The sequence below is a fragment of the Gracilinanus agilis genome, chromosome 6 (assembly GCF_016433145.1).
Source record: "Gracilinanus agilis isolate LMUSP501 chromosome 6, AgileGrace, whole genome shotgun sequence".
NCBI lineage: Eukaryota > Metazoa > Chordata > Mammalia > Didelphimorphia > Didelphidae > Gracilinanus > Gracilinanus agilis.
In genome coordinates, this window is record NC_058135.1 from 56,980,739 (window position 1) to 57,052,827 (window position 72,089).

At 39.6% G+C, this 72,089-nt stretch overlaps 1 protein-coding gene across 2 annotated transcripts; it reads left to right on the plus strand.

Annotated features, from left to right (window-relative positions):
• Positions 1 to 795: 795 nt before the first annotated feature.
• SGMS2 (sphingomyelin synthase 2) lies at positions 796 to 60,505 on the plus strand. 2 transcript variants are annotated; one of them, XM_044680613.1, is made up of 6 exons: positions 796 to 854; positions 33,513 to 34,225; positions 40,157 to 40,274; positions 51,620 to 51,773; positions 58,859 to 59,025; positions 59,469 to 60,505. In XM_044680613.1, the coding sequence occupies exons 2-6, from the start codon at positions 33,771 to 33,773 to the stop codon at positions 59,670 to 59,672; spliced, it is 1,098 nt and encodes a 365-aa protein (XP_044536548.1). In that variant the 5' UTR covers positions 796 to 854; positions 33,513 to 33,770; the 3' UTR covers positions 59,673 to 60,505. The 2 variants fall into 2 exon arrangements, with proteins under 2 accessions (XP_044536548.1, XP_044536549.1); XM_044680614.1 differs by lacking the exon at positions 796 to 854 and adding an exon at positions 14,137 to 14,678.
• The last annotated feature ends 11,584 nt before the right edge of the window (positions 60,506 to 72,089 follow it).

A 72,089-nucleotide genomic window follows, 5' to 3' on the forward strand; every position in this document is an offset into this window, starting at 1 on the left:
TATCCTCTGTACCACCTACCTTCCCTTTGTGTCTATTTGCTCCTTTTTAAAGTGTGTCAAAGTATGAAGGCAGGAACTATGTGTGATTCGTATTTCACCAGCATCTAAAATAGTCCTTTGGCTATAGGAGGTAGTTAATTTTATGTTAAACTGAATTGAATTTTTGACTTGAATCCTAAAACAAAATGGTAGCCAATATGCAGGAGTTTGTATGGGCACACCTAGAATTCTTCTTATATATCAACTAAATTTCATACATAGATGACAAATATTACTTGAGAGAAAATGATTCAGCAATTCATTTTTTTAAAATATCAGATTGTTTTATTCTTGAGTGCTTTCTTTGTTTTGTAATATATGGTTCTTTTCTATTTGTGTGGCCTTACTCAGTACACTCATTTATTCCCTCATGCAAAATTTATTCAGTTGTGTGCATTTGAAAACTCTTATTGCCTGCCATTCATTTCATGTCAAGATGGCATGCACTTAAGCACATGTCAAACTTAACTTAATTCTGATCCCCTTTAGTAGTCTTAACAGATTATAGACCCGAGAACATGGCTGCAAGAACAATGTTATCCCCTTAGTATAGAATCATAGCACTCCTTAATATTGGGTTATTTCCCCGCCCCCCTTGGCCTATTCACTGGGGTGGAACTGGAGGGTTAACTACTTTTTTTGGTAGAAAGAAAACATATTACTGATAAGCAATATTTTTCTTCTTTCTAGAGCCATAATTCTCCAGCCCTACTTCACTCTCCTCCAAGTTTCCTGCCAAACCCTGGTGCACTGATTGCTGTAAAACCTTCACTTGGGATCTCTTGGCTCTCTGCCTTTGTCAACTTCTGTAAACAGTAAGTTTAGTGCTTCTATATGTTCTGGTGCCAAAAAATTTGTACTTTTGCTTAGCATAGGGAGAAGACGGGAAAGCTTTCCACTAACCTAAATAAAAATTTCTCCCTTACTCCCTGCATACCACATGACTTTGATTAAGAATATTTTTTTGTAAGCAAATCTCTCTCTCTCTCTCTCTCTCTCTCTCTCTCTCTCTCTCTCTCATCTTCCTCCCTTTCTTTCTCTCTTTCTCCCCTCCCTATGTCTCTTTCACTCTTTCTCTCTATCTCCTTCCCCATCTCCACCCCCATATTTGTCTCTCACACACTGTCTCTGAGTTTTTGATGGTTTTCAGAACAGTTTCAGGTTTCTCAAAGGAGATAGGAGCATCAGTGTTCTGGGCATGTATAAATGGGTTTTTTACTCTACTTGTTGTCTTAGTAACTGCAGAAAAACTAACCAGCTCATTGCACACATTTCCTAGCCTTGTTTGGGTTACTGCCAGAAGAGAATATTCATATTCACTGACTCAGTGAGACTTTAGGGAAAATATGTCTGAAAACATTTAAAGATGAATGTGCAAACATTGACCCCCATTCACCCCAGATCTCATCATTTTCAAAGCATTGTATTATGCTAAGAAAATGTGTTGGAGGAGGAGGAGGAGGGCAGCTAGGTGACTCAGTGGAATGAGAGCTAGACTTACAAATAAGAGGTCTTGGATCCAAATATGGACTCAGACACTTCCTAGCTGTGGGACCCTGGTCCAGTCACTTAATCCCCATTGTCTAGCCCTTATTGCTCTTCTGCCTCAGAACAAATGCACAGTATTGATTCTAAGATGGGAGGGAAGGGTTTAAAAAAAAAAAAAGAAATTGTGTGCTTGTTTGAGTGCCTCGGGACCCCAGGGCCAATGTATTTCCCCCCCTTGGTGAGGGTGGAGGTTGGGGGGACCACTTGACTTTGTACAACTAGGTGGTAGAACTAGCCCAGTCTGAGCTGGTTTCCTCAGCATCTCCAGCCTGTGTTCCTCTGCTTTTGTTTTTGGAGGTGTTCTCTCTTTTTGGTAACTTCCTTACGTCTCCAGAGAAGTACTTTGCCATTTGAATGGGAACATATTTTCCCCACAGGTGTTGATGAAGTTGACTGAAATCTTTTAAAAATAGAAACCAAAATGGTGAGGGATGCTTTTTCAAGCAATCCAAATTGCCTTTGATGCTTTCTCCCCATGCTGGTTCCCTTGAACTTTGTAACAGCTGTTCATTAGCCTAACTAGTGTTCATTCGGGGTGGCTGGGGAAGACTTAAAACCTAGAGGCTTAATGGGCACCAAAGAGTATATTCAATGAGTACTTGTTAATAATAATTACAAATTAGCCATCTTGTTTAGTTCTCCATTGAATTGTTCTAATAGCCAACTTCCAAGTCAGGTAGGTTGTAATTTTAATTTCAACAATGACTCTTAGCAACTGATTTTTCTGAAGAGAGGGGCACTTAAGACTGTCTGCCCACGCTGGCAAGAATTTCCACATACTTTAACTGAGCCATTTCGCTTTCTCTTGGCAAAGTCAGCCCCTGTGATAAAGGGGGAGAAAAGGCTTAAAAAGAGGTGGGAGGTGGAGAGGATGGGCTTCACAAAGCAGAGGCCCCTCATTGACAGGGAGGAAGGTTTTGCCTGCAAAGCTCCCGTGGCAGAATAATTTTAGCCTCCAAGGAAGAAAGAAAAGGGTTAGAAACTTTTGGGCAAGTAAAATCCTCCTCTTCTTCCTTCCCTGGCCTAGCAGAGGGGATGTCTGCCATCACAGAGGGCCATGCAAGAAATAGCAAGCTAATGGGTTGGCTGTAGGGGCAGAAGCAGCCGTGATTACCCTTCAGGTGTACCATTTTCCCAATTCAGTTTTCAGCTGTACTTAGCTAGAAAAGGGGATATAGGTGAGGGTCATTTGAGAATCCATTAGCATTGCCAACTGATTTTTTGCATTATGACCTTGAAGGTAAAGGTAAAAGGGCTGTTTGTGCTATAAATATGCTTCATTGTGAACTTTTATGTGTTCACCGAGATAGCAGTGGTTCCTGATTACGGAAGGAATCTGAATCTAAATGACTGACCTCTCTGACTAGTGAATACCCTTTCCTCCCAGTATTCTAATCTTTTTTTTGAAAGTTCACATCTTACAGAAAGATTTAATAGATCACCTTGACATAGTATTTTAATATGATGTCTATTATTATTTGTTAATACCTTTACCTTTTGTCTTAGAATTAATACTGTGTATTGGTTCCAAGACAGAACAGTGGGAAGGATGAGGCCATGGGAGTTCAGTGACTTGCCCAGGGTCATACAACTAAGATGTTTCTGAGACCAAATTTGAACCCAACACCTCCTGTCTGTAGGCCTAGCTCACTAGAGCCACCTCGCTGCTATTATTATTAATAAAATCATCATCCTTTTGGTTTGAAATTAATTAGGCTTTATTAGAAAGAGGACTAGATGTGGAGTTTAAACCTCTATGTTTGAGCCCTTTGGTCAAGTCATTTCCTGTGACTTTGGGCAAGTCCTTTAAACTTTTTGAGAGTCATTTTCTTATCTTTAAAATGCAAATAACAATATTTCCTCTAAACCTCAATGACCTTATCTTTCAAATAGGAATAGTATCAGGAGGTTGTTATGAATATCAAATGAGGTGATGGAAAGAAAGTATTTTGGAATAATAGAGTCCCTGAAGCTATTAAATAAAGTTTTAAGCTATTAAATAAAGTTGCACTAACATCTTTGGGACACCTTGCGTAAATGACAGCAGCTATTATTTTTAGTCTGTCTTCCGTTTCAAGAAATGTCCTCTATGATCTCAGGAACTAGTTTCGGAACACAGATATTGAAAATTAGCCACAATGGAGGGAGCAAGAAAACCACTCTGCACAAAGCAATTTTAGCCACAGTATTTGATACAGACCGAGTCTCTGTGGTTATTGCTATAACTTTTCAGATGGATGGATGGGCAGATAGATAGAAAGATAGACACATAGGCAAAATGGATGGATGGATGGATGGATGGATGGATGGATGAATAGATAGATGGATAGACAGACAGACAGATAAATAGATGGATGGATGGCTTCCACCATTTTAATTTCTCTAATTCCTATCTTTAGATTAAGAGTGATTTCTCCAAATGTCCAGAAATTTAGAGTAACAGAATCTCAAGACATATCTAATTCAATGTTTATGAGCTAGATGCAGAAATTATCCTGGCTCTTTTACAAACAGACTAAAGGCCTTTAAAAAGGATTGAGCAAGTGTTTATAAAACAATTTTCTTTGTTAATTGAAATGTTTCTCACATTTCCTTTAAATAAGGTTTAAATCATGGAGAATTAGTAAGTAGTATATTTAAAAGACACATACACACACAAAGAGGGGCAGCCTAGGTGGCTCAATGGATTGATTCAAAGCTAGGCCTAGAAACTGGAGTTCCTGGGTTCACCTCTGGCCTCAGACACTTCCTAGCTGTGTGACCCTAGGCAACTCACCTACCATTGCCTAGCCTTTAATATTCCTCTGCCTTGGAACTAATACACGGTATTGATTCTGAGATGGAAGGTAAGGCTTTAAAAAACAATAGCAACAACAAAACACATACATACACACAATGAGGGGAAACTTGATAGCTCAGTGGTTGGAATACCAGGTCTGGAGTCCAGAGCACCTGGGTTCAGATCTAGCTTCAGACACTTCCTAGCTGTGTGATCCTGGGCAAGTCAACTAAACCCATTTGCCTAACATTTGCCCTTCTATCTTAAGAGTTGTTACTAAAGCAAAAAGTAAGGATTTTTTTTTTAAAACATGAAAAAAATCATGAAAGATGCTGTGTGAGGGCTCTTCAACAAAAGGGCAAATCCATAAGTCCTGGAAGATATGAAATGGGAGTATATTTGAAAGAAGTTGACAGCATATTTCAACTAAACATTTATAAGAATCTACAGTGTACAGACCTGGTTGGTCACATTATAGGACTCTGCCTCTGTGGCTTTAGGGCATGTGTTAGCAATGGTGCTAGTGGGATGGCAGGGATTGTTTTCCATGGTTAGTCAGAAGTGTACCCTTTGAGAGTGTCTCTGACTTAAACAAATTCAATGGGTGGAATTCTGGTGTCCTTGGTTTTGCCTGACTTTCCAGGGGTCAAATTGGAGGCAGGAAATAATACAGAAGAGCCATCTGGTCACCACTGGAGTTCAGAAGTAGTAGACTTGTCTTTGGCCAGACTTCATTGTGTAAGATTAAAAATTAATATCCAATACTCCAAGTATTATATTTTTATAAGATTTATTAATAATCACCTGAAGTAGAGGAAGGAAAAAAACCTTCAGTAAAGAGAATCTTACCCAGCCCATGCAGTAGGGAGGAGGGAGGGAGGGAGGGAGGGAGGGAGGGAAAGAGAGAGAGAGAGAGAGAGAGAGAGAGAGAGAGAGAGAGAGAGAGAGAGAACAAGAGAGAGCACGCGTGCGAACGGAGTTACACACACCTTTATTGATACAACGTAAGCATGTAATATGGGGATAAAGGGAAAGGGATTCTGGGAGATGAAGTCCAACAGTACAAAATTCTTTTTACACAATTGTCAAGGGTTGGGCTGCTGACTGGTGTTTGTTTTTTGGTACCAGATGCCAAGAGCAGTGAAGTTGTAAGAGTCATAGCAGTTAGCACCAGGCAGACCATGTTGGGAAAAAGATGGTGGAAATAATTATATTGCTAACTATGATGTTGGTGGTAGTTTTTTTTTTTTTAACTCTTCCATCTTAGAATCAATACTGTGTATTGGTTCCAAGGCAGAAGAGCAAAAAAGACTAGGCAATTGGGGTTAGGTGACTTGCCCAGGGTCACACAGCTAAGAAAGTGTCTGAGGCCAGATTTGAACCTAGGAACTCCCATTTCTGGGCCTGGATCTCTATCTACTGAGCCACCTAGCTGCCCTCAGCTATAATATTGTGATAATGGATGCCACTTTTGGAGAGAATTACAATTGTTATTTAAGCAGGTCAGCACTAACCGTTTCATTCATTGGAATCCTGGGTTAGTTGCTATGAATTTCTATATTCCTAGTTGCTATGCATTTCCTGGGAACTGGGCTCTGTTCTTTAAATTTTAAAATATTGACCCCATAGCCAAGCTCCCTGTTTCTTTGCATTCAGCACTTTGGCAGTAATTCAATTCAGCAATGGCAGTCTCCTTTGAGGGGGTGGGGGGGAAGGACCAATATTGAAGAATGAGCACTCTTTTATCCAATAGAATGTCTTTGGCAAGGATGATAGTAACTGGAAACACCCTGCCTCCAAAGAGAATTGAAGCTATTTATCAAGTGACATAAGAGGGAGCAGCATTTATCCCTACGTTTTTTTCCCCCACAATAATTAGGGAGAGCTTAAAAGAAGTGTTGAATGTAAGAATTGTTTTAAAAAAGAAGCAGCAGCTTAGGACACCGAAGGGGAAGAGGGTGGATCAGAATCTCAGACTGGAGGGGGAGGAAGTCTAGCCCAGCCGACAGCAGCACCAGGGAAGCTTGACCATGACCTTCCTTCATCATTTTCATTCCATATGTTTGCCAAGCATTATCTGCTTCAGTTTGTAGAGTTAAGTGCTTTCACCTCAGTGATTTTATTGGATGATGCCACATACTGATCAATTCAACTCAGCCAGCATTAAGGCCTTCTCTTGGGTTTGGCATTCTAGTGGGGGTCCCTCTTGGGAAAGAGAGATTCCCACTGTAAATTATTAAATTGACTTTCTGAATCAAATTAATCTCATATAAATTTGGGTGGCAGAAACCAGGTCTTTCCCAGGGCTTGATTGTCCCTAGATAGGCTGATTGTAAATCTTCAGAGTGAGGGAGACAAGACCTGAAGGAATTCTTATCTGGAAGTTGGTTCAGATTATCTGCTCAATTTTCTTCACTCCTCCAAAGATATCTTGGGATTTTTTCCCTCTTTAATGAAATAAAAGATTGTGAAGAAAGCCATAAATCTTTTATTTATTCATTCATTCATTCATTCATTCATTCATTTATTTGTTTATTTGTTTATTTATTTATTTTTGAGCCCTTAACTTCTGTGTATGGCTCCTAGGTGGAAGAGTGGTAAGGGTGGGCAATGGGGGTTAAGTGACTTGCCCAGGGTCACACAGCTGGGAAGTGTCTGAGGCCGGATTTGAACCTAGGACCTCCAGTTTCTAGGCCTGATTCTCAATCTACTGAGCTACCCAGCTGCCCCATAAATTTTTAAGAACATGTGCTGTTCAAATATGACATCATACCCTTCCTAGCCCGGTGACCCTGGGTAAGTCACTTAACTCGTGTTGCCTAGCCCTTACCACTCTTATTTCTGCCTTGGAACCGATACTTAGGATTGAGTGATGAGGTTTTAAAAAAGACTATATGTGCTAGAAGTTTGTGTTATAAATCAGGATATCAACATGGTATGATGGCATGGTCATATACCACCAACATGGTATGGTTCTTTTTCATCTTAGTGCTTTTCTTCTGATATTTTCCCCAATTTATCCTATCTAGATCTTTTTTGTACATAGATAGTTGTTTGCATGTTGTCTCTTCCATTAGACCGTGGGCACCTGGAGAGTAGCAATGGATTTTTTTTTCTGCTTTTCTTTGCATTTTTTGATGCTTAGCACAATGCCTGGCACATAGTAGGAACTTCATAAGACTAGTTAACTGACAGATTATGAGTCATTGAGACATAGCAAGTATTCTCTTCAATACATCCTCCAAAAGAGGCCATCAACTTAAGAAGCATTTATGGACAAGACACTGTGGAAGATGTTGAGGGAGATGACTTGGATGAGGCATGGTCTTCACTCACCCTTGGGAAGCTTGCAGGGACCTGCGATGCACACAGATGTCACTTCTGTGGGTTTTTAATCCACTGACTTCATCAGTGTGAGTACTCTGCCCAAAGATGCATCATCTCTCAGTCATCCAAGCCAACCCAGGCCATGTGAATCTTGTCAGGGACCTACCACAGGTAGATGGACCTATCACGAGGTTCTCTCCATGGTGCTGAGGGCTGTTCTCTAGAAATGATTTGGATAGTAGTGGAGTTCCATGGGTTGTCCTTCTACATTCCATATGACTTGCCCATCTTTTTTTTTTCCCAATCAGACATTTTTTTACCTAATGATGTTCTTTATAATCTGTTTCATAATTCCTTACCCTCCATAGGTAGGGATGCCCTCTTCTACTTGGACATCTTTTCATGGCTCTCTGATTTATTACTCACTGAAAATAAATAATTAACTACAATGACCTCTTCTATCTCTCTGTTCTGTGTGAGTTTGACACATACAGGGGAAGTACTTTGTTGCAGAAGAGCCTGTAAGGCGGTTGCTCTACTATTGCCTTTTTTCTTTATGACAGACAAAAAACATGAGATCTTCTCCAAACTTTGAAGAACTGGGGGGGTGGGGGGGCAGCTAGATGGCTCAGTGAAAGCCAGATCTATAGAGATGGGAGATCCTGGGTTCAAATCTGGCCTCAGATACTTCCTACCTATATGACCCTAGGCAACTCACTTAACCCTCATTGCTAAACCCTTATCACAGTATTGGTTCTAAGGCAGAAGGTAAAGGTTAAAAAAGAAGTTATTCAAACAGTTATTTAAGTATCTACTCTGTGCTGTGCACTGACCTAAGTTCTGGGAAAACAATCAAAAAAGAATAAACCAAGCAGAACAGTCAGGCCCTGCTCTAAAATTCTTGTGTGACCTTCAACATGTAGTTTGCTGTAGAATTTTGTTGTTCAGGTCATGTCTGACTCTGGAAACTGCATCGATCAGTGTTCTTAATTCTCCCTTACATCATTACACACAGCCCATCTGTACTCTTGTACTATTGCAATATGTTAGGATATAGTTGTAGGAAAAAAAATTTGTTGAGCATCCTTCAGTCTATAAATGCTAAATAAAAAAACCAATCATTCATAGCTGATGTTTCTTACCTTTTGGACTTGAATTTTGGAATGTCTTTCATGTTTTAATCTAGAATGGAAAGGTAGGGAGCAGCTGGATGACTCAGTGGATTGAAAGCCAGATCCAGAGATGGGAGGTCCTGAGTTCAAATTTGGACTTAGACACTTCCTAGCTGTGTGACCCTGGACAAGTCACTTGACCCCCATTGCCTAGCCCTTACCACTCTTCTGCCTTGGAACCAATACCCAGTATTGATTCTAAGGTGCAAGGTAAGGGTTTAAAAAAAAAAAAAGAATGGAAGGGCAGCACGGTAGCACAGTGGATAGAGTGCCAGGTCTGTAGTCAAGAGGTCCTGGATTCAAATGTGACCTCAGACACTTCTAGCTATGTGACCTTGGGCAAGGCACTTCACCTCCATAGCCCAGCCCTTACCTCTTCTGCCTTGAAATCAACCCTTAGTATTGATTCTAAGAGAGAAGGTAAAGATTTTTTTTTTTTTAGTCTAGAATATAATGCTTGTGGTTGAGTGAGAAATCTGTAAAGCTTTTGACTGTGAATCACACAATTTCTCCAAAGTTCTTAATCATTTCCCTCCATTTTTATGTATTTTATGGACAGAAATTCTTAAATATTAAATAAAGATTACCATTATAGGAAATTTTATAGCTAGTGGAAAGGTGGGGTCTTTAAACTCGAAATTGATGATCTGAGTAGCTGGCTTTAGACTCTGTTGGCATCTAGAGTATTCTAAGAAATCACATGGAATATGTTTTTCTTCACTTCCATCATATTCTGTTGTTGTTTAGCATTTACATAACACTCTTGCAAAAAGCACTTTGCAAAACACTTGGTATTATCCCATCTCATCCTCACCACAACCCTAGGAGGTAGGTGATATTATTATTCCCATTTTTGTTGTTGTTCAGTCCCTTTCAATAGTGTCTGATTCTCCATGGCCTCATTTGGGATTTTCTTGGCAGAGACACTGGAATGGTTTGCCGTTTCCTTCTCCCAGCTCATTTTGCAGGTGAGGAACTGAGGCAGTCAGGGTTAAGTGTCTGAGGTTAGATTTGAACTCAGAAAGATGAGTCTTCCTGACTTCAAGCCCGCCACGCTATCCACAGTGCCACCTAGCTGCCTTTTCCATCCTATCACAAAATTAAATTTGGAAAAGAGGCAGTCTAGCATGGTGGACAAAAAAAGCTAGCCTCAGGGGCTAGAAGAACTGGAGTCAGGTCTAGCCTCCAACACACATTGGTTGGGTGATTCTGGACATGGCATTTCACCTTAATGTTCTCAGGCAACTTTCACATGCCTCAAAGGTACTGATCTGCATTGGCAGCTTTTCCTCATTGGGAACTCCCTATAGCACTGGAATCACAAGTCCACTAGGAAAAGAAATATGTGTTGAAACCGGGATCAGATGGTGATATAGAGTAACCCAATATGATGGGCGAGTCCTCCTGGCTTTGATATTGGTGTTCAATTAATTCAACAAGCATTTAAGTGCTACCTCCCAAACATTGGGGGGGCAGCTAGGTGACCACGTCTCTTATTTTCATTGCTTCACAGTTTCCTCTTCCATCCAAATGAGGAAGTTGGAGGGCATGACTTCTCATATTCTGGTTCTCAATTTTCGTCATGGTGATCTTAAGTAGATAGTATAGGCGGTGCAGTAGATAGAGTGCTAGCCCTCAGGAAGATCTGGGTCCAAATCTGGCCTCAGACACTATCTTATGTGACCTTGGGCAGTTTGCTTAAGCCTGATTGCCTTAGTTTCCCCATCTGTAAAATGAGCTGGCAAAAGGAAAAGGCAAACCATTCCACGATCTCTGCTGAGAAAACCCCAAATGGAACCACGAAGAGTCAGATATGACACTGAAAGGACTGAACAACAGCAAGGCATCTTATGCACATGTGTTTGTGTATTTATATAATATATCAATCATATGTGTATTATATGTGTTCTATTATATATGTATATATACATATATATTGTGTGGGTGAATGGCTATATATGGTCAACACACAATCGCAATGACAAATAACAATAACCCAAAACCTGCAAGACCCCAATTTAAGAGGTGGAGTGCTTCTCAGATTCTGGAATTACTTGGATGATGGGGAAGCTTCTGAGTTTTCCAAAAAAGACAAGCAGGCTTTTTCACAAACTGTTGCAGCTTTAATGGCTTGGAGCGGGGCCAGCCGAATGAGTCAGACCCTCTGGTTGCCTGAAAAAACTCTCTCCTGATGATGACGTCAGATATTAATGACTCAGGACTGCTGTAAAATATGTTCATTGGTGGCAAAATTAATGAGTGGAATAATTCTCCTGGCCCTGGCAGACAGTTTCCATGACCATTTATAATCTGAACACTTGATCTACAACCGAGATCGAGCCTTCTTTTTTTTGCCTGAAATCAGTGTAATGACATTTTCTAACTACCTAGAGAGATTCCAGTTAAGATTGCATTTGTGTGTTTTATGCACAGTGGGATGTTTGTAGCTTTCTCTCCTCTGGCTTCAAGGGGAAAGAACTGTGCTAAGACTGAGAATTTAACTCCCAGCTCTTAATGGATGGGAGGAGACAGCGCTGAGTAAACAATCTGCTATGTGACTGAATGTACCTGTGTTTCTGTTCAAGCATCTCCTGCCAAACACAAAGGAGTTACCAAGCAACAGCGGTGATTCAGCTCCTCAGAGCACATCACTGCAATGAAATGTCTACCTTTTAAGGATCTCCAGGAAATATCATTCTTGTAAGTCCCCAGAGGACCGGAGTAGTGCAAAGTAACATGATCTTTACAGATGCCATTGGATCAAGGGCAAGAATCCAGGGAGTAGAGGGTTAGGTAGACCAATGTTGGAATGGAAATCATTTTATAACTTTGATATAGACTGTTATTAAATGGGAAATGAGAGTCTTGGGAGATGCTTCTCTTTTCCTTTGTATCTTAATTAAAACAATTTAAAGAAAGAAAAAGAGAATTTGTAACTTAAAATTTAAATAAAATAGCCATTTATCAAGTATAGCACCTTTAGGGAAGAACAGGAAGAAGAGATGTTATTTCTCTCCCATGGCTCAACCAGGATGGTTTCAAGAATCAGTCATTGCAAACTGACTTCCTTCCCCAAACTTACAATGGCTTTGTCCTCTCTTCTGCAGAGTGGGCACAGATCAGATCTTATCACACTAATCTAATCCTGGTGTGTTACATATAATAGGTATTTAATGCATTAGTCAAATTTTAGTTTGTTGAACTAGGAAATCAGACTGTTGGAAAATGTGCTAAGTACTAGATAAATATTTGATTCATTTTAAAAACATTATTGTCAGGGCAGCTAGGTGACTCAGTGGATTGAAAGCCAGGCCAGGAGATGGGAGGTCCTGGTTCAAATCCATGTGACCCTGGGCAAGTCACTTAACTCTTATTGTCTAGCCCTTACTGCTCTTCTGCCTTGGAACCAATACACAGGAACCAATACACAATGTTGATTCTAAGATGGAAGGTAAGAACTTTTTTTTAAAAAAGATATTACTGTTACTATTCAATCAACATTAATGACAGCCTCTGGAGGATAAAGTTAAAACTTTAGATTTGTATCAAAAGTGATTCCCCCGCAGAAATGACTCACCCACTACTTTTTGAAGTTGGGCATATTCGTTACAAAACCAATAGTTCTCTGACTTGCTTGCAGTACACCATGGGGGTAGTGTTTTACAAAAGCAGGTATCATGTGTACCTGAAAATGTTTACAGAATCTTTAGATAACTTTACATAAAGCTCATGTGTTTACTTTGGGTGTACTTGAGCATAGTTTGGTTTGTAATAAGAGAATGCCCCCAGGAACGATGAGAGGTTTCACAGGTGCTTCCAGGAAAGGCTGTCCAGTTCTGATCAGAAAAAGGAGGGATGAGTCATGATTGGTGGGGGCTGCCTGCCCACGGGCTCAAGTGGCTGGCCATAGAGCAACCTCACATGAACCAAAAAAAAAGAAGAGTTCAGTTGCCTTCTCAAGGACATGGAGAATTTCTTAGATTGATCAGTCCTTACAACTGCTCCCCACTTCAGGTGATTCATATGGAGACAAAAGACCCTGCTAGAAGGGAGAGAGACAGACAGAGAGAGAGGGAAGGGGGGGTGGGGGGGGGGGAGACAGACGAGACAGAGTGGAAGGGAGAGAGTGCATTCTGGCCACTAGGAAGTCCAGGAAGAGCAGAGATTCTTAATCTGGAGACCAGAGACCTCTATTTCAGTGGGGAGATCTAAGAACCTTTTGTGGGAAATGACATCTTTCACCAAAAATTGAGCATTTCCTTCCCTTCTTAATGTAGACATAATCATTCTTCTGAATAGGGGGCCATAGGATTTGTCCATGATTAAGAAAGAGACCCTACCATAGAGGCTACAATGATGATAACTTCATCTCTGTTGTCCAAAGAAGGTAGAGTTGATAAGGTCAGAATGGAAAGATGAATTCAGGAAGTGAACAACTGGTAAATACGATTATGTTGGGATTTGGATTTCTGGACCAAGACTTGAGAAAGAATTTTCAAGTTGGGGGGTAGCTGGGTAGCTCAGTGGATTGAGAGTCAGGCCTAGAGACGGGAGGTCCTAGGTTCAAATCCGGCCTCAGACACTTCCCAGCTGTGTGACCCTGGACAAGTCACTTGACCCCCCCCCATTGCCCACCCTTACCACTCTTCCACCTAAGAGCCAATACACAGAAGTTAAGGGTTTAAAAAAAATAAAAATTTAAAAATTTAAATTAAAAAAAAAAAAAGAATTTTCAAGTTGGATATGATGCTGACAAGGGCAAATCAACCAGTATTTTGCCTAGAGACATTTGAATCTGATGAAGAAAGTTTTAAACAGAAAATGGAGAGTGAGGGAGAAAGCTACCTTTATTTTTTTTACCAACTCAGCACAAAGACTAGTGGGAATATTTGGTGAGATGACCAGTAATTTATGGAGGATGCAAGCTCAAAGAAGAATAGGTGTGCAGATTATGAGTTAAAAAAAAAAGACAAGAGGAACTGAGAGAGCTTAATGAAATAAATTCTTCCTCACAACCGAGACTTGCAGGAATATGGTTCAGGAGTTGGTTTGGAAGCATATAATTCAAAAGGAACATATTAGATAAAAAGAGGGATGAATTAAGGGCAGCTAGATGGCTCAGTGAATAAAGAGCCAGGCTTAGAGATGGGAAGTCCTGGGTTCAAATATGGTCTCAAGATACTTCCTGACTGTGTGACCCTAGATAAGTCACAATCCCAATTGCTAAGCCCTTTCCACTCTTCTTTCTTGGAACCAATACATAGTATTGATTCTAAGACAGAAGGTAAGAGTATTAAAAAAAAAAAAGACCTTAGTCAAGCAGTTATTAAATATCTACTGTATGTCCTGGCATTGTCCTCAGTGCTGGAGAAACAGGCAAAAAATCAAAAACAAAAAACACTTCGACCCTGCTCTCAAGGAGCTCACGTTGATGCCTGAAGAAGAATCCAAAGGTACATCATGTCCCTTTAAAAGAATCAGGATTGTGAAATCTGACTAAATTCTGCCACGGGTAACCAAAACCAATTTTTTTTTCCCCAAAAAACCAACCAACCTATGAAGGGAAGAGGAAGAGGAAGAGCTAGAGCTGCTGTTGGGATGGTCAGACTGATGATAGCGGTCAACAAGGAAAAGACAGTATTCACCAACTCTCCTGAAGGACAGAACAAAAATGGCAACTGGGGCGTGGAAAATCATAAGTGAGGAGATGAAGCAGCACCAAACTGCCTTCAAAAAAGCATCCGAGTCCTCAGGTGCCTACAGAATAGGTCCACAGTATTGAAAAACCAGATCTAATCACTGAATTACTGCAGGTAATCTTTTGGAAAAATTATAGAGACAATACTAATAAATGAAATTTTTATGGTACTTGGAAGGTTTCTTGTTTTAGACTCTTAAATATCAGGTATCTGTTGCAAGACAAAAGAGCTAAGCAATTGAGGTGAAATGACATAGCTAGGAAGGGTCTGAGACCAGATCTGAACCCAGACTTGGCTCTTCATCCACTGAGCCCCCTTGAGGATTTGTTCTTAAGTTGAGTCTGTCTTTGTGACTCTGTGGACCACCCGTGCCTTCAGTTTTTTTGGCAAAGATACTGGAGTTGTTTGCCATTTCCTTCCCTAGTAAGTTAAGGCAAAGAAAAGTTGAGTGATTTTGCTCAGGGCCACCCAGCTGATGATTGCCTGGGGCCATATTGGATTCAAGTCTTCTTGACTCTAGGCCTGGCATTCTATCCACTGAGCCACCTAGTGGGCCTTCACTTTACTTACCTCCTTTGAACAAGCCAGATGTTCCAGAAGGAGGAATTTAGAAATTTCAGTGGCTTGCAAGCTGCAGTAAAGTGTTGACACAGCCCCGTGGAGTTCTTGAGAGTTCTTGGGCTGCTGTGGGAGACATAGTGTCCAGAATGACACGGTGCCCTGCTTGCGTCATTTTGAGCCTTGTGAACCCTGGTTGCAAGTGAGATCTCACCTTCAGTGAGAATGTGCTCAATAATAACTTGGGCTAATAGTACCTTGGAAACTCAGAGGCCCCCAGGGATTGGTTCACACTTAGTACCTGGGAGGGAGACCCAGTTCAGAAGCAAAACAGCAAGGCCAAGGGAGCCCAAAGAGGTATTTCAGAAGGCATGGAATATTTGGGATTCTGCCAGGCTTCTGAAAACATTTGCAGCAAGAATTTATTTATTTATTTGTTTTGGTTAAAGCAAAGGGAAATATTATAGTGTAGCGGCAGAATTAACCTTGCCTGATAACCCTGGAATTGAAGGTATTTGGGCATATTCCTTTCCCAAACAGAAGCTTTCTCAAAATAACTGTGAGGCTGAAAATATAAAGAATTGATCTGTTCCTGATCTGGCCAATTTCTGGCCATGACTTCAAAGAAATTTCTTCTTCTCCTAAGGAAAACTGGATGGACTTATTCTTCATTTTAACCTTTGAAGTAGACCCTTGCCAGTCCTAAAAAATAGATCTTTTGGGGGTGGCAAGGTGGATAGAGCCCCAGGCATGGAGTCGGGATTTACCTGGTTCAAATCTGACCTCAGACACTTCTAGCTATGTGACTCTGGGCAAGTCACTTAACCCTGTCTGCCTAGCCCTTGCCCTTTTGTCTTAGAGTTGTTACTAAGACAAAAAGTAAGGGTTATTTTTTTAAAAAGAAAAGAGGAAAAAAGCACTTTTGCTAGGTAGTCTGCAAATAGAGGTTTCTTGATAATGTAGTAATTTTAAAAATCTCTCATGGAAGTTTGCCCTTTGCCCCAAGGATAAAATAATCTGGCTGGGTTTCATTGTAGTTCTATCTAAAAAAAATTAATATAACTAACATTTATAGTGCCTACTGTATGGCCCAGATACTATGCTAAGTGTTTTATAATTATCCCGTTTGACCCTCACAACAACCCTGGGAGGTAGGTGCTATTTTATACCCATTGTACAGATGGCAAAAACAGAAACAGGTTAAACGAGTTACCCAGAGTCACATTCTTTCAGAAGGAAATCAATTTAGTTTCTCTCTAAAAGTAGACTGCTAATACTTATGTCTGTCTTTTGTATTTAAAGCTAGACATTTAGCACCTGGATAGATAGCTTTCTTGCTTTAAATAGGAACATAGGCTTTACCAAGAGATTTTCATGACATCTCAGCATGAACAATATACTGGTCAGGTGGGTATATCATATTTTTTTCCATCTAAGAATATAGTCTTTTTTCTTTTTTAAATCCTAACCTTCCATTTTACTGTGTATTGGTTCCAAGGCAGAAGAGCAGTAAGGGCTGGGCAATGGAGTTAAGTGACTTACCCACGGTCACACAGCTAGAAAGTGTCTAAGGTCAGATTTGAAACAGTTCCTCCTGACTCCATGCCTGGTGCTCAATCCACAGAGCCACCCTGCTGCCCCTTCTTAACGGTCATCTGATCCAAGTTTTCCCAGAGCATATAAATTCCTTTTATGTCATCCCTAGTAAATATTCATATTCAGCTCAGATACCACTTTCTGCGGTACACTTTTCCCAATGGCTAGAGTCAGTGGTCCTGGGTCTCAATCAACAGTCACCTAGCTGCCCCCTAATATAGTATTATATGTATAATTACATATATTGTATCTCTTGCACTGAAATGTACCTCAAAGGCAATTTCCCTTATTTTACAAATGAGAACCAGGGAGGTTGTGAGTTGCTCAAGATCACGTCAACAGTAAGAGTTAAAGACAAAGAAATTTGGACCCAAATCTCCATGCCTAAAAGTATTTTCTTTAAAGCGAGGAAATAGAAAGGTACCCAGAGAAGCCCAGAGACAGTTTATGTCTTCATCTTCTGTGCTGAGGGTTAGGTCAGAGGGAGAGCTGTGCAGGGATTGTGGGAAGAAATGTCTAAGTGATTTGACCTTATAAATGTATGAGATGTCGATTCAGGGAAATTCGCCAGTTATGGGTGGGATAGGACCAAGGTCCTTCTCTAAAAATGGAAACAGGTAATTTAGTAAAAATGTTTTATTCTGTCAGAATGAAGATGATGCCCTGCCAGCCGTGCTTCCCTCCCCTGACTAATAAATCAGGATGACATGGCATCTCATTAAAAATTACCTCCATTGCCCTCACTCGTCCCTCAGATAATCTTCATCAGTCTCCTGCATTACCATAGTAGGCATTTCCACTAAAATGATGTTACACAAAATCTGGATTTTCTCATAGCTAATTGAGGACTGGCAAACATAAAAAAAATTTTTTTAATCTTGCTGTCCCTTGTTTGTATGTATGCCTTTTCATAGCCAATGTTGGTGAATTCAGGCACTATCTTCTTGGACCCAGGATTGGTAATAAGCAAGTTTTTTTTTTTTCAGAAACTGATCTCAGAAGTGTTAGTATGCAAAGGAGGAAGATTCAGTGTAAAGCAATGAAGGAAGGAGTTCTCTGAGGTGAACAAGACATTCTTGTCACTGACTTGAAGATGCATTCAAGCTCTGGGGAAAAGAGGAGCTAGGCATGTGCCCAAAAATTTTAGAAAAGATGCTGTTAATGATATTTGTCCCTCATGGAAAGCATTTGTTTTAAATTGGGGAAAAATGTATAACAAATTTCTCTGATAAAGATCTAATTTCTTAAATTCATAAAGTCAAATAAATAAGAATACAAGTTATTCCCCAGTTGACAAATAGTCAAAGGATATGATCAAGCAGTTTTCAGATGAAGAAACCATAGTTATCAATAATCATATGAAAAAATGTTTTAAATCACTCTTGATTGGAGAAATGCAAATTAAAACAACTCTGAGGTACCTCCTCATGCCAATCAGATTGGCCAATATGACAAGAAAGGAAAGTAAATGTTGGAGTGGATGTGGCAAAATTAGGACACTAATGCATTGTTGGTCGAGTTGTAAACTGCTCCAACCATTCTGGAGGAGAATTTGGAACTATACCAAAAGTTGATAAAACCCTGCATACCCTTTGACCCTGTAATACCATTACCAGGTCTGTATTCCAGCAAGATTAAAAAAAAGTGGGGAAAGGACCTACTTGTACAAAAAAATTTTATAACAGTTCTTGGGTGGCAAAAAATTGGATAATGAGAGGTTTTCTATCAAGTAGGGAATGACTGAGCAAATTATAATATATGGTGATTAAATACTATTGTGCTATAAGAAGCAATGAGTTGGATGACTTCAGAAAGAGCCAAAAAGATCTATGTGAACTGATGCAGAGAGGAATAAGCACAACCAGGAGAACATTGTACACAATAACAGCAACTGTGAAAGACTTAGTTACTCTCGGCAATACAATGATCCAGCTCAATTCTGAAGGACTTATGACAAGGAATACTGTCCATCTCCAGAGAAAGAACTATTGGGGTCAGAATGCAGATCAAAGCATATTGGTTTTCACATAAGTTTATTCATGTTTTTATTTTGGTTTCAGATGAGTTTTCTCTTACTACTACGACCAATATGGAAATATGTTTTGCATGATACTACATGTATAATCCAGATCAAATTGCTTACCATCGCCAAGAGTGCAGAGAAAAGAAAGGGGGAAAAAGACAAGTTGAATTTTATAATTTTGGAAAACTTACGTTGAAAATTGTTATATGCAATTGGGAAAATGAAATATCTTTAAAAAATTTAAGACTAACAAAAAAAAGAAGGAAGGTATTTGTTGTTACTGTTGATAACATTGGTCATAATGATTTCTAATTCAGGAACTAAAAGATTCATGCAAACCAAAGGATCTGAGTTCCACTGGAAGCCCTCTACCATGAGCTCCTTCCTTGACCTTTGTTTCCTCATCTGTAGAATGAAAGAGTTAGACTTAATGACCATTCAAGAATTTTCCATCCCTAATAATTAGAGGCAGCATGGTGCAGTGGAAAGAATACTGAACTTGGAGTAATTGGATCTAAATTTGAATCTTGACCTGACAGCTTACTACCCATATGATTTTGGGTCCTTCACTTCTCAGATTTCTCAGCAGTTGAACTAGATAACATCTAATGCCCTTAACAGTTCTAGAGCTTTGACCTCTGGTCAGTGGATCAATAAAATCAACATTAATGAATGTTGGACAGGATTGTATATTGTAAAAAAAAAGAATGTAGGAGATCTGGCTTCATAGTCTAGTTCAGCTATTTATTAGAATTATGAACTTGGGCAAGTCACTGCATCCAAGTCTCAGTTTGATCATCATGGCTGACCTTGGAATTCTCAGCTTACAACTTAACATTTGTTGTTATTTATTCATTTCAATCATGTCCAACTCTTCTTGACTTCATTTGGGATTTTCTTGGCAAAAATACTGGAGTGATTTAACATTTCCCTTTCCAGGTCATTTTGTAGATGAGGAAACTGAGGCAAATAGGGGTAAGTGACTTGTCTAGGGTCACACAGCTGGGAAGTGTCTGAGGCCAGATTTGAATCTAGGACCTCCCATCTCTAAGCCTGGATCTCAATCTCAACCCAGCTGTCCCCTCAGGGCATTTTTTTAGTGCATAAAATAAAATACATAGAATTTCAAAAGAAGCTGATTGAATTAGAAGACAGTTATCAAAATATATCCATAGATTTGTAGGTTAAGATCTCTTGCTTTAGAATATTTAAACTTAAGAGTTCATCAGATCTTTTCCCAGAAGCTAATAATTGCTTCATGCCTTAACTTGTAAAGCCTCAGTGGTCCCTCCCAGATAGCATAACAGAGACCCTATCCCAGTCTCTAGACCGTACTCTTCCTGAAACCATCAATGATTTCAAGCCACTTTCAGAATTCTCAAGAGAAAAAAAAAAAGCTCTATTCCCCCTTTCTGACTGGATTTTGCTGTTAAATCATTTCTGCTCTTGGGGAATTCTTTCTGTCATCACTGACCTAACTCGCAATCCTATAGTTTGATCCTGGGCTCATTCTCTTTTTTTAGTGGTGAGAGAGAACAGCTGACCACAACTGTCTAATGGTCCTTTGTAGATTGAACAGGGTAAAAATAATCATTCTGCTGTGGCAGAAAAATGGGAGACAGACCCAAAGGGCCAGGAACAGGACAGGAGGTAGTCATCTCTAGGTGAGCCCTGGTATCTGGGTAAGCAGCCAAGGGTTCTGAACCAGAACTGCTTAGATGTTGCTTCCTCTTTGGAGTCTTCTGTTTGTTTCAGGAGTGTATAAAGAGAACTGTAAATCATTTACCTAATCAGGGACTGTTTTGCAAACTGGTTTCATGTCCTTAAAAAGAGGAAACTTTTCTACGTATGGTCAGATGCCCTTCTGGGTTTTGGCATAAAGTGGAAGTGGTTCTGTTGGCCCATTTTTGTGTTTTCTATTCTTCAAAAGCAAGTCTGAGTATGCTTAATGGTTCCCAGTATTGGTAAGGAGGCTATGTACTAGGAAATTTATTTACCATTTGCTTTCATTAACAGGTGATTGGTGAGTTATCTCTTAAAGGCATAGGCTGGGGCCTCTTACTAAAGTAGGATAATTTGGTGGTTATTAAAAAAAATTTTTTTAAACCTTTTCCTTCCGTCTTAGAATCAATACTGTGTATTGGTTCCAAGGTAGAAGAGTGCTAGGGAATGGGGGTTAAATGACTTGCCCAGAGTCACATAGCTAGAAACTATCTGAAATTAGATTTGAACCCAGAACCTCCTGTTTCTAGGTTTGACTTTCGAACTTAAACCCTTACCTTTCATCCTAGAATCAATACTGTGTAGCAGTACCAGGGCAAAAGAGTGGTATGAGCTAGGCACTAGGGGTTAAGTGACCTACCCAAGGTCACACAGCTAAGAAGTATCTGAGGTCAAATTTGAATGCAAACCTCCTGTCTCTAGGCATGGCTCTCAATCCACTGAGCCACTTAGCTGCCCCCTTGGAACTTATTTTTTAGTGGCTTTGCTTCTTTCTCTGCAGAACACTTTCTCTGTGATCATCCAGAATATGGTCATTTGGGGATTAGGGATTTTGAATGATCATCATGAGAAAAGAACTCTGGTTACTTTGGGTGTGAAAATTTTGAAACCCCTACTCAATTTAATGGCTGTTGATGGCCCAGGATACAGTGGATGATCTTGGCAACTCAATGTCTGGCCAAGATCTAAGATCCCCATGGTAACTGCTCTAGCCTCTCTTTTGGCTGTTGGAAGGAACTGTTCTCATATGCCCATTCCAACCAGGGAAGTCACATGCTTGGTGTAGACACCCCCCTTAAGTCAATAATGGTTCTGTGGCCCATTGTTCTTCAACCCAGTTTAACCGATCTGCTGAAATGGTATTATTGGGTGGAGATGGTCATGCTACAGCTTCTTGGAACCACAGGGGAGAACTGAATGCCAGGTGGTCATCAAAGGAGGATGAACAGCCCTGAAAAGGGCTTAGCAAGCTCTCAACACCAGAGGTACCAATCCTCCTTGAACACCCATATATATACCCCCTAGAGTCTATTAATTCTCAAGTGCCACCATGCTCTTTAATTATCTCACTTTGGGGGAACAGAGTGAAAATTCTAAAGCAATTTCTAAATAATTCTAAAATTCTAAAACTTTTTTTTTACTAAAAATGGTGTTTGAGGATAGCATATGTGGGACAAACATATTTGGAGTCCAAGGTCCCAGATTTAAATCCTGTTTTTCCCACTTATTGTGTGACTTTGGACAAGTAACTTCTCTAGCTTTAGTCTATGTATCTTGAACAGATTTATTAGATGACCTTGACCTCTAAATGAATGATTGGATCCTAATCAGAGGGAGTTTGGTATATTGGAAAGAATCAAGTTTGATTTCTGGTCTAGATACTTTACTGTCTGTGTGACTTTGGGCAATCTTACTGGGTCCTAGTTTCTTCAAATGAGAGGACTCAGATTAAATTTTATTTTAATCTCTGGACCCCTTTGGCAGGCTGGTGATGAATCCTTTGGACCCCTTCTCAGAGTAATGTTTTAAGTGCATAAAATAACATACCCAGGAGTCCAAAGGAAACCAAAGTATTTTTTAAGCAAACGTATATATCCTAGTATGCCTAGACTATCCAGGCTACATTCAGGAAGACCTGGGTTCAAATTTGGACTCAGATACTTCCCACCCTTGTGACTTTGGGCAAGTATATGATTTCAAATTTAGGTTTTATGATAAATATGAGAATTCTAAAGTAATATTGTGGTCACTGATTTAAAAATAATACAGCTTAAGTCAAAATGACTTTTAGCAGCTTTATTTACAAAGAGGTTGAAAAAGTGAAAGTGGAAAAATGTAGATAAAGAGACAGAAAGTACCGCCTAGTTACAAATACCCTAAGTTTAATCCTAATGTCTCCAGATCGCAAATGCGAATCCGAAAGCAAATCTCATTAGAATCCAAACTCCTAATTAGGAAGTCAAAATCTGAAGAACAAGGAAATGCTGAAGAATCCACTAAGAACCTTCAGTGCATACAAGGCTAAAACCACCAAGAATCTCACCAGAACTCACACTGAAGTACCAAGAAACAGAGAGAGTCTCCTCATCAAAGAACCAAGGAAGGAATCACTCCACTTACCACTGCAAGCCAAAGCAGGATCCAGGGAAAAGAGTCTCCTCCTCTAGTCCAGCTCACCAACACATAGAGAATGACTGAATTTTTGACCTGGTTTTTTTTAAAAGCGGTTTTCTCTATCTTACTTCCTGTTGCGCCTCTCCCCCCCACCTTTTAAAGGACAATTGCAGTCTTTCAATTTGCCTAGAACTGCCCAAGCAGGGTGGGCAGTGACCTTTGGAGGTATGAGCTTACCCTAGTAACTCTCTTACTTAGTGTCAAGTAGGAGTATTTTAAGTTCAAGATTTGTTTAGCTAAAAAGAGACAAGGGGAGAGTTAATCCTATCTTCACACAAGTCACTAACCTCAATTGCCTAGCCCTTGGTGCTTTTCTGTCTAAAAATTGATATAAGACAGAAGGTGAGGGATTTAAAAAAAGAATCTCTGGACTAGATGATCTTGAAGAAATAATACTTAGTTATTAAGTACCTACTACCTGCAAAGCAATTTGCTAGATATTTAAGATACCAAAACAAAATAAGACCATCTCTGTTCTACAAGAGGGAATGTAGTATTTTCACAAATAAGTGTGTAAGATATTTTCAGGAGGAAAAGAGCCCAACCAGCCAGAGGGATTGGATTCGTAAAAGCTTCCAGTGAGGTCACCTCATGGTTGAGCCTTGAAGGAAATTAAGAATTTTAATACTCAGAGATGACAGAGTACTTTTGGGCAGTTGAAAGGACAGCTTGTGTGAAAACAAGACAATGGAATTCAGATTTTCAGGAACCTCAAATAGACAACTTTGTCTGGATCACAGAGTGGGTGGAGGAGAATAATGTGAAATGAACCTAGAAGGGAGGTGGGGACCAGGTTGTGAAGGGCTTTAAATGTCAGACATAACTATATGTAACAGGGAGCCATCCAGAGTTCTTGAGCAGGAGAGCCACACTGTTGTTAAGAGGCTGTTGTAATAAGGCTATCATTCATATAGCCCTTTAAGGTTTGCCAAATCTTTACAAATATCATCTCTCATGTTCGTCATAACCACCCTGGAAGATAGGGGCTATTATTATCTTCATTTTATAGATGAGGAAACTGAGGCTGAAAAAGATTAAGTGACTTGCCCAGGGTCATATAGCTAGGCAGAATTTGAAGTCAGATCTTCTGACCCCAAACCCAGGGCTTGTATCTACTTGTAGTTTGGATAAAAGGGGAAGGGAGATGGAGTTAGTTAGGATGGTGGACTTGAAAGTTTCTTCCAGGCATTTGCAGAATGACCAGATGATTAACTTCAGAAACTTTTCAGTTTACCTTTTTTGCCCTGGACAGTAAATTTTGATGAATCCTGTTGGAAAACTTGTCTCTGTTTTCTCTCCTTTCACTTTGTTTAATTATAGGGCAGCACCACAAGTTTATTCTTAGAACAAAGTTTACACAAGTTTTCTTAAACAGTTTGCTTTTCATCGCCTCATTTTTGATCTTGTCCATAAGAAACTCAGAACAGCCTATTCCAGAACCGCTATTAAAAAGAAGTGTTTGGTTGGCAAGTATAAAACTTCAAAGGGAAAAAAATGAGCCTGACAGATTAACGGCATAACCCCCCTGGCTTTCTAGTTCCCTTAAAATAAATTATCTCAGCAGTCTAAACTTTTCTTTTATTAATCATTGCATATATTATGTAGCCTTCTTTGAAAAGGGATTGACTTGGCACCTTCCTGCTACTGACCTGAAAAGCCCAGAAATTGTACGGTCTGTCATCACTTGGTAGACATTTACAACTAGTATAAGTGGGGTGGCAAGGGGGCAGCTGGGTAGCTCAGTGGATTGAAAGCCAGACCTAGAGATGGGAGGCCCTAGACTCAAATCTGGCCTCAGACACTTCCTAGCTGTATGACCCTGGGCAAGTCACTTAACCCCTATTTCCTAGCCCTTAGTCTTCTGCCTTGGAACTAATGCATAGTATTGATTCTAAGATGGAAGATAAGGGTTAAAAAAAAATAAGTGGGATGGCAATTGATTTTTACCATCAGGTCCAATATAAATGGGTTAGGGTTTTGTTGTGTTCCATCTACCACGTAAGAACAGTGACCATGAGAAGTATCTTCTGGGAAGGAAACTTTAGCCTGTTTGTTTCCTTATTATTCAAAATGATCATTACTGGTCTGATGTTAGATGTGCTGGACAGCGTCAGGCTAGTAACATGGTGCATTGCCTTTAGAAGTGATAGAATTTGTGGCTCAGTAGATTGAGAGCCAAACCTGGGTTCAGATCTGGCCTCAGATGCTTCTTAGATGTGCGACCCTTGGCAAGTCACTTAACCTCCATTGCTTAGCCCTTACAACTCTTCTGCCTTGGAACCAATGCAGAGTTGATTGCATTCCAAGATGGAAGGTATGGGTTTAAAAAAAAAAAAGAGTCATAGAATCCCTATACTCTGTCTCTGACTCTGGGAACTCAGGAAGTCATTAGATGAGAAGACCCTAAACTGAGAGCTGGAAACCATGGCTCAACCTTCTCATTTTATAGAGGAGAAAAATGAGATCCAGGGAGGTTATGACTTCCAGATCAGGCAGGTATTAATTGGGAGAAGTGGGATCTGACCCCACTTCACGTCAAATTGCAAAATGTTGAAGTAAAACTTCACTGATCATCTCCACTCACCCCACCCCCAAAAAGTGTTTTGGAAAGGATTTCACAAATAGGTGACCCTAGAATTTTATCTTCAAGAAAGGCTTCTGTTTTGATTTCTGAGCCTTTTCTTTAGCGAGGCTGCTTTTCCTTGCTAGACATTCAACAACTAGTATAAGTGATTCTTCAACATGAGAGCATGTGAATAAATCCCTTCCCCGGATTCCCTGGATGAGGCATTCAGTCTGAGGCATGGCAGCTCCTCAAGGTGATGGAGCTTAACGGGGAAGCTTCAGAGCAGCTGAGCCACTGTTTACGTGGGGAGAGCAAACAAGCCCCCGTGGCTAGTGGCATTCTGTACCTGTGTGAGACCTCTTCGACCAAACAGAGCTTTCTGAAGGCAATTGCCACAGTTTTTTATGGTTTGACAAGGGATTTGAAAATTTCCAGAGTAGAGAATCTTTAGGGGAAGGGAGGGTGGGATCTGTAATGCGAAGGGAGCCAGGAGTCCTTATTGGACCCCAAAACCTACTATTTTTTTAAACCTTACCCCTTCTGTTTTATAATTGATATTATATGTATCACTTTCAAGGCAAAAGACTGGTATGGACTAGGAGATTGGAGTTAAGTGACTTCCCCAGGGTCACACAGCTAGGAAATGGCTGAGGCTAGATTTGAACCCATTGCCAGGGAGGGCTTTCTATTCACTGAGCCACCTGAGCTGCCCCTAGAAGACCTACTTTTAATGTCTGGCTACAGTTGTTGTTAAGTCCTTTCAGGTGAGTCTGACTCTTTGCGTTCCCATTTGGGATTTTCTTGGCAAAGCTACTGGAGTGATTTGCCATTTCCTTCTTCAGTTCATTTGATGGGTGAAGAAACTGAGGCAAACAGGGTTAAGCGACTTGCTCAGGTTCATACAGCTAGTTAAGTGATTGCAGCCAGATTTGGATTTAGCTAATTCTTCCTGACTTTAGGCCAGGCACTCTTATCCACTGTGCTCCTACCTGCAATAATGAAATGGTTTTCTCTTGTCTTAAGAACCAGAAGTAAAATTTCTATTAGTGAACTTCACCCCTGGAAGGGAGAGCAAGGCAGAGCTACCAGTCTACTTACTTTTGAATTAGGGAAGTGGCCCAAGGAAGGACAAATAGTGTTTTGAGACAGAATTTCAGGCAAGCATTGTGGAGGGAAAAAAAGTCAAGATTCAAAATTGTGGCAACTATATTTAACATTCTCTACCGCAGAGATTTTTTGGTAACAACTGGCCTAAAAATTAGTATCATCCAGGGGGCCTGTGGTCTAAGATAAATTGGAGTGTGGCCTAAAGGATACTTAATAAACACCTTTCCTTTTTTTTAAAAAAAATGTTCAAATAAGCTAAAACTGGAAATAAAATACAGTGTGCCACCCTTTAGTGAAATGCCAGAGCCCAGATTTTCAGGCACTTTCTGATACTGGCCAGCTTGACTGCTTAGAGAGAATCAGGAATTAAATGGTTGTCTCCTTGATTACAAACATCAGGTGCCCAGACTGGTTGACACATGATGTTGTTTTTATTGTGTATTTAATCTTCTTAATGAAATCCCTAAGAAAATATCCACCCTGGCACTAATGAGAGTAAATAGGTTTTGAGCTTATAGGACGCTCAAGCTCCCAAGGGTTCCAGCCCTTCACAGCTAATTATTTCACTCATCCTTGCAGCGGTCCCACTTGGGAAGATAGCATTGTGTTTCCTCTTTGAAGGCAAATAAGTAAGGGGCCACTCACTGCATTCTTTCCTCCTTTCCAGGATAAAAATCATTGGCTAATGCATCCTTTAACAACACAAAGGTGTATATCCCTTGGTAAAAGTGGCCTTCCAATTCACATGATGACAACAAGATCTAAATAAGGGCTTTAAATCTTTCTGATATTCTGGAATGCTTTGGCAGTAGTAGTGAAGCCCATGGACTTTTTCTCTGAATGAATTTTTTTTTGAGAAAGGATAGTTGTGGATTTTTTAAAATTTTAAAATATTTTTCCATGTTTACATGATTCGTTTTCTTTCCCTCTCCCCTCCCAGAGCCAACAAGCATCTGAATACAATTTTTAAGCCCATGAGATTACAAAGAAAACCAAAGGTAGCTATCTCCAAACTCATGGACTTCCTGAAATATAACCACAAACCCTCCCAGGATCCATGGGCCCCAGGGTAAGAGCCCTTGGTCCAAGTGAAGATGATAAGAACAATGGCAGAGGAGCAGAATAGAGATGACTGTGTTGGGGAGGGCTGCATCTTTGGAGAGCTCAGATCCTGAACTCATTAGTCAAGTTGCATTGGGAGAATTAGACTAGAGTTGCAAGTCCAATAAGGAAATGGGAGGAAATGAATACCAGGCCATTCTGTTTAGTTCACTTATTAGTTCCGGATCTCCAACCCCACCTTTGTTCAGAGCTTGCTTATTCTAATCTACTGCCCTGCACGTTTTGGACTACAGAATACTTGGTCATCTGTACAGCAAGCATCTCAGGAGTAATCTACGCAATGGGGATGTTGTTCTTTTTTTTGTTGCTCAGTCATTTCAGTCATGTCCAAATTTTCATAACCCCACTTGGGGTTTTCTTGGCAAAGATATTAAAGCGGTTAGTCATTTCCTTCCCCAACTCACTTTATAGATGAGGAAACTGAGGCAAACAGAGTGAAGTAATTTGCCCAGGGTCACAAAGATAGTTATTGTCTGAGGCTGTATTTAAACTCAGATCTTCCTGATTCCAGGCTTGGTGCCTCTCTCCAGCGTGCCACCTGGTTTTTCCCCCATGTTGCTCTATATGATTCCTATTTTATGGAATGGGAAAGTGGTTCCTTCTTCGTAGAATTTCCCTTGAGAAAACAGTGTTCTTCGAAACCCTCTTCAGTGGAGGTCACTCCTTCCATTTCCCCTTACTTTATAGGACCAAGAGCAAAAGGTGTCATACCCTTTGGTCCCCAGAAGCACCAGAACATTTTTTCTGATCACTCAAGCTCTCCTCTACTGAAATTTTCATTGTCCCGTTTATGCCAGACTCTCTCCCATCCTTGTCACTGTCCTCTAGACTTTGGGGGATGTTGCTGCCTTCCAGGTTTACCACCTGCTTTCTATATTGATTAGAGCACCTGATTCACATTCCCTTTTCCTATTCTATTTTCTTCTCATCATCCTTAGCAACACTGAACTCAGAACCCCAGCCTCTTAATTTCTCATCCTCTCTAATTCTCATGGCTTTCTTTTATACCCTACTAGAATCACCTACACTTGACTTCATCTGGATCCAGGACTTTGTGGTTCTTTCTGAGTATAATCAATCCTAGGGGCATTGATCAAGAGTCAGAAAGGACTGCTAAGGCCATCTAGCCCAACCTCCAACATTTTACAGGTGAAAAACAGAATCTCAGACACTTGCTAGTTGTGTGACCCTGGGCAAGTCACTTAACCCCTGTATAGTTGGAAAATCTTGAACGTCTGGAATTGCATTTCCCAAAATTCTTTTCTGTATTATCCACAATTCCTTTTGCCTTTTGTATATGTGCATGGTTACGCAGTCTGTATATAGTTTGGGTTCACTCTGCCACACCCTCTCTCTTCCATGTGAATTGAGTTGGGAATGTTCTCTGTGTTCTCTAGCTCTCTAGTTAAATATTAATAAATCTCTATAAATATTATACTTTTGGAGATATTGAATATTAAATTTAAAATACACACACACACACACATACACACACCCATTGCCTGGCACTTACCACTCTTCTGCCTGAGAACCAATACCTGGTATTGATACTAAGATGGAAGGTAAGGGGTTGGGGTTTTTTTAAAGTGACTTAAAAAAAATGAACATCACAACTGTAATTGAGCCCAGCTCCTCTGACATAACTGTTGGTGCCCTTAAGCAATTAATAGACACCTACTATGTGCCTATGCTATGCTAGGCGCTAGAAATAAAAATACCCACCTGTGATCATCTCTGCCCTTAAAGAGCTTATATTCTTCTGCTGATCTTCTGGCTTCTCATTCTTCCTGTTCTCTCTCTCTCTCTCTCTCTCTCATTTGGAACTTGCCACATAGCCTCCTTCCCATCCCATAGACATCCATATAACCAAATTGATTCACCTATCCCATGTACCCATCCACCCCAGAATCATCTGTTCATTGTTGACTCCAGTACTCCTCACCATCCAATATCAAGCACTTATAGGGTTACAAGAGAAAGAAACTTAGTTTTTCATATTTGACGACAGACCCAGAGAAATAAATTGACTTACTGTGAGCAGAGATCAAATTTGGACCCAGAGCCCTGACACCAAAGGCAGCATTTCCACCCAACCTGATGCCTCTCATCGCTAGAGAGTCATTAAGTAACATCTGCTCATTGCAGATGTTCCTGCTTTTTTACTTCAGCTGGGCCCCTACTTGCTCAACAAAATATTTATTCACTCCCTAACAGATTCCCCATACCACTTGGTCCAGACTATTTCCACTTGACCCAAGCTTTCTGACTCCTCCCTTTATTGAGAAGCTTGAGGCCATCCAATATGAGCTACCTCAATTTCCCCCTTTCCATAACTCACTCATTGATTGATTTAACAAGGCTCCTGGGTGCGTGGGACTCTTCGAGGTGCTGAAGATGATGCAAAGTAAGACATAGCCCCTACCTACCCTCAGAGTACTTAAGTAGGGACCAAGACACCATCAGTTCTTCAGTATTTGGGCGACCCATGATTTGATGGGGTACTTCTGCAGAGACACAGATTATGAGATGATTATGATTACAGATTATTATGTAGATGTGCAGTCGGATGTGGTCCTGGACAGCTCCAGTAGGCTCAGAGATTCTCCCTGCTATAGCCAGTTTGGAGGATGGTGGTGTGACAGAACAAACAAGAGTCACAGATTTAGTTGGAAGGGATCTCAGAGGTCATCCGTTCTAACACCCTCATTTTAAAGATGACAAAACTCTGAGGACCAGAGAGGTTGATTGACTTCACCTAGATAGAGCATTACTATCTTTTTACCTCATAGTAGTATTAGAGGACTGTAGAACAAAGTACTATATAGGATCTGAAGGGGCAAGGTTGTTACTCAAAGGCCAGGTGGCCACTGGATAGAGCACTGGGCTTCTGATCAGGAAAACTTTTTCCTGAGTTCAAATCTAGCCTTAGGCTCTAACTGGCTGTGTGATCTTTATCAAGAAAACCTCCAAATAGGGTCATGAAGAGTCAGACACAACTAAAAAACAAAACATCAACAAAAGGTTGTTCCTGTGCCTGAAGAGATAAGGGAGAACATTTCATGGAAGAGGTAGCCTTTGAGTTGGACCCTAAAAACCAGGTGGAATTTAAGATAAAGACAGAGGAGTTCACCCAGAGGTGATGAGTATATGTTGTATATAATGTCCCTAACTGTTTTCTTTTGTGTGATCAATGAAAGTTGACTACTTTTGCTTGAGTGCCCATGTACTTAGAAGATTGGGCATGGAGGTCACCAGATTGTAGAGGTCCTTGAAAGCCATACGAAGGAATCTGAAATCAGGAATTCTGAAGCCTATTGAGGAAAGTAGTGGTATGTGTGTCAGATGTATGTATACTCTCTACAGCCTGATGTATGTATTTGTTGTTGAGTCTTTTCAGACTTTCCCAACTCTTTGTGACCTCATTTGGAATTTTTTTGACAGATACTGGAGTGTGATCTGCCATTTGCTTTGCTATCACATTTGACAGATAAGGAAACTGAGGCAAACAGGGTTAAGTGACTTGCCCAAGGTCACACAGCTTATAAATATCTGAGACTCTAGGCTATGTGCCACCTAGTTTCCCCAGATGTATGTATAAGTGAGTGTATTTCAGATTAGAACAAGGAGAGTATAAAATGTGAAAAACCTAGAAGGAGTATATCATAATATTATCCAGATGAGTAGAAATTAAGGGCCTAGACTAGAATGATGGCAGTGGGTGGAGAGAGGGGAGAAGGGAAGAAGGGGATGTTCTCTAGGGAGACCTGAAAGGTCTTGGTAAACAATGGGAGTTATGTGACTTGCCCAGGGTCACACAGCTAGGAAGTATCTGTGACCAGATTTGAATCCAGGACCTCTCATCTCTGGGCCTGGCTTTCAATCCACTGAGCCACTCAGCTGCCCCTTCAATGGGGTCTTTAGAACATCACCATATAGCAGTAGTAAGACCACAGTTTACTCACCCCTGTCCTATGGCATTGCTAAACTCTTCTGCCTGACCTTCAAGACCTTCCATTCCCCACCATGAGTGCCCAATCATTTCCTCCTGCACCCCAAAAAACCTCAAGAGTCCTAAACTCAGAAAAGTCTACATCTCAGGCCTGCCTCTGACTCTAACTCTCTTTGTGACCCTCATTAATCTTTTCGAGATATTTTTCCTATGAAATGGAGATATTAGCCCCTCCACAGGTATGTCGTGAGGATTTCATTTGAAAATAAATATAAGTGGCTTACTGTACTTCTATAAACAGGAGTCTCCATGCTTATATTCACTCTCCTTGTAATTAGTCTTAGGTCAGTGCTTTTGTTTTGTGCCGTTTCACCTCACTGAAATACTCTGCCTCCCCTCTCTCCACTTCCTTCCCAACTACCTAATTCTTCCTGATCCTGTAAGACCCGTTCGTTCATCCATTCAATGAACTCTTGTCCCTCAAGTCCCCTCTCCTTTACGAAAATTTCCCCCCTTCTAATAACCCACGGGCACCTCTCTCTAGTCCAAATCACAGTTTAACTTCTGGTCATTTTCTCATTGGTGTACATGTGTTCATTCTATCTCCCCAGCCATTCTGTAGAAGAGTCGGGTCCCATGTTGTATCCTAATTCATTTAATGCGCTTCTTCCTGCGGTTAACTTATCTGATTTTCTCCAGTACTTCAAGAAAGCCTTGCGAATACACATTAACTATATTGGTTTCAAAACCCACCCCCTTCTCCCGCCATTAACAAGAAGGCTAGTTCTCACCACTGGCAACTCTCTCCTCTATCCCCAGATGGGCTCAGATTGGAATCGCCTTTGGGAAACCTTAAATGTGAAGCAGCATTCTACTTCCAGTGTATAAACGTTCAGGGTGGGGAATAATTACAGGGTTTTGTGAGGGCTGTGGAGCATGGCCAAACACCCTTTTTCCTGAATAAAGGGCCAGTGATGTTAACTGGTATAAAAAAGAGATGTTAGTGATGCTTCAGATCCCAGGGAATCATTTTCTCTCAGTGATGGGTTCCAACGCAGCAGTAAACTGAAGTGAATCCTTTCTTTAGGAGCTCTTTGGTAAGTTCCATTTTTTCCCTCTTGAAGCAACTGTGATTTTTGAACTCAGCATCTTTTAGGAATATGACTTCTGAGAGGTCAAGATGAATGCATGTTGGTGATTTCTATCTAGTAACCAAATGAAAGAGATTAGCCCTTTCACATTTCTGTTATTATGACTTGCTACTTGCCTTCTACATAGAGAGAATCTCTTGGAATGGAAAGTTATTTCTTTTTTTTTTTTTTAAACATCATTCTATGCTAGATATCTTGTCAAATTTGCCCTGGTTTGGTTCTTAAGTACCTTTAAAGAAGCCTTTTGGTTCAATACCACTTTGGGATCAGAAATTGAAAAAATCTGGAAAATAACACAGTAACATGCATTTCCTGACTATATTGGAATTGAAATATGTTGATATTTCTTTATTTAAAAAAGAAAATCTAGTCTTGTGAGTAATGTGGTTAATGTGGAGATTCTGGCTTATTATGACCTCACTGTTAGCAACCAGTAATGTTGGCTGGAGGTAAAAATGCTTATAATGTTGGTTTCTGCCTTTGTTTGAAAGACAGCAAATTGTAGAGTTTTCTCATTTGTATTGACATAGACCAGACAGGAGCAATAATTCTAAGCAATTTCTTTAGGTTATAAGTCACTTTTGCAGCAGCTGATGATATTTTGAGTGGTTGGCTTGGCATTTTTATTTCCATGATTCTTTTATTTTGTATTGTCAGATGGGTACAGTTTCTGATTGTAGTCTTTGCTTTTGTTTTGCAGATGGTATATTAACATCTCTTGAAAAAAGAGATTGGGCTTCCTTTCCTAAAATTGGGACATCGTCATTGGATAACTGGATGGGAAGAGGAAAAAAAATCAGTTGGTTCTTATTGTGTTAAAAAAAAACCAAAGTCAACCATAAGAGAGTGTATGACCATCTTAGAAGTGCAAAGATCAAAGAAAAAAGAGTTAGGACAGAAAGGGAGGAGAATTACCCCCCTCCCCCCCTTTTCTCTGTTTAGGTGAAGATCAAGGGCAATGGATGTCATAGAGACAGCAAAGCTTGAAGAACATATGGAAAACCAGACCAGTGACCCTGCAAATAGTTATACGAGGCCTACTGAACCTACTGATGAAGACAACAAAAATAGTAATGGCAAACCCAAGAGTTTATCCAATGGCTTACGAAAGGGTGCCAAAAAGTACCCGGACTATATTCAGATTTCTATGCCAGCTGAAGCAAGGAACAAATTTCCCCTGGAATGGTGGAAAACAGGCATTGCTTTTGTCTATGCCCTATTCAACCTAATCTTGACAACCGTCATGATCACAGTTGTACATGAGAGGGTGCCTCCCAAGGAGCTCAGCCCACCACTACCAGACAAGTTCTTTGATTACATTGATCGAGTAAAATGGGCATTTTCTGTATCAGAAATAAATGGCATGATATTATTTGGACTATGGCTCACCCAGTGGCTGTTTCTGAGATATAAGTAAGTATTCCTCTTACAATTATTTGGGGCATACTAATAGCCAGTTGCTATGCAAACAGGAATGTCTTTGGAATTGACATTATCTTCCTATAAGGATCTTGGTTCAAATTATTGAGATGGGCTAGAGAATTTCTCTACTGATGTACACTGGAACTCTCTATACTCCTTATGGTATAGTCCTTATACTCTTTATAGTATTAGTGTAGAGAACTGAGAGATTAAGCAATTTGCTTGGAATCACAAAGCAGAGCATGTGTGAGAGGCAGGACTTGGACCTAACTCTCTATCTACTCCTTCATGCTGCCCCTAAGTAATTCAGTAGTTTTCAAATAACCTTTCTTCCTTTTTTCCTCCTTCCCTCCTCTTCCCCGCTTTCTCTCCCTCTTCCTTCCTTCCTGCCCTTCTGTCTCAGCAATAAGTCTAAGACAGAAGGGCAAGGGCTAGGCAATAGGGGTTAACTGATTTGCCCAGGGTCACACGCCTTGTCTGAGGCCACATTTGAATCCAGGTCTTCCTAACTCTAGGCCTGACAGTCTATCCACTGTGCTAGAAGCCCAGCCTTTTTTTTTTTTGGAAAGTAAAGACTGTGCTTCCTATACTCACACTCTCTGATCCAAAGACATTGGCCTCCTGCCTGTTCCACCAATATGACCCTCTTATCTCTAGGTATTTTCTTTGGCTGTCCTCCATACCAGAATGCTCTTTCTCCTCATCTCTTCCTCTGGTTTCTATGGCATCTTTCAAGTCCCAACTAAAATTCCATTTTCTCCAGGAAGCCTTTTCCAATCCCTCTTAATTCTAGTTTCTTTCCTTTCTTAATTATTTCCTATTTATCCTGTATATAGCATGTTTGTACATGTTCGTGGTTTCCCTCATTAGATTGTGAGCTCCTTGAGGGTAGAGACTGCCTTTTGCCTTTTTTATATCTCCAAAGCTTAGTATATAGATAGTAGGCATTTAATAAATATTTAATGACTTGCTGACAAAAAAAAAGAAAGTAAAGACTGTGAGGGTCCAGTGAGCTGAATTTGTATGAAGAATCAATTGGGGCAGGTAGGGAGAGCCAGGCCTTGAGTTAGGAGACCCTAGGTTTAAATCTGGCCTCAGGCACTTTTTAGCTATGTGACCTTGGGAAAGAAGGAAGGAAGAAAGGAAGGAAAGGAGGGAGGGAGGCTGGAAGGGAGGGAGGAAGGGAGGGAAAGGAAAGGATGTTTGGAAGGAAGGATGGATGGATGGAAGGAAAGGAAAGGAAATTTGAAAACTTCTGAATTACTGAAAGGCAGCATGAAGGTAGTGGACAGAGAGTTAGGTTCAAGTCTTGCCTCTTACACATAATGGCTTTGTAACTCCAGGCAAATCACTTAATCTCTCAGTTCTCTAGGCCATTATCTAAGGCTATAGGGAATATAAAGTGTACCAATGTATACTGGTAGAGGAAGTTGTCCAGCTCATTGCCTAGCCCTTACCACTCTTCTGCCTTGGAACCAATATTGACTCCAAGATGGGGGTGGGGGGAGAGAGAGAGAGAGACAGACAGACAGACAGACACAGACAGACAGAGAAGAGAGAGGAGAGAGAGAGGGAGAGAGAGAGAGAGAGAGAGAGAGAGAGAGAGAGAGACAGAGAGACAGAGAGAGAGAGAGACAGAGAGAGAGAGAGAGACAGAGAGAGAGAGACAGAGAGACAGAGAGAGAGAGAGAGAGAGAGAGAGAGAGAGAGAGAGAGAGAGAGAGAGAGAGAGGATATTTAGAAGGAATAGCATTCAGATGATAGAGAATGGTTATCTCCTATTTTCAGCTGTTGAAGGATAAGGAAAATGGCAGGTCAAGAAGTTCATTATCTCAGCCACACACACATAGACTTTGAGCCACACCCTCTTTACAGTTTGCCAACGTGACCAGATCATTAATGTAAACTGTCCTTAGGACCCCAGGACCTGAGAGTGTGTTTAGGGTTCTGGAAGACAAATGGGCTTCATCAGCTTGTCTCAGGGTTACCAGAAGGGTGAACTTAGTGTGCCAAATGTTACGTTCTATGAGTCAGTCATGGAGTCACTCTCTTAATATATCTGCAGAGCAGGGACACAGATCCAGCACAGAATATATCTGCCCTTCCCTGCGGCATGATGTTAATATACCTTCCAGCTGACAAAATGAAAGATTACCTGGAGAGCTTTAATTCTTCAGGCAGTAGGGGTTATCTGTCTCCTTTCTCTCCTCTCCTTAATAGCATAGAGAAAAGAGAGAAACAACAGGCAAATATTTGCTGTTCCCTTCTCCTTGAGGTCAGCAGCTAGGAGGCAGAGGATAGGGTCCTGGTCTTGGAATCGAGTAGACTCATCTACATGAGTTCAAACTCTAGCCTCAGACACTAGCTGTGTGACCCTTGGTATGTACCCTGTTTGCTTCAGTTTCCTGATTCTCTATCCACTAAGCCATCTAGTTACCATTTTCTTGGCAAAGACACTGGAGTGGTTTGCTGTTTCCTTCACAAGCCCAACAGGGTTAAGAAGACTCTGAGGCCATATTTGAACTTGGGCTTGGTGTTCTATTCACTGTACCATTTATGAAACATAAGGAAAGATCAAACTCATAGAGCAAGAAGGGATTGCCCTTCTATATAGGCTTATCTAGCCTTATCTGTCCCTCTCTTTGGTTCTAAATGGGGGGAGGGCTGCTGATTTTTTTTTCAGGGGATAAGAAAGAAAATGGAGAAAAAGGAAAATTTTACCCACCTCTAAATGAAATTTAGTTTTTCCTTGAATTATTTAAAACCATTATTTGGAGAAGGGGTCCATCCCTAGATCCCACCAGAAAATTGTCAGTAAGGGGAGGAAAGAAAAAAAGAGTCTGTCATAAAGAGAGATGAAGAGCTCTTGATCTAGTCCATTCCTTTGGGGAAAACAGTGGAAGTCTGAGTTAGAGGTCTTGGCTTTAGACCCCATCTCTGATTACTACTTGTCAACCCTGAACAAGTGCCTTCATTCTTCTAGGCCTCAGTTTCCTCATCCATAAAAGAAGGAGGCTGGACTAAATGATCTCTGAGGAGGTACCTTTCAGGCACAGATTTGTGAATTCTCATATGACAACATAGAGGTCAAGATTCATCTGTACATGGTCATTCAGGTTACCAACAGTCATATTCTGATTCCCTATCCAGGGTTTGCTTGATCTTACACCATCTTCAACTCAGGCTTTCCTACCTACAGTTAATGGTACAGCTACAAGAAAAGTTACTCATGGGCTTGTTCTCAAGTATTATGGGCTTCTAGGTGGCACAGTGGATAGAGCTCTGGGCCTGGAGTTAGAAAGTCTGGAGTTCAAATCTGACATGAGATATTTACTAGCTGTATGACCCTGGGAAAGTAATTTAACTCTGTTTGCCTCAGTTTCCTCATTTATAAAATGAGCCAGAGAAGAAAATGGCAAACAATTCTATTATCTTTGCCAAGAAAAGCTCAAATAGGGTCATGAACAATTGGGCGAGAGTGAAAAAATGACTCAACAACATCAGAAACTCATGTCTTACTTTTGAAAACTGTAATGTGATCCATGTAATTGGGAAGAAGGAGGAAGCCAAGGAACTTACTTTCCAAAGCCACCCAGGCTGTTGTCCCACACCCCAAAACACTCTTTTCACCCAACTCTTTAAATGAGTTTGCAAGGCTAGAATAACTTTTAATCTTAATGGAACTTGGCATTTACAATTCAGAGAGAAAGTATGAGAATTATTTCTGTTAGCTTGTCCTTCAGTGCCACACATTTAAATGGTCCATCCACTGTTTTAATTACTCATCACAGTTGATCACTTGAAGAAAATCAGCCTATACTTTAGACTGGAGGTTCTTAATCATTTTCGTGTTGTGGACCCTTTTGACATTCTGATAAAACTTGTAGACTTCTTCAAAGAATAATGGTCTGTTGTACACTTTGAGAAAGGAAGGAGAAGTCAGATTTCAGTTATAGGTTAGTGAAATAAAGATGCGATTCCCCTCCCACCCCCATTAGAGCTCATGGACCCCCTGAAATCGATGAATAGATCCCTGGTGAATTAGACCAACAGTTTTTACCTTCTCCCCGTCCTTTAGCCACAGGCTGATGAAACCAATGGGTCTCTTTTCTGAAGCATGTGTCTAAATGCATCAAATAAAAAAAGATTATAAAGGAAACAAATTCTATTATCAAAATAGGTTTTTTAAAAAGCCATGGACCTCAGGTTAGGAATCCCTGCTTTAGAGTAAAAATGGGGTCAAGGGAAGCAAAAGAGAGGTTGTCCCATTACATCCTATTGAAAATAATTGGTAGAAAATTTTTCACAACCATTTGCTAAATGTTCTCAGCAGACACCCTGCTCTCCTGATATGAATAATATAATAGATGAAGATCATTAGGTCCTTCTTTCTCTTCTCTGTGATGACTGCAGTTGTCATATTCCCATTCCCATGTGAATTTCTGTGTCCTCTGAGCAGCCCAGATTCACAATGTGGGACATGCAAATTCTCATCTCAAAAATTTCTGCTTAATTACTGCACTCTTGAGAAAAACAGGGATCCCAGTTTGACAGAAGGCATTTTCGACCACAGCAGTTAGCTGGATTTTGGAGTGGGCTTTGTTTGGGGAAGAAAAAGCCTTGCCTTTCCCTTTCCACCCTCCCCACCCAAGTAACCAAGGGGACAAATTCAGCACTGTTAAGTGTTGATACTAGAAAAGCCAGCCCAGAAAAGCTAACCTTTGAAGTAAATACCACAGGAAAAACAAGTACTTTCTTTGACCACAGTAGGTGGTAGGGACACCACCCTATTTGTGTTCCCTGGCCACTTTGTTGAATGTCTCCCTACTTACTTTCTCAAAATAGCTATTGAGCTTGGTCAGTATATTTAATCTGTCACAAATAATAGATCCCATAAGTCCCTTATGTCACGGGGACCAGTTTTTAGGTATATAGTCAGTCAGGAGATACATTTAGTAAGCACCTACTATGTGCTTGGTGCTGGGGTCACAAAAGGAGTTGATCGTCTGTGTCCCCAAAGTGCTAATGAGATAACAGAGCGTCTCCCTAGCTAAATTAATGCTCAGAAATCATCAAAATATGCCATAGCATAAATCCATAGGCATTCAAGTGCCACCCATAGTTCTAGGCTTGCCATTTTTCTGGCTTGACTAAAATTTCTTTGCCTTTAATTAGTAACTGATTTGACAATGGACAGTCTTGCATAGAAATTATTTCAAAATTGTAAGCTCTGAAGGTAGGGATTATGCATTCTTATACTTTCCTGGGTACCCTAATAATCAAACAAAGAAATGCCTCTGCCTGGAAAGGGTGTATTATTTTGTTTGTTATGCTAAGGAAACCTCATTTTCCTAATCCATAAAATGAAAGGATTAGACCGAATTGGGGTTTTTTGGAAAAAAAAATTCTTTTTTTTAATTTTTTCTAGATTAACATAGATAAAATTTTTAATACTCATTTTCGAACATTTTGCAATCCATGTTCTCTCCCCTCCCTAAGAAGCCAGGTGATATTGATATAGGTTGTATATATGTTATCATACAATATATATTTCCATGTTCATCATGTTAATTACTGCACTTGTTAGTTTGACAGAAGACGTCTTCGGCCAGAACAATAGTTGGATTTTGGAATGGAATTTGTTTGGGGAAGAGAATGCATTGCTTTCGTCAAGGGATTCTTAACCTTTTGTGGGTCGTGGCCTCCCATCTTCAGACCTGGCTTTCTATCCACTGAGCCACCTACATGCCCCAAAAATATAATATTTAGACAATGGAAAAGAATGTTCAGTGGCCCATTGACCAAAGTTTTTCTAAGTTGTTATTCCTCATTCTGTTGAGTGTTGTTTAAAGTTCTGTTACGAATAGAAATCCAATCCATGGTGGTTAATTAGTTTTCTCCGCTTCCCCTTCTCATTCTTAGGTCAATAGTGGGCCGCCGGTTCTTTTTTATAATGGGAACTTTATACCTATATCGCTGCATTACTATGTATGTTACCACTCTCCCCGTGCCTGGAATGCACTTCCAATGTGCACCAAAGGTAAGTCACCCCAACAACCTCCAAACAACCCAAACAACCTCCAGTTTATTACAACCTTTGGCTGGTTTTTCTTGGTCGCCCTTGGGTATGCCACCTCCTGGGATTGTCCTTTTTACATTGCTGGGAATGCTCTTATAAAATGTGTATTTTTGTTCATGGCATGTACCTCAACTGATGCTAACTGTAAACGACCCCTTGTCTATTTGTTTGCCTTCTCCCTATTTTTACCTCCCTAATTTTGTGGGATAATGAGTACAAACTGTGTTTTAGGTGTGACTGCAAACATTTCTAGGCCTTTAGGTCTCCAGAGAACTCTGAATTGTCTGAGATCCCTTAGTTTGGAAGAGAGAAACCAAAGCCATCTCTTTTTTGGACTAGTGGGCAAAGTCTTGCATCAGTTTTACTGAGTAGATGGAGTGGGGGAAATAGGTGGTTCTAAAGAAGCTACCACACTTTCAAGACCAAATATAGGTTTGGTTTGGAAAGGCTATAATTTTTCAGAGCCATCAAAGCCCAACGCATCTATAATTAGAACAATATACATATTGAAATGAAGCATTGGCTAGAACTAATTTAAGGAACGGAAAGGACAGCAGAACTTCAAAAAAGAGGGAGAGAAATAGAGTCAAATGGGCGCTGTGTATATTTCCTAAATGGAGAACACCAAATAAGTGCCTCTTCTAGTAAATGAGGAGGTCTGGGCGCAATCAGTTGGGTATTTATAGGTTGAAAGACCAAAAAGCATATATATCCCTCACCATCTGGTTTCTTTTAGCTACATTTCTAATTCAGCCAAGCTAGAATTCCAGTGTTTTCCCCAAAATTCAACCTTCTAGCTGATGCCTCAGTGTGTTCTTATTATTCAGTTGTGTCCCACTCTTTGTAATCCCATTTGAGGTTTTCTTGCCAAAAATACTGGAACGGTTGGCCATTTCCTTCTCTGGCTCATTTGACAGATGAGGAAACGGAGGCAAAAAAGAGTTAAGTGACTTGCCCAGGGTCAGACTGCAAGTATTTGAGACCAGATTTCAACTTGGGTCCCTCTGACTCCAGGGCTAGAGTTCTAGCCATTGTACCACCCTACCTATCCCTCCATGTATTGACACAAGCCATTTTTAATCTCCAGAATGCATTCCATCCTCATCCCTTTCTCTTAAAACTTTTCTTTTTCCAGGCTCATCTCAGGTGCCACCTCCTCATAAAACCTTCCCTGATACTCTCTGCTTGCTAGTGAATGGCTTTCTCTTTCCTTGAATTGCTTCTTTGCCATCCCTGACAGTTAAAAGAAATTTCTGTAAAGTCAGGGACTATTTAGGCTCTTTTCTTTGCACCAGCAGGGGTTCATCTTCCCTCAAAAAGAGAGAAGTAGGACATTTGTTATGGCATCTTAAATAGTCTGTGGTCGGGATACTTAATGTCAATAGGAGACACATCTGGAAAACACACCATTGTCCAGATATTTTATAATGACCAACTACAAACCTCTTCTGAAAAAAGTGGCAGTTCAGAAAAGATTGCCGGATAGAATTGTCCCCTAAAACCCCTTAGGCTTCTCGCTCCTACAATTCATTGGTGCAGATGTTCCGTGACTTCTTGTGGTCCCAACGTTGACTGCTGTCCATAATCAAAGGTTGTCCCATGATGAAAAGCATCATTAATTCTACTTTACGGCATGGTACTGGCTGGCTCTCTGGTGAGCTATTAACTCGAGAGATTTATCACTGAATTGGAGAGGTGGCAGAGATCTCAGTGCCTATCTGGTCTAACCCATTCCAGAGACAACCAGGTGGGGTAACCACCTCCCTCTCACTAGTCAAATGCATTTTGAAAAAATAAAATATCATCTTCATTAAGTCATTTACTGTTTTAATTTTTCATTGGGGGGAGGGGGAAACGTTTCCCCTTTTTGTTTCTGATTCATTGTTTTAGATTGTTTGTTTTAAATAATTCCCCCCAAAGAGTTTTTATGTATGTGTACATATATTATATATAAATTCCCATTTGTCCACAGGAACAGTTTTTAACATTCATTCCTAACATTTTGATCCAAATTCTCTCCTTCCCTTTTCCCCTTCCTGAGGTGCCACTATGACATGTGTTCCCACTGTTTGAAGGACTATAGATTGATTTTAGAACTAATTGCTGGCTTTGTTATTTTCATCATTTTTCATGGCTTTTCAGTCATGTGTGACTCTTGGTGACCTCATTTGTTTTTGTTTTTGTTTTTTTTTTGCAAAAGATAACTGGAGTGTTTTGGCATTTCCTTCTCGAGCTCATTTTACAGATGAGGGAACTGAGGTAAACAGGGTTAAGTGACTCACCCAGGGTCACACAGGATGTGTCTGAGGCCAGATTTCAACTTCCTAATTCCAAGCCCAGTGCTCTATCCACTACCACATCTACCTGTCCCTATTTTAATTGTAAGCTTGTAGAACTTAGAGCTGGAAGGGAATTTAGGGCATCCTCTGGTCCAATCCCATACCGTTTAACATATAAAGAAACTGAGGCCCACAGAAATTAACATGATCAAAATGATATTTTTATAGAAATCTAAAATTTTCAACAAGCTTAATATGCATAATTTTGATCCTCCTCAGAAACCCCATGAGAGGTAGAAAAATATCTCCACTTTACAGTTGAGAAAACTGAGATTCCAAGGAGTGACAGGATTTGCCCATGATCACACAGCTATTAAGTATCAGAGATGGAATTGGAACTCAGATCATATTTTTTCTTATTTTTACTATGTATCACAGAAGGCAGAAGAGAACAGTAAAGATTAGACAGTTAGGCTTAAGTGACTTTCCCAGGGTGACACAGCTAAGAAGTGTATGAGGTCAGATTTGAACCCAGGTCTTCCAGACTCCAGATCTGGTGCTCTATCCACTGTGCTAACTCTCTGCCCCTTGGAACTCAGATCTTCTTAATTCCAAATCCAGTATTCTCTCCCGTTCTCCCAAGATTCCTTTCTATTTAACCTAGGGCAAACTAGAGAGTCCCTGGGAAAACTCACCTTTGAACCTGGGGCTTCTGACCCCCCCAATCCATCATGCTTTGTGTTTCTTCCAAAATTCACTCCTTTTTTGCCACTTAGGTGCCCATCTTCTCCCACCTGCATTTTTTGTTGGTTGGAATGGCTATTAGCCACTACAGGCAGCTTTTGGCAACACAAAAGCTTTTTATTACATTAATATTTAGAGGAAGCTACTTAGTGTGTGATGGCTGAGACAAGCATCAGCTCAGGCCTGTCTATGCTGAGTCTTTATTGTATGCCCTGACCTTGGCTTCGGGGGCATCCTGTAGAATTCAGTTCTTTCTGTTTTCTTTTAACCAGCATTTATAAAGCCTTGCCAATTCCTTCTTCAGCAGACTTACCCAGCATGCTGCTTGTTTTTTTCTTGGAAATTTCATCTTTCTCAGAGCAAGAGATGGCCTCATTGATACACTGGTAGAGAAGAATTAAACCCAGAAATCCTAGCCAAAAATGTGTCCCTTTCTCACAAGCCATCATTCAGTTAAAGCTGAGACTGTTAATTATGTGGTTTTGCACTGGGAGGTGTAAGATGTATTCTCAGATCTCTTCTTTAGTAATTATTATAACAACATTTAAAATATAAATGACAATGAACAAAGTAATAAATAATGGTAGCATTAGTTGAGTAATAAGAACGAATACATAGTAATCCTAAATTCTTACTAAAATCTTTGTGGCCATTTAGTAAGTACTATTGACTATTTTTAACTCTTACCTTCTGTCTTAGAGTCAATACTTTTATTGTTTCTGGGACAGAAGAGAGGTGAAGGCTAGGCAGGAGGAGGGGGGGCAGTTAAGTGACTTTCCCAGGATCACCCACCTAGGAAGTGTCTGAGGCCAAATTTGAACCCGGGACTTCCCATCTCCAGGCTTGGCTCTCAATCCCTTGAGCCATCTAGCTATCCCCTACTCTGTTGACTTTTTTTGGTTAACAGAATTTAGGATCCCTTTTTATATAGAGAGAAACCAAGACCTAGAAAAATTCATTGATTTCTCTAATGGTTATCGGAGGTAGGACCTGAACCCACATCCTTCCAACTCCACAGCCAATATTCTTTCCATTTTCTGACATAAATGACAATTCAAGGAACAAGCAAACATTTCAAATTTATTGTGTATAGATAACGAGAGGCATCAGGTGGTTATAGATGGGAGGGCAGAACTCAGGGTCATGAGAACCTAGGGTCAAGTCCTGCTTCTCACACATCCTGATTATTTGACTTGGGCAGATGATATCACCTTTCGGGATAGCCAGGCAACTGTCTATAGGACAAAATTCCAGGAGCAGCTGAGTAGCACAGTGGAGAGAGCACCAAGTCTGGAGGGAGGACCTGGGTTCAAATCTGCCCTCATATACTTTCTTAGTTATGTGACCTGAGGCAAGTCACCTAACCCCATTTGCCTAGCCCTTGCCCTTTAATCTTGGTTTTTGTTAGTAAGAGGAAAGGTAAGGCTTTAAAAAAAAATACACCTCAGTTGTAGTGAAGGTTCCAACTCTCATTGGCAGAAGGTGTTTTTTCTTGAGGAGTTTTCTAACCCATGAAATCATTGGCCCAAATCACACTCCCCTCCAAAGGTGCACAAACCCCACAAATACAACTTCTGATTACAGAGGCACCTTTGTGTGTCTTGATCATTTCAACTCCTTAAATCCCTTTGGGGCCTTGGCCACTAGGATGGGACCCATGCTCCAAATCACTTACTTAGCCTTGTGGAACTGATCATTTTGGTACATGGAGCTCTTGTTGGCATTGAGAGACAACAGTACCCTGGGGGGGAGAGAGCATTAGGGGAACACTTTAGCTCCTGAATGAAAGCACCACAATATGATTCCTATCTAAGCCCTAACGAAGGGGGGCATCTTTTACTTTTTTAATTAATTTTTGTAAAGATTAAGGATTTATTTTTTTTCTCATTCCCTCATTCCTAAACAAAGAAAACCCAAAGGAAAATAAAAATGCAGTCAAGCAAAACAAATTCAGGAGGACTTTAAAAAAATGATTGTTTTGGTAATTACTATACCGTGCCCCTCTTTAACTGGGAACATTGTGTGAGGACAGGACATGTATATCTACCTCCATTTGATCTTGGTGTTGGTGGCTATTTATAACAGTTTGGGGAAAGTAGCTTCCTGAATGAGTTTGGCTGTTGGCTTCCTAATCCTACTATCCTTTGCCTTTCTACTTTTAAAAAATGCGCTTGATTCAGTGAGTTTATTTTTATGTGGTTTCTGAGGCTTTGCTCAAAGTGGCTTTGACCTCTCTTTTGGCAGTGTCTTGAGTACCACTTGGATCTGAATTCTTTCAGGGAAAGGACAAGATCTTCCTAATCACTGCTCACAGTTTTGTTTGCCTTCTCTAAAAGGCCTTCTTTTCTTTTGGTCTCCCCATGAGGATGTGCCGTAGGCACAAATCTTTGAATTGGAAATTTCTTTGGTGTACTCTGGTCTCCAGTTCTTAACCTTCTTCCAAGTCTCCATTTTGTATACCTTCTCTCCAAGATACACTGCCATCGATCTTACTGATGTATGGCTTGTAAAAGGTTCTTTGTACATTGTTCTCCCCATTAGTCTGTGAGCTTCTTGAGAACAGGGTCTGTCTTTCACCCTCTTTAGATCCCCAGTGCTTACCGCAGTGCCTGGCACGGAGTAGACCCTTAATAAATGCTTGTAGACTAATATACCATTACTGCATTACTCCCATTCATTCTGTTGGTCAGGTAGTAGAGGAACGAGCATATAGTGTCATCCTTCCAAGGAATATTTACATTGTAATCAAAATACCTTAGCAAAAAAAGTCTTCAAGACCTGGCTTTGGTGGTGTAATTTAATGTACCATCACCTGCCTTTGGGATGGGACACTCTACCCAGAACTCCTTCAAGTTTTATAAGGACTACATCATTGCAGAGTTGGAAGGTTTCTCAAAGCCCAAGCAGTCCAATCCCTGCTAATGAAAACTTTCTTCGACGTGCCTAACGAAGTCAGCCCATTCTTTTGGAATGCACTCATTTTCAGCAAGGTTTTCTTTGAGGCAGAATATCTGCTTCTGTGGAACTTCCCTGGGAACATAAGCTTAGCTAATTAAATTTAATTCTGCAGAAATGTTTAGTTCCTTCACATGATAATAGTTTTTAAAAACCCTCATCTTCCATCTTAGAATCAATTCTGTGTATAGATTCCAAGGCAGACAGTGGTAAGAGCTAGCTAGGCAGTGGGGGATAAGTTATTTTCTCAGGGTCATAGCTAAGAAGTGTCCAAGTTCATATTTGAACACAGAACCTCCTATCTCTGGGCCTGGCCCTCAATCTACTGAGTTGCCCCCACATGATAGTACTTTTAAGATTTTAAAGACCATTATCAATTCCTCCCCACCCCCCAGCTTCTCCAAGCTAATCACCACCTCCACCCCCATACACATTTGATTTAGTCTCATATTGGATGATCTTCAAGTCTACATTGTCCTGAACACCCTCTGGATTGTCAATTGCCTCACAAAAATGTCACTAGAACTGGATATCATACAATAACTTAGAGCTTGGTCTGACATCTAAGACACCAAGGCCATCCACTGCATCCCAAACCATCATCAATCATCTTGATTTTTGTCCTGTACTGGACTTTGATGACTCTGGAAGAGAGAGTGAGTCTGACAACTTTGGGCAACTCTGCTTTACTTAAATCCAAAAGGACTTAAGACATCCCCTATGATGTCACCAATCTTCTTCAAAAATGCAGGACAACATACTAGAGATGTGGACCCACCAGTGTAGCTCTAGTGGCAATGCTTCTCTTAATGAAGGCTAGAATGGCATTCGACTTTTTTTGTTCTTATGTCATATTGTTGACTCACTTCTTAGCTCACCCTTAACTAAAATTCTAGATCTTTTATAAGAACTATTGAGCCACAAACCCTCCCTATTCTGACCTTGCAAAGCTGATTTTTTAAACCTATCTGTAGAACTTTGCACTTGGTCCTCACGTTCATCTTACTGATTTGGTCCATCATCCTAACCCAAATGATGTCAGTTGTTATTCATTGTATAATAGAATTTGAGAGTTGGAAGTGACCTTATCAGGCTAATCTAGTTCAACTCCTTCTTGTTCAGTCATTTTCCAGTTCTGTCTAACTCTTTGTCACCCCATTTAGGATTTTCTTGGCAAAGATACTTGAGTTCAACTCCTACACAAATGGCATCCCCAATATGACATACCCTAAAAGTGGTCATCCAGACCTCCAAGGAGAGGAACCCTCCACTTCCAAATTAGATATTTTTTTCTTGATGTTGACCTTTCTTTGCAGTTTCTATGCATAGTTCCTGGTTTCCTTCTCTGGGCCAAACAACAAATTTAATCCTTCCATATTTGGCCTTTCAAATATCAAAAGCCTGGTTGGTAGCAGGTCTTCTCTAGGCTAAATATTTTCAATTCCTTAACCTTTTCTCATATGACATGGACTCTAGGCCCTTTATCATCCAGGTTGCCAGACTCTCCACCATCTGCCATAAACTGTGGTACCAAGAAGTACACATGATATTTTAGATGAGGTCTGACGGGTAGAGGACAACAGGACTGTTGCTTTTTTTTTTTTTAAATTCCTGAAGCAGTAACCCTCTTGATTGAGCCCTAGATCATCATATCAAATGACCCTCCCTCCCTGTCTTTTGTAGAACAGCCTCTCTTTCCCTCGTTTTAATATTTTGTAAAATTGATTTTCTTGTACCCAAGTTTGAGGCTCTCATTTTCCCCAGAGAATTTCATCTTTCTAGACTTAACCCAATGTAACTGTCATATCTCCTGTCATTTTTTGGAACCCAGCTCTGATATATTAGCAATTCCTCCCATCTTAGTTCCATTTGTATGTTTAATGAGCATATCTTCTATGCCCTCTTCCAAGTCATGGTTAAAAATGTTAAATTGTCCAGATTCCTGGGTCCTCTAGTGAAGACAGACTGCCCCGTTGATGGTAAACCAGTTAACAAGTACATTTTGGAACCAACCAGCCAACCAAAATCTGAATCCGGTTAATTCTGATTGTGTTATCCTTTCATCTATATTACTCTTCAAGAATAGTTTAAGATACAAAATTAAGAGCTTTGTGCAAATCTGCTTAAGTCATACCCACAGCATTCCTCTCAACTGTGAGTTTAGTCATTTAATGGGTTAGGTCTCCTCTCTGTGCTTTTAAGCTTAGTCTTTATTTCTCTATCCCTCCATCCAGTAGCCAGCTCTCCCGTTTTCTCCAGGTGTCTTGAAACTCTTTGAAATATGGTTTATTTATGGTACTCATTCTTGTTTCCCAAAGCTAATGATCATTTCCATAGCAATGCAAACATCATTTAATTGCTAATAGGTAACTTCCTCTCTAGATAACAACAGACTATTCCAAGTCCAAAGTGGCCCATCTTCCTTTGGTTCCCTGAATTTTCAGTCACAAGAACTATAATTTTTTTTTCTTGAAACATGGCTTCCATACACCCATTTTTTTATATCTGTTTTAAGCCCCTTGTTTAAGGCTGTCTTATTTATTTGAATCTGGATTCTATCTAAATCCTTCTTTGCTGGTCTTCTGACTTCAAAAGATTTCCACTTGCTGCCAAAGTAATTTCTTTACCTTGCTATGTTGCCCAGTTTGCTCAACTCATTCAGTTGCTTCTAACCTAGCCTTTCCATTGATCTAGAAGTTAAATATGAATTCCTAGGTCATCTGTTTTCAAAACTCATTATAATTTAAACTAGTCTTATTGATTTTCTCCTATCTCCAGCCCATGCCTCTTATTTTAACCAAGTTTACAACCTTCTTGTTTCCTGTACCTGGACCTTTATCTCATATCAATGTAGTGTCCACTTTTTTAATTTAAATTTATTTGTTGATTGTATTAACTCCCTCTTCCCCTTCCCTCATTAGAGAAGGCATCATTTGACAAAAAAGGTATAGGTATATATAAAATTATGTCTTGCTTATTTCTGTTGATCAGTTCTTTCTATGAAGGTGGACATATATAAGTCATTCTTCAAACAGGATTTCTGTTGCTCTGTATCTTGTTCTCTTGGATCTGCTCATTTATTCCTCATAATTTCCTGTAGGTCTTTCCATGTTTTTTTTTTTTCAAAATCAATCTGCTCATCATTTCTTATAGCATAGCAGTATTTCATCACAATCATATGCCACAACTTATTTAGCCATTCCCAATTAATGGGCATCCCTTCAATTTCCAGTTCTTTGCCATAACAAAGAGAGCTGCTATAAAAGTATATAAAGTGTATAAAAGTATATAAAGTATAAAGTATTTATACTTTAGAACATGTGGGTTCTTTTCCTTTTTCATTGATCAACTTAGGAAGTACACCTAATAGTGGTATTGCTGAGACAAAAGGTATACACAGATTTGTTACTCTTTGAGCATAATTCTAAATAACTCTAGAATGATTGGATCAGTTCACAGTTCTAGAGGCAGTGTATTAGCTTCTTGACTCTATCCATGGAACATCCTTCCTTTTGAAGGCCTGCCATACCAACCACACTCCTTCCCTTCTTCAAATAGTAAAGGGCTACTACCTCCATCAGAAGCTTTCCTCTGTTTTCATACTACCCATTCTCTGATCCAGCAGATGGCAAATTATGGGCCATGAGCCAAATCAACTTCTCTTCCCAAACCCAGTTTCATCATAGTATGTATGTATGTTTGGATGTATGTGGGTGCATGGATACACACACACACATATATATATTACATATATATAATATATGCATATATATTACATATATAATACATGCACCTACATATTTGTGTGTGTACGAAGAGAGAAAGAGAGCAGTGACCCTGGGCAAGTCACTTAACTGTTTTCTTTAGGGTTCTCATCTGTTAAATAATTTGGAGAAGGAAATGGCAAAACCACTTCAGTATCTTTGCCAAGGAAACACCAAACGGGGTCATGAAGAATCGGACACAACTGAAACAACTGAACAACAAACAAATCCTCTATAGAGAGATTTACGTCTAAATATCTAAATATAGTTGTATATATACAATGTCTATTGTATGTGTATATAAGTAATAGAATATGTAAATATATTAAATTCATAAATTATATTTATACATAAATATAAACTGTAAATTAAAAATGTAATTGTGGATTCATTATAAATATAAAAACAAAATTTATTAGGTACAGACAACACATATATACACACAAATGTATTAATTTCTCCTCTCAACAAGATTACAGTCACAAGATGAAGTAAGTAGATAATCCTTACAAAAACTTAAGCCACTTTTTTCCCTTGGTGCCTCCATTTCCTTATTGGTAAACTGAGGATTTAGCTTCTGAGATTCCTTCCTTTAATCCAGTGATTCCCAAAGTGGGTGTTACTGCCCCCTGGTGGGTGCTGCAGCGATCCAGGGAGGCAGTGATGGCCACAGGTGCATTTATCTTTCCTATTCATTGCTATTAAAATTTAGAAAAAATTAATTTCCAGGGTGGGGTAAGTAATATTTTTTCTGGAAAGGGCATGGTAGGCCAAAAAAGTTTGGGAACCATTGCTTTAATCCATTGATATGAAAAGTAACTATATCTAATCCATCTCCCCGAATTGGCACTGACTTGGGGGGACTTTAATGGTTTTTACTGCCATGCTGCCATGTTGTCGGTACCTAATACATTTTATCTTTACGTCCTACTACATAAATGTTAGGTACATCATTGTGTGTGTGTATAGACATGCCATCCTATGGGTTATATGTACGTAATCCATTTTATCTGTATCATATCATACTATATATAATTCACCCAGTTGGAGATCTTATTTGTTAATTATATGAAAAAAACCTCACTTCCTCTCACAAGAATGCAAGAAAGTGGCTTTGGTCTACTTTTCACCTTATAACTCTAGTGAAGTCATTGGTTATTAATACTCTTAAAAGCTCTTTTGAAGGTTATAACAGCACTCAAACATTATTAGCAATATACTGAATAATTTAAAACTTTAATTTTTAAATTTTAAATTATAAATTTAATTTTATCAACTACTAAATTAATAAATAAATTTATTAGTTTGCTTAGATTAATTAAATTAATTTTGAAAATTAAAAAATAATTTAAAACAAGTAAAAACTTGCCAATATAATAAAGCCTGTTCTGAGGACGTTCCTCCTTCTCTCATATTTGGGCTTGACTTTGGATGGATGCACACGTTCTAGCCAACCAGTGTTTGTCCAGTGACCAGGGTTGGCTCTTTCTGATTGTTATTGGGGGCCAACGAGTTTTTTGTCTTGTCAACTTGTGTGTCTCTGTTTTAATAATCTGTCTTCCAGCTCAATGGAGACTCTCAGGCCAAAGTACAGCGAATCCTGCGACTGATCTCTGGTGGTGGATTGTCCATAACTGGGTCACACATCTTGTGTGGAGACTTCCTGTTCAGTGGCCACACTGTCGTGCTGACTCTGACTTACTTGTTCATCAAAGAATGTAAGTCTGTTGAATTGTGCTGACTTCTTTTATTGATTCATTAACACAGGAGAAAAGATCACTAAGGTCTTTAACTGATTGGTGTAGAGCCCCTTAGTCTCTTCAGTTTTATAGCCGTGAAAATCATTCTTCAGTCAACTCTGTTGTATATGTATGGATTATCTAAAAAAAACAAAGTTAATTTAAATCTTGGACTGGATTTCTTTGATCACTTGAGGCGTCTCCTGTCTACCTTCTCCACCTGCTGGTGTTTGCTCAAAGAAAGTAAACTCATTTTCATATGAAATTTCATTTCATGTCAGCAAACCCTAACTAGGAGGTTATAGTGAAAAGAAAACCATAGCACATTCTAAGCCAAACAGCAGTGACCTTTGGGTTTATTTGAAGCACACACCCACTCCTCAGTTCAGATGACTGACAATTTATTTGGTTTAGTTTTAAAACTTTTCATTTAGCGTGTCGTGTGTGTGTGTGTGTGTGTGTGTAGATATCTTATTTGATAAATTACATATAGTAATTTTCCACGTAAGTTTTCCAAAGTTATAAGATCCAAATTGTCTTCCTCCCTTCTTCCCTCCCCCTTCCTGGAGATAGCAAGCAATTTGATCTGGGTTATACACGTATTATCATGTAAAACATATTTCCATAGTGTTCATTTTTGTAAGAGAAATAATCATATAAAACAAAAACCCAAACAAATGAAAGTGAAAAATTGTACACTTTCATCTGTATTCCTACTCCAACAGTTCTTTCTCTGAAGGTGGATAGCATTCTTTGTCCAAGTCCCTCAGAATTGCCCTGGATCATGGTATTGCTGAGAGTAGCAAAGCCTTTCATAATTGATCATTCCACAGTATTGTACTGCTGTTCCTGTGTATGATGTTGTTCTGGTTCTTTAGCATGTCGTATTCTTGAGCCACCTGTGGTTCATCACACTTCCTCACAGAAGGTGCTACTTGAATATTTTAAAATGGAAGACAGGCTTTTTAGTCTGTAGAAAGAATATATTCCATTTTAGGCAATATGGACTAATGGAAAAAACTCTGGATTTGGAGTCAGAAAGGCTAGCCCTACTATGTACCATTGTTGTGAGCTTATGAAAGCCATTTCATTTGTTGGTGCCTCCATTTCCTTATTGGTAAACTAAGGACCTTGGATTAAATGGCTTCTGAGATCCCTTCCTTCCATCCACCAATGTGAAAAGGAACCATCTAATCCATCTTCCCCAAATGGCACTGACTTCAAATTACCTCCATCTTTGTGTCCTGCTATGTGGAAAAGTGATTAGATTCATTCAGTGTAGCCCCATCAGGCAGAACCAGAAGCAACTTGGCTAAGCTGCATGTAAACTATGTGGAATGAAGCCTAGTAACAATTAGAACTGACTGCAAATGGAATGGGCTGCCCAGAGAGGGAGATACTGCCTTCCACATCACTGGAGTCCTTCAGACTGAAGACTGCATCACTGGATATTCTTGTCAGTAATACTAGAAAGAGGACATTTCTGCCCATCTGAGTCCCCTTCTTATTCTAACACTGCAAGACTTTACAAAATCAATTTTGTCGATCTACTTGTATTCAGACTTTTAAAATTCTTGTATTCCATTTTTATTGGTTTTGACCACACCTTTGATTTTATTGGTTTTAGGGAGTTCCCAGAAAGTAACTTCTCCTCTTAGTACAGATGAATTTCTTTTCTCTTATTAACCATCTTAGAGAGGTACCGAGGCAGAGATACTGATTCAGCAAACATTTATCAGATCTTCATCTAGACATCCAAGACTCCAAGGTCATCCACTGCATCCCAGGCCATCACCAGTCATCTTGACTTTTGTCTGCCCAGTGGATTTTGATGACTTGAAAGAGTGAGGCTTTTGATACTTGTGTAGTTCTACCTCACTTAAATCCAATTTATGCTTGAGTCAAAAGACATCACTGGCAGTGTCATTCTGGTCCTCTTTAAGTATGATAGGAAAATCACCATAAAAGACCTACTATGACCCAAGCTTTGTGCTAGGTTTTAGAGGAAGGAAGGAAGAAAGGAGAAGAGGAAGAGGAAAAGGAGGAAGGAAGGAAAGAACAGTTTCTACTCCAAAGACTTGAAGTCTTGTGCAGAATCATTCAGCCATTATAATGTCAAAGGCAAAACTTGAGCCTAGGTCTTCCTGACTCAGAGACTACCTTCTAATGTCATTTTACCTTTCTTCATTTTCATAGAATTATTTTTTCTAAGTACTTTGCTCTATATATCTATTATCTCCAAAAAGCCTTCTGAAGTAATGATGTTTGATGTGCCCTTCCTCTGTTTTTCCACTCCCTTTAAAAGCTAGTCAAAATTAGCCTTTAGTTTTTAGTGTTGTGGTTATCCCAAGACATATACCTCAAGCCAATAACTTGAGGTTATTAAAAGTTCTCTTCAAACCTCTTTGTACACTGTCAAGTGTGTGAGGGCTCATCCCTACAGTGAGTCCAACTGCTTGAGCCAATCTATGAGCTATATTGTAAATGAGAACATAATTGTCAACTACTTCATAAGTGTAAAATGCTCTGTAAATGGGAAAGGTAATTTTTAAAAAATAGATGTGAGGACCCAGTTAGTGTTCCCACCAACCCCCTCTCTCTTTCTCCCCTCTTTCCCTTTCCTTCCCTCCCCCTCTTGTCTCCCTCTTTATTTTTCATAATCTAATCTAAGAAGTGGTTTTTGTTTTTGGCTCATGCTTACTAAAGACTTGGCAAATTTAATATTGCCTTGGGAAAACTTATAATTCTCTATGAAAGAACAAACTTCTCTAAATGCAATATTAACTAATTTAAAGACTGTCACCAAAGCTTTTCTAATTCCTAAGTCAGAGATTCTTAACCTAGAATCTATTAACCTTTTATTTAGTTAGTTTATTTTTATAACTTTTTTTCAAGTAAACTCTTACCTTCCATCTTAGAATCAATCTTGTGTAATGGTTCCAAGGAAGAAGAGAAAGGTAAGAGCTAGGCAGTGAGGGATAAATGACTTGCTTGGGGTCCCACAGATAGGAAGTACCTAAAGCCAGATTTGAACCTCCCATCTCTAGGCCTGGCTTTTTTCCACTGCCACCTAGCTACCTGCTTTGATAACTATTTTACCATAATTGGTGTCATCCTCTGTCATTTTTATTTTATTTTATTTGCCTTTTAAATTTTATTTTTTAGAGAAAATTTCCATGGATACATGATTCATGTTCTTACTTTCCCCTTTGCCCCCTCCAAAAACTCCCCCCATAGCTGACACGCATTTCCACTGGTTTTAACATGTGTCATTGATCAAGACCTATTTCCAAATTGTTGATAGTTGCATTGGTGTGGTGGTTTCGAGTCTACATCCCCAATCATGTCTGCCTCAACCCATGCATTCAAGCAGTTGTTTTTCTTCTATTTCCACTCCTGTAGTTCTTCTTCTGAATGTGGGTAGCATCTTTACCATAAATCCCTCAGAATTGTCCTGGGTCATTGTATTGCTGCTGGTACAGAAGTCCATTACATTCAATTTTACCACAGTGTATCAGTCTCTGTGTACAGTGTTCTTCTGGCTCTGCTCCTTTCGCTCTGCATATTTTATTTTTTAAAAGCCCTTACCTTCCGTCTTAGAATCAATACCGGCAGAAGAATGGTAAGGGCTAAGCAAGTGACTTGCCCAGGGACATATAGCTGGGAAGTGTCTGAGGCCAGATTTGGACCCAGGACCTCCTGATTGTGGGCCTGACTCTCAATCCACTGAGCCACCCAGCTGCCCCCCATTTTTATATTTTTTAATGGCTTAAAAGGCATGAATTTTATAAGGGTTCCATAGGCTTTGGAGATTAAGAAACCTTGATTTAAAGTTCGAAGGCTTTTTTTTTTTTTTTTTTTTTTTTTTTTTTTTGCAGTTAAATATTATAAACTAGTAACCTATAACCTCTCTCTTCCCTAAGAAGCTCAGAGAGCGTCATCCTGTGTATGCTGGTCCTCTTTTAAAGGCTTTTCAGAGTTTAGTAGGTTCTCTAGACCATTTATGGGACAAGATTCTCCCAGGATACCACGGCGGGACTGGTGGGTTTGAGAGCTCCCCAGCGGGCTGAGAAGGCAGTAACATTGCCAGCACTGGCGAGATCCCAGCTCCATCAAAGAAGTCTACTAACTAGTGTGGTGGTTTTACACTTGGCACTTAAATATGGGCCAAGGAGATGGGGATTTGTGTGTCCACACCACAAACACCTGTTTCAAGTTCTAAATTCAAACTTCGCTTTGAGGTTGCTGCATAATGTGTAGGTGTTCACCTAGGAGAAAATTACGGTTTGCCTGTTGGTGCCCCTACTCTTGGGGAGAAGCATTGCTTAAGGATCTGCTCTGGGTTTCGTAGGAATTCTCCAACTTTGTAATTAGCGTCCCGTCTATGAAAAAAGGCTGCCTAACAGTTAGGTCTTGTACCCTGGGCAAATATCTCCTTCTCAGCTGGGCCAGACACCGTATGGCTGCTCCGAATTAGCCACGGATCCTTTGAAAGGCGTGCTTCTAGCAAAAGAGGGGAGGGAACTGTCTATTTTTTTGCTTCTGTTCATTTCTATGGGCTCTGTTGTGGCTCCCTTTCTGGTCATTAGAGATGTTACTTGACTAGTTCTTACTGTTGGAGCAAGCCCGCTTGGCAGCTAAGTAGGCAGGTGCCCTCTCTGTAACCGTAAAGCGTTGCTGTGGCAGGAGCCATTACTACACCAGAGCGACAGGCATTTCTGTACCCGTTTATGCTTATCCCAGGCTTTGATCCACAGTCTACTTGGATCCTCCCAACAACCCAGGAGGGTAATAGTCAGCATGTGAGGATGTTCAGCCCCATTTTAGATGTGAAAATATTGATTAAGGAACAAGCCCTGCCTATTTAGCAGGACTGGTAGGATGCCTGGGAACCTGGAATACAGAACTGCAAGAGGCCTTTAGAGAGCCTTCTAATTCTTCTAATCCCCTTAATTTATGGATGAGGACCCTGAGAGGTTAACATGTGCTGGTCTAGCACCCTCTTGTGGTCAGGGTGACTTGCCTGTCAAGCAAGACTGCCACCAAGATTTGCAGAGTGGCATTGATTTAGAGGGAAAATATACATGAAATTTCTGTCTGCTTAGTCATATAAGACATCCTGTTTTCTTCTAGAAAAATCAAAATACGCTTAACTTAAGATGGAGATCATCCATGGACCTTATTTCTTCCATGCTCCTGTGAATGACCAACCATGTCTCCTTTGACCTTTATTCTGTTTCCATCCTTTGGGGTCAGTTGTGGAAGCCAGTTCCATCCTAGAGCCTTAGAAATATGCATAATAATGTGCCATATTTTCAAATACCTAAAAGCAGGTCTTCTTAACTTTTATTGTGCCATCATAGTCCTCTGTAGCAATCTGCACCCTTGAAATAATGTAAAATGCAAAAATAAAATGTGCAGGACAACAAAGAAAACCATTTATATTAATAAAATAGTCATTTTTTTTTTACTATGTGAACCATAGGGTGAGAAAGTCTGCTTTAGAGTTTCTAATATATTTTCCTCTTAACAGTTCCCATGAAGTGAGACAAGGTAGTAGCACTGTAGAACACTGGGCTCAGAGTGGCAAGACCTGGGTTCAAATCCTGTGGCTGAAGCACTTAATCTCATCATTTTCTCAGTTTCTTCTTTCAAAATGAGGGAATTGGATGAGATAACTTCTTATATTTCAGGTCTCAGTTTCTTTTATGGTGATTTTGAGTGGACAGTAAAGGGAGTAGTAGGGCAACTGGGCAGTGCAAGTGGATAGAGTGCTGGCCCTGGTGTTAGGAAGATGGAGGAACTGAATTTGAATCTGATCTCGGGCATTATTGGCTGTGTGACTCAGTTTCCCCCATCTGTAAAACGAGCTGGGATCTTTGTCAAGAAAACCCCAAATGGTGTCATGAAGAGTTGAACATGACTAGAATGACTGAACTTAGGGATTAGGATATCTCCATTTTTCTGATGAGGAAACAAAGAATACAAGATTCCAGGTCTCTTTCCCTCCAAATTACTCATTGGACAGGGAACCATTGGTGTGGAAGAGAGGCCTGCTCCTTCAGAGAATGATGGTTTCTTTTAAGCAATAATCCCAGACTACCTTACAATAGGTGCCAGCTCCCCATTTAGAACCTCCCAGGGCAGTGTCAAAAGAGACTGAATGATAACTTTAGAGCTAGAAAAGGGGCTTAGAGATCATCTACAATGAGATGGCACCAGAGTGGATAGAGTGCCAGGCTTAGAGTCATAAAGACTCATCTTCATGAGTTCAAATCCAGCCTCAGATACTTCCTAGCTTTATGACCTTGAGCAAATCAGTTAACCTCATTTGCCTCAGTTTCCTCATCTGTCAAATGAGATGGAGAAGGAAATAGCAAACTACTACAGTATCTTTTGTCAAGAAAATCCAAAATGAGTTCAAGAAGAGTTGGACATGACTGAAAAAAATGGAACAACAATCAACTGTGAACTTATTTTTGTTTTTTAAAATTAAACTTTTATCTTCCGTTTTAGATTCAATACTAAGTATTGGTTCCAAGGCAGAAGTGCAATAAGGGCTAGGCAATGAAGGTTATAAGATTTGCCCAGGGTCACACAGCTAGGAAATGTCTGAAACCAGATTTGAATCCAGGACCTCCTGTCTCTGGGTCTTGACTTTCTATCCACTGAGCCACCTAGCTTGACCCATGTAAAACTTGTTATATTCTGATAAATGTATTTCAGTATAATTGGTTTCCTCTTAATCCTTTGTATTTTATTTTGTATATTTGAAAAGTTATTCTGAGAAGGGGACATCAGATTGGGAAAGGCCCCAGATTCTTGACCCAACAGAAGGGAAGAATTCCAGATGTGGTATCAGCCCTTCCTTTTACCAGTGATAAAGCTCACCAAGGCAGTGTCAGAGACACTGCTGTATCCCACTCTGGGGGCCATGGTCTGCTGGCCTCCTGAGCCCAGGTGAAAGCCATGCCTTGGGGAGGTGCAGTAACTGGGTGTTTTCAGGAGCTCCTCGATGGCTTATCTCTGGAAGCAGGAGTAATGTGTGGCTTTCTGCCCCACAGATTCGCCCCGGCACTTCTGGTGGTATCATTTGATCTGCTGGCTGCTGAGCGCTGCTGGGATCATCTGCATTCTTGTCGCCCATGAACACTACACTGTGGACGTGATAGTAGCTTATTATATCACCACGAGACTCTTCTGGTGGTACCACTCCATGGCTAATGAAAAGGTGAGGGCGACATGGAACGCTTTGAATGCAGGTCGATTGAGAGAGAAAATAGATTTCTCATTGCAGGTGTTTGGGGTTTTTTTAACCCTCACCTTCCATCAGGATCAATATTGAGTATCAGTTCCAGAAAACAGCTATATTTGGAGAGTAAATATTGATTTTTATATAGATTAATTTTCTAAAAATTTTGTTTTTTCATTTCTGCTGTTTGGTTAAATGTAATCTTTTATTTAAAATTTTTAATTGTTTTCTTTTTTAAATGTTTAAAATATTTTTAAATTAAATTTTTGATTCTTAAGTGCTCATTTTAAATTTTAGAAATTTAAATTTTGTTTCTATTCGTTAAACTATCCCTACTGATGGATGATTGCAATTTTGGTCCATAGTATTTAAAGTTATTCATTTGGAATCTCTCCATCTGTTTTCTTCTCTCCACCTGACAGAGCTTGAAGATTTCATCACAGACTAATTTCTTATCTCGAGCATGGTGGTTCCCCATCTTTTATTTCTTTGAGAAAAATATACAAGGCGCAATTCCTTGCTGCTTCTCCTGGCCGTTATCCTGGCCACCTGGCTGCTTCAAATCCTCCTGCAAAAAATATTCACGGGTTCAGAAAACAGGAGAGGACAATGAAAAATCCACCTGAGAAGAGAGAATCATCGGGAAGAAGGCCTAGGCTCTTAGACCAAAACATTTTACACTATAACCAAAGGCAGAGTTGTTCGTTTTGTTGTTAGTTTGTTTTTTTTTTTTTTAAATATGAGGACTGACTGGGGTGTGTGAAGAAGTGGACCAAATTTTGTAAATGATTTGAAAGATAAAGTATTGTCCCGTGATAACGGCATTTATTTGTCTAGGGGAAAAAAGGCTTCTGCAGCTCTATACCCACTGATGACGAGACCCAGGACCGTGCTTGACAGATGAGGTTGGAAAAGAGGTGCCAAAAAAAAAATATATCCTTTCCTTCCCAACCCATCCTCCTCCCTTCTCCAAAGCCTTTCCTTTCAGAACTTAAGAGTGAATTCCAATCCTCCTCTCCCTCATATTCCCTTCAGAACTTAGAGTGAATTCCCAGTCCTCCCTCTCCCTTACCCAGAAGAGCAGGATTTAGTGATCTTTTGAACACATAATTATGACTAGGATATATGAAGAGCTACCGTATAAAGAGAAGTGTAATCTAATGTAAGGTAGTGATAGCATTCTCTAGGCTTCTCATTGGAGCCTCGGTGAAAGTGACACCCGTCATTCAGGGGATGGAAAAAAAAAAGTTGGACAGATTCCTGCTGTTTTCTCTGCTTTTGGGGGGAAAGGATAGCTTAGAACCCTGGAATGCTCACTGCTGCTACCACTCAATGAATGACATACCTATTGCTTTATACATTCTTCTTTTTACTAATAACTTTATTTTTTAAAACAATGCTAGGCTGATGTGCTCCAACTGCAGACATGTCTGGCAACATCACAGAGGTTTTACAAGTGTGTAAATACTTCATTTTTAAAGTATATTTAATAAACATCAACAAAACAATTCTGGGATATTCCCAACAGGACATGAGTTTCACTTCCATGTTCTGTTCCCTAGGGCATGCTTGAACTGCCCCAGTGCAGAAGAAGGTAGATGCCATGGGCTAAGAAAACACTTGTGGGTACCAATGCTGGTGCCACTTGGGGCACAAGCCCCCATTGCTCTTTGAGGTCAAGTCCTGATCACAGGTTTACTTGTGTGTGGACTAGACATAGACTCTAGGAAATGATCTTTGGTCACACTGAATCATGAAGGATCCTTGTTCTAAATATTTACCTCGTTCTTTCTGAAAACCCAAAATAGATGCCTAAAATTTTGATGTATTCTTGCCTTTTATCAAAAGACTCCACTAGCCAGAATATATATGGACAGATACTGGAGTTCTCTAGTCCTTACCCAGTGAGAATGGTTATTTGGTGCTGAACCAGTTGGAACGAGTGTGAGACTGTTAAATCTACACAATGACTACGTGTTTGTTTATAGATTTATTTAAAGAAATAATATAAATGGATTGAGTTTTTCTTTTTGATCTTTGAAGACTGTATTATTATTTAACACTATCTTTGGCTGATCTCCGAACTTATTTCCTCAAGTACTTGAGGGCTATTTTTAAAGACTTCCAAATAAAAGCCCAGAAGCAAAAAGAAGGAACCAAATTTGCAGTTACACTAATTGTTAACACTGGGGGAAGATGATATCAACTAGGGAAGAAAAAAATGTTTCCCCCTATAATGATGATGAAAAAAAATACAATCAAATTATCATCATTAACCAGACCAGTCAGCTTTTATAGTAGATATATGATAAACTTTGAATTATTTCCATTTATCTCAACAAAGCACAAAATTTCCCCTACTCTACAGCAGTTGTCATCTTTGGTGCTAAAATTCTCTGAATGCCTGTCTAAAGTGGGAAATGTAGATTAATTCAAAGGGAACTAACTGTTCTCTAGTCAGCTCACTTTAAATAAGAATTATAACCTAAACATTCTTTGTAGGATTTTAGACACGAGATCTCTGTAGCCTACATGGGGATGTATCCGATCTTAGTTCCCCAAAATTTTCATCACAATTTTGATTTATTGACAATTTGTGAAGGGGACATGGTAGTTTGCTCAGAATCCCTCTTTTTCCCCTAGGAACTAAAAATTACTGTTGCCCAAATAAAAGAAAAAATAGATAGTCCCAGAAGATTTATAAATATTTTGCTGCCATCCAGACACTAGAGGATTGTTTTCCCCATTGGACCTCCAATGAAAGTGGAAAACATACTTCAATGTGACAATTGGTCTTGATTATAGTAGTTCCTCTATTTTTTTCCAGGTGATTTATAATTACTGGGCTTGAAACAAACTCAATTTCAGTTCTGTTTTAATAGTTAACATTAATTAGGGCCTTTGTAAGCTTTTTGAACAGACTTTACATTTGAGTCAATCCCAAGGAAAAACTTCATTGTGAAGCCCATTAAGGACATGTTGCCATTCCCTTTCAGGTTCCTCAAAGTAGTTTTGCCTTCACACCTGGGAATTCTGCCACTCCAAAGCTCTTTGTGTATGTTATAATTTAATAGCTGAAGAAAGGACAGGAACCAAACATTAAGCATTATAATTTTGGTAGGGAGCATTAAGGAAAGCAATAGAGGGGGAAAAATGGATTTGAGTCACAGAAAGGAAACCTTGGAATTTAGTCCCAGATGACCTCTTTGGAGTTGAAGACTTGGGTACACTGCCCTCGAAATGGTTGTCTGTAAACCAACCAACGAAATGGAAACAACTTTTAGAGTGGACATTTGATTCCAAATCCCTCATATGGTTCTCACACTTCTCTGGAATGGAATTTCATTTGAAAAAAATGTTGACTATATCTATAAATACCTTTCCCACTATCTCTGAAAATGGAACAAATCCATGTTTTCTCAGCTCTCATGCACTGGCATATTGAGTTCTACTTGTGGTAATCCCAGAATTGGGGGAAAGTTTTTTGACCTCTTTGGAAATAAGTTTTGCAGTAGAACTGGACTGTCTTGGGAATCTTGAGAGACATGGAACGCTGGCCACATATGGTAGCTTTGGCAAGATATACTTGGTGTATATTCCACTGCCCTCTTGTGGACATAACACATATAACAAGATCTTCTCATTTTGTTCTGTTGTTTGTTTATTGATACCTACAATGAACCAGTCCAAAGGTATTCAAACCATCTTTCCAGTTTTTATTTCTTTCAAAAGAACCTCTTTCATTGCTTCCATCACTAACTTCAGTGCCAGAGTACAGAAAGGAGTCACACTGGCATTTTTAAATTGGTCTAGAGAGAGAGAAAGGTCAAAATCTATTTGGAGTAGAATTTCTGCAAGATAGTTGTGCCCCTAACATGCATATTCATCCACGTTCAAAACAAACATTCAAACCATATTTAAATGAATGTCACCAAGCCTTAGTGACCATCCCATTTCCTGCCTCTGTTGGCTTTGAAAGTAGGGCAGGATTACTGTCTTTCTCACCATACTGTTGTGTTTTTTTATTATTTTTTTTCTATTATCTCACAGCTTGTTTTTTCAAATTGAAATATATTTGAATTTTGTTTTGTTTTGCACAGTTAGAAAATGGATACAGGTTCAAGCTGGTCTTACTACTTACTCTTGGTTTTTAACAAGTGAAACTAAAAATAAGTCTAAATCAAGTGTATTTCACTTGATGCTCTTTACTTTTGATGAATTGGCTCTTTATGTGCTGGCAAAAGATATTTTCATGCTATTTCATTAATGCCATTTCAGAATATCCTCATAATTAGCTGCTAAGAGATGTTTTTGTTTATAAGACAGTTATAATTGACATAAACCCAAACAATGCAAATTGAGTCAGCACAATCAAAATTGTGTTTGGCACAGGTGCCTACTTTGATATTTTCTTGCTGCTTATTAGGACCTCTTGTACCCACTTAATGCTGTGTATTTTAAAAGAATCATGAATGGAAATAGATCTTTATTGTATCTAATGAATTAAGATGGTTTTGTTTTCAGAAGGAAGGAAGGAACCAGCCATCTACATAAGCTAATCTAATTGCCAAGTTGGAATACTTTATTTAATTTACCTCCTATGCAATGATTAATGCTGCAAAACATATGGTTATGTTACAATATACCCATAAAAGAGATTCTATTATAAGGGTTAAGAGGTAGTAGCCAACTGTATTCTTTTGGAAATGTACTGTACTGTTTCAATGTGTTAAGTGCCTTGTAAAGTACAATTTTAGGTCTATTCTAGAGTATGTTATTTTCCTGACAAATATTTTTCATTATAAAAAGGATAAATATACACAATATGCTATTACATAACTTATAGTTTTATTAAATGTGCTTACATTTTAATCAAAGATACTAATATAAATGTTAGACGCTCTTGTTTCCTATCCAACAGTACCATAGGCATCAGTCTAATATATGGAATTCATTTTCAGCCTTTTGTAGGAAAAGGAAGAAATGAAAAAATAGCTCAGAATCTTTAGAAGTGCATTTTTCATGACTGTGCTTGTTTTGTTTTTGTACATACACATTTCAGTTGTAATTTTGGGGTGTGGACATAGTGTACACATACTCCTAAAATGCCAAAGTTTCACTTTTTTTCTTAAAAAGTGCCTAATGGTGAGTTTAAATGAATTTATGTTTCTGCACCACAGAAAATAGATAACGTGCACACCATTTCTAATTCCTTTTGTTTTTGCTTTTCATTTGTTTTATTTTTTAAACAAGATGGTATACTTTGTATTTACCCAATAAACTACAAAGAGAGATGAATGGTGTTTTCAAAATTAGTATTATGATTGTGTTTCTTTTGTGTATCAAGTAATTTGAAAGATCCCTATTTGCCTCCCCTAATTTGCAAATAATGACGTTTCTTGCCAGCAGAGATTCTGTGTAACCAAAAAAGAAAGAAAATGGCCAAAGACAAGAAGGCAAGCACTTCTAGGATGTATCTTGGAATTGGTACTAAATCAGTCCAATTCTAAATCATCAATCCAATCACCTTTGGCCCCATGATGTGTGCTAAAAGTTAGTTCCCAAGGAGATCTGTCGTGCAGATTTATACTGCCATCCTGATATAGGGCACCATATTTACAGACAGGGCAGTGATGAGACTTGAACTGTAGATTATATACTTGATACTGAGTTATTACAGACAAGGTCTATACATTGGGGCCTTTAAGCATCCCAGCTGGTTAAGGAAACTAGACCAGCTTGCGGTTAACCTCACAAAAGATCGTGATAAAGAGGACTTGCTGAGATTCTCATCTTAACTCACCTAAGGATCTATACTGTGGACCTTTTGTGATAAAGAGGACTTGCTGAGATTCTCATCTTAACTCACCTAAGGATCTATACTGTGGATCTAAAATGTGGGTCATTTTAGGAAATCCAGAATTCTAACAAGCACACTGGAGTGTTACAATAGCAATTTTTCTGTCTTATGGTTTACACGTGATCAGAATTCAAGACTGACTTTAAACATTCCTCTGGACTATAAATTACACACACATAAATTACACACACATACTCGATACACAAGTAGTCATCTCCCCTCCTCCTTTTTTTTAAAACCTTTCCTACCATCTTAAAATAAATACTAAGTATTGGTTCCAAGGAAGAAGAGCAGTAAGGGCTAGGCAATGGGGATTGTGACCTACCCAGGGTTACCCAAGAAGTATCTGAGACCAAATTTGAACCCAGGACCTCTTATTTCTAGGTCTATATTTCTATTCAATAAACCACCTACCTGCCCCTTAAATGCCCTTTTAAAAATGTCCTTGGGATGATCTGATTTGAGTCTCATATCAAGCTTTCTAAAAACCTTTTTTCCCTCCCATCATCTTTCTCCATATGGTTTTATGAGTAGCTTACTATTGAAGTCACCAGAAATAAAGGTTCACCATTTTTTTCCCTTTAAAATCAAGGTAATTGGTCTTAAGGGTTCACTGTTATCATTCTCCCCTCTCCCACATTTCAGGGAGCTAGTTAGGCAGAATCTTAGTGAAATTGAGTAAACATCAACAGATCAACACATTTAAAAATGTTAAACCGCTAATCAGAGAAATGCAAATTAAACGACTTTGAGGATCAACCTTATACCCATCAGACTGACAGCTGACCAAAAAAAGGAAAATGACAAATACTGGAGTGTCTGTGTGAAGCCATTCTGTTCAGCAATGGTCCAGCCATTCTGGAAAGCAATTTGGAACGGTACTCAAAAGCTCTTCAACTATGCATACCTCTTGATTTGCTACTAAGTCTTCCACTTTCCAGATCACTATGAGGTCAATATTCCACAAAGAATTCAAAGAGATAGAAGGAACCAGAGCTACAAAATTACAGCAACCTTTTAGGGTGGCAAAGAATTGGAAATGAGGCAGGAGGCCATTGATTGGGGAATGACTCAATAAACTGACATATGAATATTTCCTCGGGATGATCTGATTTGAGTCTCATATCAAGCTTTCTAAAAACCTATTTTCCCCCCTCCCATCATCTTCATAAGGTTTTATAAGTAGCTTACTGTTGAATATTTCCTTACGTGGCATGCTATGGCATTATAAAAAACGATGAAAAGAGATGCTTTCAGAGAAACCTAGAAAGACTTAAATGAACTGAGGAAGAATAAAGTGAGCAGAACCAGGAGAATGATTTATATAGATAGCAACAATATTGTAAAGACAAACAACTTTGAAAGACATAGAAACTCTAACAACACAAAGATCAACCAGGATTTTAGAGGACTTGTCGTGAAACATGCCACACTCACTCCCTGATAGAGGCGATCGAGAGTGCAGATTGAAACCTATCTTCTTTTAGACATGGCCAATGTGAGAATTTGTTTTGCTTGATCATAACTGTTTTATTTATCTTGAGGATTTTCGAGGTGCTAGGAGGGTGGGGTGGAGGAAAAGGTCAGAGAGAGAAAAGAAAGATTTTCACTTGAAAAAAAATAAAAATGAATTTGGCGGGGTACGGGAAAAGGTAAACACATTTAGGCAAATAAAGTTTTATCCAAGCAGAATCACTCCTTAAGAGGGATCAGTGAGCCAAATGAGACATCAACTATTCATAATCAGCCAATCTGAGGTAGCAATGCCTTTGACTTTCAATTGACTCTGACCCGGGGAACTTGTTCTCACCCTAACAATTCCTTTATAGGCAGCTACAAAGTTCTACTTCCTCTCTCCTGCCCAGCTCCTGCCTTGTGCCTGAGAAAGCTACACTTTCCAAGAACTCTTACTGCTAATATGAAACCTATAAAGTGACATTGCCTTTAGCATCTGTATTTCTTCACTGAGCATGGAGATAAGTGTTTTTTTCATTAGGCAATTTTTGGCTCATTGGGCCACCTCACTATGGCAATTGTTTGACATCAATTAAACTTCATATTCTAGGGAAATGTCAGTTCCTTTAATAACCAGTTGTTTCCTTTTGGAAGAAAAAATTTCCTTTTTAAAATTTGATTATATTATTCAGTGTTTTGCTCAGTGTCTTCCAAGTCTCTTCTTGAATAAAGTATAACCATATATGAGATTTTTGGATAGACTACAAACCTTTGAGGGCTTTGATTTCTTGATTCTGAGACATTTTCTGATATCACTGCTTTTCCCTGTACTGTACATATCTTTGGTTTGAAGTAGCCAAATTATCAGAAGGTCTTACTGAGTTTTTCTGAAAATGTTTCTACGTTTTTTCTCTCTGCAATAGATATACAAATGCAAATGCAAATAGATGGTAAATCTTCTTGTTTATACTCCTCATGTATACATTTTTTTAAAAAACCCTTACCTTCTATCTTGGAGTCAGTACTTTGTATTGGCTCCAAGGCAGAAGAGTGGTAAGGGTAGGCAATGGGGGTTAAGTGACTTGCCCAGGGTCACACAACAGCTAGGAAGTGTCTGAGGCCAGATGTGGACCTGGGACCTCCCGTCTCTAGGCCTGGCTCTCAGTGGATATTGAGCCACCCAGCCGCCCCCACGAATACAAATCTAACTAATATGGCCAGCTCTTTTATTTGCCTCTAATAGGAGAAAGATCTGGGAGCCCTTCTTCAATTTTTCTTATATCTTTTGATGTGAAAATGTGTTCCAGAAACTAGTAAAGCAATGAGGACACAAAGGAAACCAAAAGAGAGTCCCGCTCCCAAGGAATTCAGTCTAATGGAGGAGATGAGATGCAAAGAATTATGTACAAACATAGACAGGATAAGTTTAGAGGTAATCACAGAGCGAATGCATTAACTAGCATTTAAGAGGAATTGGAATAAGTTTCATTTAAAGGGTAGGATTTTAGCTGAGACTTAAAAGAAGTCTGAGAAAGATGGGAATAAAAGGGAGACAATGCCAGATAGGAAGGACAACCTGTGAAAATGCTGAGAATCAGGAGATAGAATGTCTTTGTGGAGACCAATAGGGAGGTCAGTTCACTGGAGGGAAGAGTATGTGTGTGTTGGGGGCAGGAGCCAGGTGTTAAGTGTAAAAGCCTAGAAAGGAAGGAGGTGAATAGTTTATAAAAGACTCTGAGCCACTGAAGTTAATTTGAATGGATGTGATATGGTCAGAGCTGCAAACAGAAAGATAGATTTGGCAACTGAGTGGAAGATGGACTAGAGTGGGGAGAAACCAACCAACAGACTATTGCAATGGTCCAGGGGTGAGGAGATCAGAACCTGTACCCAGGGATGGCAGTTAGAGGCAGTGTCAGTGGAGAGAAGGAGCATATGTAAGGGATTGAAAATTTAGAAACAAAATAACATCATGATAGATTAGAAATGGCGCAATGGTAGATAGGTGGCTCAATGGATTGAAAGCCAGACCTAAAGATGATAGATCCTGAGTTCAAATCTGACCTCAGACATTTCCTAGCTGTATGACCCTGGGCAAATCACTTACACCCCTATTGCCTAGTTCTTACCAATCTTCTGCTTTAGAACCAATATACAGTATTGATTCTAAGACAGAGGGTATATGTTTAAAGATAAAAGATAAAAGGGTAAGAGAAGTAAAGGATGACAACTGTGGTTTCAAGCTGAGTGACGGGCAGAACTATGGCACCTTCCAACAGTGACTAATATTAGGAAGAGGAGAGGGGAGAAATAATGAGTTTAGTTTTGGACCTGTTGATGTCCAAATTAAAAGCTGTCCAATAGGCAGATGGAGTTGTAAGCATGGAAATCAGGAGAGGAGTTGAGGTAGATAAATAGATTTGAGAATCATCTGCATAGAAATGGTAAAAGAATCCATGGAAGCTAATAAGGAAGAAAACAGCCTAGAATGTGATGGAGATTGAGATGTCCCACAAACCCTGCCAAATAGCTATAATAACCAAACAATCATAGAAATAATAACTAGTTTGATTAGAATGGGGCCACCTTTCAGATAAGACAAAGGAGTTGCTTAGATTCACAGCTATGAGAAAACTCCTCACCTTTATCTCTAGACATCACCCAGGTCCTTGGTTGGGAGTCTCTGAACAGTAAGTTCTGGTAGTTTCTTAGTCACACAGGACTAGGATCCCGCAATGCTCAGTTTCCACACTCACTGCCTTCCTGAGAGTCTATGCAGAAAAGAGCAAAGTTTTACTGACAGTTGCTCCAAGGTGTTTAACATATTGTTAGTTTCCCACTTACATTGTGGTTTCACTCCTCTCATGTGGGCAGAGTGGACGGTGGGTGAAATGACTTCAGTTCCCTGGAGACACAGGGCAACAACTGCCCAAATGAATGACCCCTTTCTTAGTAGCTAAACAAGATAAAAATCATTCGTGAAAACCCCTACCTACTCTTATTCTTATTTTTATCCTTTATCTTTGCTTATTATTATTATTTTATTTATTATTATTCCTGTTGACTCCTTAGGAGCATAGGGCCACAACCATCTCATGCCAACGGACTCTGTTCTGGGCAACTTCCCCCAGCTGGGCCCACGTCATTCCGACCGTTTTTGTTTCATTTTCAGCAGATCTTCGCCAGGTCTGTTTTGGTCTTCTGACTTTCCTCCTCCCTGAAGGGTTCCAGCTCAGTGCTTGTCTGGCTACGTTGTCTTCCGGTTTTCGTAGCGTATGTCCTATCCATCTCCACTTACGTTTCTTTATGTCCTGACTAATGGGATACTGGATATCTTTGCTTACCTTACTATATTAGCTGACTAAAGCCATTCTATAGAATATAGTTACTATATTCCCTTATATTAAAATTATTTCCTCTAGAGCCATTCAATATAATATAGTTACTATATTCTCTTATGTTAAAATTATTTCCTCTAGAGCCATTCAATATGATATAGTTACTTTATTCTCTTATATTAAAACTATTTCCTCTATAACCATTCAATATAATATTGTTACTATATTCCCTTATATTAAAATTTATTTCCTCACAATGGAGTTGGTTTGAGCCATCAATCGATTCCTTGGACGAGACCTCAATCAGCATAAATTGCATAAATCAAATGGAGTTTTTGAAGGACATCCATTGTTGATGGACATGAACTGGGAAAAGATCCAGCACAAGAGTGGGTCATATATGTATAAAAGAACCAGTGTTAAAAACTGCAGAGAGGTCAAGAATCAATCAATAAACATTTGCTAATCATCTACTGTTTTCCCAGCATAGTGCTAAAGACTGGGGATACATATAGAGGTAAAAAGGTAGTCCCTGCCCTCAAGTTTACAATCTAATGAAGGAGTAACATATAAACAAATATCTACAAAGTCAGCTATTTACAGAATGAACAGAAAATAATTAACAGAGGAAAGCACAGGAATGGCCAGTGGAGAAGGGGTTAGGGAAGGTTTCCTGTAGAACATATGATTTTAATTAGAATTTCAAGGAAGCAAGAGAAGTCAGTAATCAGAACAGGAGAGCATTCCAGGAATGGGGGACAGCTAGACAAAATGTCTAGATCCAAGAGAGGAGTATCTTGTTCATGGAATTGCCAAGAGGCTAATATTAGTCCGGGAATAAGGCATAAAAAGACTAGGAAAGTAGGAAGGGCTAGATTATGAAGGGCTCTAAATGCCAAACAAAGGAGTTTGTATTTGCTCTGGTAAGCTATAGGGAACCACTGGAATTGATTGAGGAAGGGGAGGGGATGGCATGATTGGACCTGCAATTTAGGAAAAACATTTTAGTGGCTGAATGCAGGATGGCTTGGAGTGGGGAGAGACTTGATGGAAGAAGACCTACTAGAAGCTGTAATTATGGTGTGAGGTGATGAGGGCATGCACTAGAGTGGTGGCAGTCTCAGAGGAGAGAAGGGGGCATATATGAGAGATATCACCAAGGTGAAATTGGCAGGTCTTGGCACTACCTTGGATATGTGGGTAGGGAGTGCAGTGAGAGACAGTGAGGAGTGGAGGATGACTCCCAAGCTACAAATATGAGGAGTTAAAAGGATGGTGTTGCCCTCTATAATAAACAGAAGGTAGAAGGGTATTGGACTGGTTTAAGGGGAAAGATAGTGAGGTCAGTTTGGAACATGCTGAGTTTAAGGTGAGTGTATGATTTGTGTGAATTGTGTAAGGCTAGAAAGCTAAACTCTACTTCTAGCTATTAATCAACTCTGCTTGTTTGGCAAATCTATTTGCTTGGAAATGGAACTTGGAAGTTTCAATTTCATTAGGGCTTTTCTTAGAGTATACTGTTTGTGCTGACCATAGTGATTTGTCATAGAAAATAGGCAGATGAAGATAAAGAGATTTACACGTCTCCGTGGCTTCAGCTTAGGAGCTGAGTTTATTCATAACTTTTTACTCAGGGATCATAACCTTAAATCAGGGGGGTCCCATCCTAGGTTTAGACTAAGAGTGCCACCCCAGACAAGGCTTTTTCCTCTGAGCCTTAGTTGTTGGCTTGTTATAGCTTCAGTTGAGATTTGAAAAGTCCTTTTGCCTTATATGACAAGTTTCATCCTTCACAGCTCAGAATGTTACTCCTAATCACCTGATTTTGTTAGCTTCCAATTCTTTGTTCCATATGCCAAGCAAGTTATTAACTTCTCCCTTACTATAAATCAAATTTGTTTAATTTCCAAGTATTAATGCTACTATACTACTAAGAATAATTTCATTTTTCTGTTTTTGTTATGGGGTCTCATGCTGGGGTTTGCTATGCTTCCTTCTTATACAAGTCTGAAATAAATGTTTGATATGAGGATATTGTGCAAAATTTTTTAAAGTGTGAATTAAGTGTGGGTTGACTATGCTTCATCTTCTGGTGAGATGAGGGTGAGTGAGGTTAAAAGTTGTAGTATCAAGATTTAACAAATGGGGCTTGTTTCAGGAGAACAATTCTGATCTGTTATAGAGATAACAAAAGGGGAAATACACTTTGAAACCTTACAATTGATACAAGAATGGTTATCTGTGCATCATCACAGGTTATAATTTCCAAGGTAGCTAAACAGCAACAATTGTAATAGTTGGGCTGGGGATAATACAACAGGTTTGCTTTTTAAGGGAGGTGGCTTAAGTAAGATCCATCAGTCTCTTGGAGAGGCCTGCCACTTCCAGGA

What these genes read in the sequence shown, in the direction of transcription:
- SGMS2 (XM_044680613.1), top strand. Translation starts at nt 33,771, where the DNA reads ATGGATGTCATAGAGACAGCAAAGCTTGAAGAACATATGGAAAACCAG. An exon ending in TGGCTGTTTCTGAGATATAA is followed by an intron (nt 34,226 to 40,156) that starts GTAAGTATTCCT and finishes TCTCATTCTTAG; the next exon opens with GTCAATAGTGGGCCGCCGGT. An exon ending in ACTCCATGGCTAATGAAAAG is followed by an intron (nt 59,026 to 59,468) that starts GTGAGGGCGACA and finishes TCCACCTGACAG; the next exon opens with AGCTTGAAGATTTCATCACA.